This window comes from Salvelinus namaycush, chromosome 39 (genome assembly GCF_016432855.1).
Source record: "Salvelinus namaycush isolate Seneca chromosome 39, SaNama_1.0, whole genome shotgun sequence".
Taxonomy (NCBI): Eukaryota; Metazoa; Chordata; class Actinopteri; order Salmoniformes; family Salmonidae; genus Salvelinus; species Salvelinus namaycush.
Window position 1 is genome coordinate 23,327,038 of NC_052345.1, and position 72,089 is coordinate 23,399,126.

Genomic DNA, 72,089 nt, shown 5'->3' on the forward strand with positions numbered 1-72,089 from the left:
CCACTTTCAAGGAGCGGGACTCTAACCCGGAAGCTTAAAAATATCGCTATGCCCTTCGATGAACCATCAAACAGGCAAAGCATGAATACAGGACTAAGATCGAGTCGTATTACACCGGCTCTGACGCTTGTTGAATGTGGCAAGGCCTGCAAACCATTACAGAGTACAAAGGGAAGCACAGCCGAGAGCTGCCCAGTGATACGAGCCTACCGGACGAGCTAAACTACTTCTATGCTCGCTTCGAGGCAAATAACACTGAAACACGTGAAACACAAGTGTCTTCACTGACATTTTCAACCTCTCCCTGTCCGAGTCTGTAATACCAACATGTTTCAAGCAGACCACCATAGTCCCTGTGCCCAAGAACACAAAGGCAACCTGCCTAAATGACTACAGACCCGTAGCACTCACGTCCGTAGCCATGAAGTGCTTTGAAAGGTTGGTAATGGCTCACATCAACACCATTATCCCAGAAACCGTAGACCCACTCCAATTTGCATACCGCCCAAACAGATCCACAGATGATGCAATCTCTATTGCACTCCACACTGCCCTTTCCCACCTGGACAAAAGGAACACTTATGTGAGAATGCTATTCATTGACTACAGCTCAGCGTTCAACACCATAGTGCCCTCATAGCTCATCACTAAGCTAAGGACCCTGGGACTAAACACCTCCCTCTGCAACTGGATACCTGACTTCCTGACGGGCCGCCCCCAAGTGGTAAGGGTAGGTAACAACACATCCGCCACGCTGATCCTCGACACAGGGGCCCCTCGGGTGAGTACTCAGCCCACTCCTGTACTCCCTGTTGACTCATGACTGCATGGCCAGGCATGACTCCAACACTATCATTACATTTGCCGATGACACAACAGTGGTAGGTCTGATCACCGACAACAACGAGACAGCCTATAGGGAGGAGGTCAGAGATCTGGCCGTGTGGTGCAAGGAAAACAACCTCTCCCTCAACGTGATCAAGACAAAGGAGATGATTGTGGACTACAGGAAAAAGAGGACCGAGCACGCCCCCATTCTCATCGACGGGGCTGCAGTGGAGCAGGTTGAGAGCTTCAAGTTCCTTGGTGTCCACATCACCAACAAACTAACATGGTCCAAGCACAACATGACAGTCATGAAGTGGGCACGACAAAACCCTATTCCCCCTCAGGAGACTGAAAAGATTTGGCATGGGTCCTCAGATCCTCAAAAGGTTCTACAGCTGCACCATCAAGAGCATCCTGACTGGTTGCATCACTGCCTGGTATGGCAACTGCTCAGCCTCCGACCGCAAGGCACTAGAGAGGGTAGTGCAAATGGCCCAGTATATCACTGGGCCAAGCTTCCTGCCATCCAGGACCTCTATACCAGGCGGTGTCAGAGGAAGGCCCTAAAAATTTGTCAAAGACTCCAGCCACCCTAGTCATAGACTGTTTTCGCAAACGGTACTGGAGCGCCAAGTCTAGGTCCAAGAGGCTTCTAAACAGCTTCTACCCCCAAGCCATAAGACTCCTGAACATCTAGTCAAATGGATACCCAGACTGTTCACATTGCCCCACCACCTCCCCTCTCCACACCACTGCCACTCTCTGTTATCATCTATACATTGTCACTTTAATTAACTCTACCTACATGTACATGTCTGTATTTTTTTTAACTGCACTGTCGGTTAGGGGCTCGTAGGTAAGCATTTCACTGTGACGTCAAAACCTGTTGTATTCGTCGCATGTGACAAATTAAAATTTGATTTGATTTGATCTTAAACTGTGACATGTGCAAAAACACACCTGACAAAGGCCACCATCAATGAGGTCACCCAATGACTGGGGAATTTTGACAAAGGGGGTGTCAGGGGCAAAGTCAATCCTTGCCTTTTCTTCTTCCCGTGAATATTCAATCAGGTATAAATTGCAGTGGTTTAATCACTGGTAGGTAATCTGCTCCCTTTGTATCTTTGCTGATAGAAAATGTACAGTGCATGCAAAAGTATTCATCCTCTTTTCTTATTTTGTTGCATGACAACCTGTAATTTAAATGGATTTTTATTTGGATTTCATGTAATGGACATAAACAAAATAGTCCAAATTGGTGATGTGAAATGAAAAAATTACTTGGTTCAAAAAAAATTATAATATTTAAAACGGAAAAGTGGTGCGTACATATGCATTCACACTCTTTGCTATGAAGCCCCTAAATAAGATCTGGTGCAACTAATTAGCTTCAGAAGTAACATAACTTGTCAAATAAAGTCCACCTGTGTGCAATCTAAGTGTCACATGATCTGTCACATGTTCTCAGTATATATACACCTGTTCTGAAAGGCCCCAGTCTGCAACACCACTAAGCAAGGGGCACCACCAAGCAAGCGGCACCATGAAGACCAAGGAGCTCTCCAAAGAGGTCAGGGACAAAGTTGTGGAGAAGTACAGATCAGGGTTGGGTTATAAAAAAATATCAGAAACTTTGAACATCTGACTGCGCAAAAAATGTCAAGAAAATAGCACCGCAACAAACCTGCCAAGAGAGGGCTGCCCACCAAAACTCATGGACCAGGCAAGGAGGGCATTAATCAGAGAGGCAACAAAGAGACCAAAGATAGCCCTGAAGGAGCTGCAAAGTTCCACAGCGGAGATTGGAGTATCTGTCCATTGGACCACTTTAAGCCGTACACTCCACATAGCTGGGCTTTATGGAAGAGTGGCCAGAAAAAAAGCCATTGCTTTAAGAAAAAACGAAGAAAACACATTCGGTGTTCGCCAAAAGGCATGTGGGAGACTCCCAAACATATGGAAGAAGGTACTCTGGTCAGATGAGACTAAAATTGAGCTTTTTGGCCATCAAGGAAAATGCTGTGTCTGGCACAAATCCAACACCTCTCATCACCCCGAGAACACTATCCCCACAGTGAAGCATGGTGGTGGCAGCATCATGCTGTGAGGATGTTTTTTCATTGGCAGGGACTGGGTAACTGGTCAGAATTGAAGGAATGATGGATGGCACTAAATACAGGGAATTTCTTGAGGGGAAACCTGTTTCAGTCTTTCAGAGATTTGAGACTGGGACGGAGGTTCACCGTCCAGCAGGACAATGACCCTAAGCATACTGCTAAAGCAACACCCAGGTGGTTTAACAGGGAACATTTAAATGTCTTGGAATGGCCTAGTCAAAGCCCAGACCTCAAACCAATTGAGAATCTGTGGTATGACTTAAAGATTGCTGTACACCATCCAACTTGAAGGAGCCGGAGCAGTTTTGCCTTGACGAATGGGCAAAAATCCCAGTGGCTAGATGTGCCAAGCTTATAGAGACATACCCCAAGAGACTTGCAACTGTAATGGCTGCAAAAGGTGGCTCGACAATGTATTGACTTTGGGGGGGGTGAATAGTTATGCATGCTCAAGTTTTCTGTTTGTGTCACAAGAAAAAATATTTTGCATCTTCAAAGTGGTAGGCATGTTGTGTAAATCAAATGATCCAAACCCCCCAAAATATATTTTTAATTCCAGGTTGTAAGGCAACAACAGGCAAAGGTGTGGTTGAGAAAGGCAAATTCTTTTTACAGTAAAATATTTGCTTTTCACTGTTCCGGCCATTCTTGGGTGCTAACTTTCTAGCATACCCTGTTCAAAGGCACATACGTCTTTTATCTTGCCCATTCACCCCTCTGAATGGCACACATACACAATCCATGTCTTAATTGTCTCAAGGCTTAAAAATCCTTATTTAACCTGTCTCTTCAACTTCATCTACACTGATTGAAGTAGATTTTACAGGTGACATCAATAAGGGACCATAGATTCACCTGGGCAGTTTATGTTCATGTTCAGTTCATGTTCATGTTCAGTTCATGTTTTGTGCACTCAGTGTATATAAAAACATGTCCATGCATCTAAATCTACAGCTGTCTGGATTTAAGCGCAATTAAGTCCAGGACTCTGCTCTATGTCAATGAAACATACAGTTAATGTAATATATAACTATATAGGATGCATCTAACCACATGGTCAGCTAGATAAAACCTAATAATGAAACCTATACATGGTGATGTTAGAGTAATGGAACTAGAGAAAATGCAAAATGGCACAACAGAAGGTATAGGCAGATGAGAAAGCATACAGACAACAAGCACAATGCAGCTGTTAGTATTCTGAAAGCTTGTAGGCCAACTTGGTCTCAGAGCATTTTGTATTATTCTGTACGTAAACCGAGACACTCTTTTATTTGTATTTATTTTATTTAACCTTTATTTAACTAGGAAAGTCAGTTAAGAACAAATTATTATGTACAATGATGGCCTACCAGAAGGCAAAAGGCCTCCTGCAGGGACGGGGGCTGGGATAAAATAATAAAGGAATAATATATAAAATAATATAGGACAAAACACATCACAACAAGAGAGACACCACAACACTACATAAAGAGAGACCTAAGACAACAACATAGCATGGCAGCAACACATGAAAACACAGCATGGTAGCAACACAACATGACAACAACATGGTAGCAACACAACATGGCAGCAACACAACAAAATAGCAGCACAAAACATGGTACAAACATTATTGGACACAGACAACAGCACAGAGGGCAAGAAGGTAGAGACAACAATACATCACATGAAGCAGCCACAACTGTCAGTAAGAGTGTCCATGATTGAGTCTTTGAATGAAGAAATGGAGATAAAACGGTCCAATTTGAGTGTTTTTGCAGCTCGTTGCAGTCGCTAGCTGCAGCAAACTGAAAAGAGGAGCGACCCAGGGATGTGTGTGCCTTGGGGACCTTTAACAGAATGTGACTGGCAAAACAGGTGTTGTATGTGGAGGATGAGGGCTGCAGTAGGTATCTCAGATAGGGGGAGTGAGGCCTTAGAGGATTTTATAAATAAGCATCAACCAGTGGGTATTGCAATGTGTATACAGAGATGACAGTTTACAGAGGAGTATAGAGTGCAGTGATGTGTCCTATAAGGAGATTGGTGACCAATCTGATGGCCGAATGGTAAAGAACATCTAGCCGCTCGAGAGCACTCTTACCTGCCAATCTATAAATTACGTCTCCGTAATCTAGCATGGGTAGGATGGTCATCTGAATCAGGGTGAGTTTGGCTGCTGTGGTGAAAGGAGCGATTACGATAGAGGAAACCAAGTCTAGAATTAACCTTAGCCTGCAGCTTTGATATGTGCTGAGAGAAGGACAGTGCACCGTCCAGCCATACTCCCAAGTACTTTAGTGTGATATGTTACATTTTTTATGGTATGTATTCATTTGTGGATGTCCAGCACCCATTCCGTATGTTATGTTACAAATTACAATTCTTATTATATGTTACACATTTAAAAAATGTACTATTTGTTTCGATTTAGAAAAACGTACAATATGTTACGAATTCTAGCTAGGTGGCTAACGTTAGCTAGGCTAAACGGTTAAGGCTAGGAAAAGGGTTAGCTAAAAGGGTTAAGATTAGGGGAAGGGTTAGCTAACACACAAGTAGTTGCAAAGTATCTAAAAAGTAGTAGCAGTTGAAAGTTGCTAAGTAGCTAAATTGCTAAAGTTGTCCATGATGAGATTCGAACTTGCAACTTTTAGGTTCGCTAGACATTAGCATTATACGCCTACCCATCCACCCCTACCAACCACCATACTTTTATTTTTGCCTTAAGTAATTAAGTCTTATTTAACCATACTAAATTGAGTAACCCGGATTTAGCTTCATTATGTTACGTCTAGTCTATGAGACCAGGCTGTGTAGGCACAGGACAATGTCTTTAAGCCCAGTGTAATCAATCCCTATTAAAGAACTACAACATTTGATCAACTGTAGCAACACAACCATATCCAGTTCTGGGATGTAATTGTACTGGATTTCAAAGTTAATTTGGTCCCACTTCCTTTGGATAGTGCCCCACAAATGATTTGTGAATGCCCAAAACTGACTATCAACAGACTTGCAGATTTCCTGTACGTGGTGATAACCGATGGCTTATGATCCTTATGGTGCAATGGACCAAAATTGGTAAAGTAAATGCAAGTCTGAAGACATGCAGGAATTTATGTCACAGACATGTCACAGACATCTTAGAGATATTTTACCACTCAAAAAAGTAGTTGTTGTGTTGTCTTTTGTTGTGTTATGTTGTTTTGTGTTTGTTTAGTAGGCCTACAGTAGTCTCATTTATCTTTTTAAAATCTGATTTTAACCCTAACCTAATGTTTTCGTATATATATATATTTTTACGATATATTGACTTTGTGGGTGTGGTAACTAGTTGAAACCTTTAAAAAGATAAATGGTAGAAATAGGCGAGTTTTTTTACTTTGTGGCTGTGGTAAGTAATGAAGACACAGTTTTAGGCTGCACGAGACAGAGGAGGTGTGACTGTCCAATAAAGCCCGACTTTTGGGATTTGTAGTCTCAAATTTAGGTCTCCATATCTATTTCTGTTGGACTGTTCCAGCAGTATCTATTTATCTCTCCCTCTCACTTCACTTTGTTCCCTCCCATTTAAGTGAACCTGAATTCCCAAGTACTATGCATATCCACATAGCGCACATGCATTAGTTTAAATGCCTTTGACTGATCTCCCTCTACCCAATGAAATCGCTCTTTGAAATTCGTTTTTTGGGCAACGGGATGGCTTTTCGCCAGCTCAGAGAAAGTGCCACGACTCCACACTCAGCGGCTATTCAGAAAGAGTGAATATTGGTGGTCGGGGTAAGAGTTTCTTTGTAAAACAATTTGAGTCATTTAAAAAAAGAATAGGACATTGTCTTAACTGAGCGTAGTGTAAGGAACAGTTGTAACTCAGCCTCGTACGAATAGACAAATGCATGTCGGAAAATGAACTGATTATTTTTCCCGTTGAAAAAAAAAAATTCTTAACTTTGATTTCGGAACTATCGATGATACAATGTTGCTTGCTCTTTATATATATATTACATAGTCAAACCAAGTGACGATGTATTTTAATGGTTGTATTGATGGTATCGGGAAAGCCTTATTTCCTCGCTCATATACTTGAGTTAAAGGACTCAACATCAAACAAATTGAGATGCTGCGGTCAATGAGTGATCAATCAACGGGCTCTAATGATTGTTGTGGGCCGTCTCTGGAGGACACGTAGCTAAGGATACGTACACTGGAGTTAAGTTTTTTTTAGCTAGCGCCAACGAAAACAAATTTCCCAGTTTCCCAAATTTCCCAGTATTTCGTGTGGAGGAGATGCCTGATGTTTTAAAATGTAAAACTTTACAGAATGAGACTAGTTTATAAAGTACGCTATTGTAGGCCTGCCTGTGGTGAAACACCACACAAACCTATTCTGAATAATATTCTCAAACGCTTTTAAATTATTAATTGTCTAACTGTAATGGGTAGCATATTGGAGGTACTGTAAGTTGTATGATGCCAATAAACTTTGAAACTGGCAAGTGGTCAAGTAAGCTATGTGTTGAAACGTGAAAGCAACTGTACTCTTCTTGTTACATAACAAGGGGTTAATTGTCTGTAGACACGTAAGCCCTTCTACACACTCTGGAATTCAGCATTATCTACAGTTAGGGTAAATGTCTGTAACGTTAGTGTATTTTGATACATTAGGCATTTTTACATTAGAATGATTAGCTACAGATTGTTACACCAGAATGTGATTTATCCAACAATTGTTGGTATCCATTACTGGGAGTTCCAGGTTAGGTACTGTTTGGTGCAGTACAGATCATTTTCGACCATTGATTGAAACAGGTGGGTCCACTCCCTAAGTGTCATGAGACTCAATTGTCTTGATCTAATGGAAGAATTGAAGTAGAAAATATGGCGGCGTACGTATTGTTGGATTACTTCATGGAGCAACATTTTTATTTTAATAAGGGAGCATTTTCTAAATTCAACCCGACCATATGCAACTGGACAAGGACATTTTAAAAGATGCATGTTTGATCGTGTCGAGAACGAAAATAGTATCGCCAAGTTAAGGTTGGTCGAAAATTCTCTGTCCTACACGACACAGTACCTAAGCTGTAGGTCCCAGTAATGGATACCAACAATATTTGGTGAAATCGCATTATCTGGTGTAACAATCTGTAGCTAGAGAACGACGTGAAGGCTTTGGATACTTTTATTTATTGTTTTTTGTTGACATTTTATCTCATCAATATGGGCTACTGCATAATCACTGCACACCCACATTTTTGTTTTGTTTTAAAGCAGCATTGGAGGAGTAGTTGTTGCCCATTGCAAAACCAATTGTTCAGTGACCCTATTTATCTATAGGCTAATGTTGATATAAATCAACTGTTTGCTCCTTTAGGAGTTTATTTCAGATTGATTGAATGTCTCAATCACCTTATCAAGTAATTTAAATTCAACACTAAAGCATTTTATCCCAAAGTATCAGTTTCAGAATGGATACCCAAATGCTTGTGTTCCATAAGATTGCTACAATTGCTTTCTGATCTATTATGAGTATTTGACTATTGAAGAGAGGGAGAAAGCGTGTGTCTTTAACTCCTTTAGAGTCAGCATTTTTTCTTCACCTGAGGTCTTGTTTACGTCCCAAATGCAACCCTATTTCCTATGTAGTGCACTACTTTTGAACAGAGGGCCCTGGTCAACAGTAGAGCACTACATAAGCAATAGGGTACCATTTGGTAGGCAGCCCTTATCTACTGTATTGAGTCAGCATGGCCTATGAGTGGCTGAAAGCACACTCTTGAAGGAGTCCTTCTCTAGAATGGTTCCTAGTCTAGTAACTCATAGGGAATTTGTGCAGAGCAACTGCATACAGGTGTATCAAATTTATTTATATAGCCCTTCGTACATCAGCTAATATCTCGAAGTGCTGTACAGAAACCCAGCCTAAAACCCCAAACAGCAAGCAATGCAGGTGTAGAAGCACGGTGGCTAGGAAAAACTCCCTAGAAAGGCCAAAACCTAGGAAGAAACCTAGAGAGGAACCAGGCTATGAGGGGTGGCCAGTCCTCTTCTGGCTGTGCCGGGTGGAGATTATAACAGAACATGGCCAAGATGTTCAAATGTTCATAAATGACCAGCATGGTCAAATAATAATAATCACAGTAGTTGTCGAGGGTGCAGCAAGTCAGCACCTCAGGAGTAAATGTCAGTTGGCTTTTCATAGCCGATCATTAAGAGTATCTCTACCGCTCCTGCGGTCTCTAGAGAGTTGAAAACAGCAGGTCTGGGACAGGTAGCATGTCCGGTGAACAGGTCAGGGTTCCATAGCCGCAGGCAGAACAGTTGAAACTGGAGCAGCAGCACGGCCAGGTGGACTGGGGACAGCAAGGAGTCATCATGCCAGGTAGTCCTGAGGCATGATCCTAGGGCTCAGGTCCCCCGAGAGAGAGAAAGAAAGAGAGAATTAGAGAGAGCATACTTAAATTCACACAGGACACTGGGGAAATACTCCAGATATAACAGATTGACCCTAGCCCCCTGACACAAACTACTGCAGCATAAATACTGGAGGCTGAGACAGGAGCGGTCAGGAGACACTGTGGCCCCATCCGATGATGCCCCCGGACAGGGCCAAACAGGAAGGATATAACTCCACCCACTTTGCCAAAGCACAGCCCCCACACCACTAAAGGGATATCTTCAACCACCAACTTACCATCCTGAAACAAGGCCGAGTATAGCCCACAAAGATCTCCACCACGGCACAAACCATCCTCTGCAAACTGGAGATTGAGTGTGTGGTTTTTACATGAACGTAGATGGGGCGGGGGTATATGTGTCTTTCGAGGGGTTGCGTAACATGAGTTCTCTTGTGGGTGAAATGTTGCATGCTGAACTCTCAGTCCTCTGTGAGAAGAGCTTTACTCAGACATCTGTTTTTCTTTAACCCTACTAGAAGTTCAGGAGCTGGTAGCATGGCAATGGAGAGATTGTTGTTTTTACCCAGCAACATTTGGTCCATCTTTACCAATGTTGTGACCGGAATGTGTGAGACGCATAGGCACTAGTGCATAGGCACTGGGCAAAATTTTTTTTTACCTTTCCTCAAAGACTCTGACCAAAGCTGGGCCACTAAAACAAGAAAGCCTAACCCTAAACGATAAGAATCTGGTTACTGTTAGAAAATCCCAATAAATTAATCAATTGATAGATGACCATTAGTTTAGGTTGATAATCAATTACTTAATTTTCAATAGTACGCAAATTGTTACAGATTCAGTAAAATGTATGATTATTGTAATTAGTGCCTTTCGTGTGTCAGTCTTCTCCTGTACCGCAGGGGACGAATAGCCTACTGGTATGAACTTCTCAAGTTCTGCGAGACACTCATGCGTGCCATCTCTACCCCTGCCTGTAATTTTCCTATTTGACTGATCATTGTAATATGTTAGATCAGTGAGCCAGCCAACACATTTTTCTAAATGAATAAAGGCTTTTAAACATTATTGCACATGAGCGAGCACATTTTTGGAAGTTTTGCTACCAGCTTCAACTTATTTTTGCTTTAACTTTTCTAAATATTCTGAAACCACAAATGTTTAATACATTTTATCTCCAAGAAAAACTAATGGCATAGATCAGCATTATTGATAAACCAGAAATATAGGAATTATATTTTAGAGGTTACCAAAGTTAGCTGGCTAACTTCTTAATCCATCTTAGCGAAATGTCACCCTGGTGATTGTTAAATATATTGAGAGGGGGGAAAAACTAAATTGTGAAGGGGCTGGTATTCAACCCATTTACTAAAACATTATGTTGTGACTTTTTTGATGATTATGGCTCGCATTCTTTGACACCTAGCTAATCGTGACCTCTGCTTTTTTTGTGCTAGGCTTTGCGGAGGGACAAGATTGAAAAAAGACATGGACGTTTACGACTCCCAAACCCTCGGTTTCATGGTCTTTGGTGGATTCATGGTAGTCTCCGCCATCGGCATTGCTCTGGTCTCCACGCTCTCCATGAAAGGGACGTCGTACGGGGAGGCCCTGGCCAAGCACCGGCGCGAGCTGGGAAAGTCTGCCCAGACTCAGCTCTCTATGAAGCAGAAGACGTTGGAGAACAAGAGCAAAGGCCAGAAGAAGGAAGAGCGGCCCAACGGGATTCTCCCAGAACCGGTTGCAGAGTCCGCTAGCGAGCCCTAACCTGAGCCTCTCGCTGCCCCCGAGCTTGAACCAGAGCCCGTCATTGCTGCCCCGGGGCCTGTCATGGTCGCTTGTGCTGCTCCTACCCCAGTGGCCGTGGAGGCTGTTGCCCCCTCCCCGAAGAAGGTGGCCAAGGTGGCACCGGCACCTGCCGTCGTCCCGGAGACCATAGCCAAGGAAGTGCCCGTCATGGTCGTGCCACCTGTGGCGGTTGAGGTTGCCCCGGTGACTGCTGCGCCCACTCCGGTGTCCAGTGACAGTCCCGCCGCACCCTTTGCCAAGGCAGAGGAGCTCAAGGCTGAAGCACCTGCTACGAATAAAATATCCAAGGCAGAGGCTGAGCCAGGTTGGTAGTAAATAATTACATAATTACATTTTTACTTCATTTTATATGAAAACTCTTAATATACAACTATTGCAATTCATGTACTCTATAAATGAGGATTGGGGTCAATTTGAATGACATTTTGAATTTTTAGAATTTTAGTCATTTAGCAAAAGCTCTCATCCAGAGCAACTTACAAGAGCAATTAGGGTTAAGTGCCTTACTTCAGGTCACATCGACAGATTTTTGGCTCGGATTTGAACCAGCTACCTTTCTATTACTGGCCCAATACTCTTTACCACTAGGCTACTTGCCAAATTCAGGTAAGTCAATTCAGGAAGTTCATTGAATATAACATTTAGGAATTAAAAACTTAACATAACATAGCTTCTCCTTTTATGTTAATCAAGAAGTCATTGAAAATAAATGCAATTTTAAATTTACTGCAACGCTGCTAACAACCGCTGCATTCCTAGAGGAAGTTGTTAGCTCAGTTTCTCTCTAGTTAAGTGTTGGTATCATGATGAAAGGCCAATTGAAGCAATGGGTTCTGGTTGTGGATTAGACCCTATATCTATGCTGAAAAAAAAAATATAAACGCAACATGTAAAGTGTTGGCCCGATGTTTCATGAGCTGAAAGAAAAGGTCCCAGAAATGTTCTATATGCACAACTTTTTTCTCTCAAATTTTGTGCACTAATTTGTTGACAACACTGATAGTGAAGATGTTATCCTTTGCCAAGGTAATCCATATCAAGAAGCTGATTTAAACAGCCTTATCGTTACACAGGTGCACCTTGTGCTGTGGACAGAAAGGCCACTCTAAAATGTGCAGTTTTGTCACATAACACAACACATGTCTCAAGTTTTGAGGGAGCGTGCAATTGGCATGCTGACTGTGGGAATGTCCACCAGCGCTGTTGCCAGAGAATTGAATGTTAATTTCTCTACCATAAGCCGCCTCCAATGTCATTTTAGAGATTTTGGCATTACGTACAACCGCAGACCACCTGTAACCACGCCAGCCCAGGACCTCCACATCTGGCTTCTTCACCTGTGGAATCAACATAGGGGTGCACCCATGGCTGCGCCCCTGCCCAGTCATGTGAAATACGTAGATTAGGGCCTAATTCATTTATCTAAATTGACTGATTTCCTTATGAACTGTAACATGTTGCATTATTTTTGTTCAGTATAGAATTAAAGATCACATGGCCCTTCATTCTCCCAAGACCTCCCCCTCTAACCATCCCCCAACTTATTTTTTGTTTATTACTAGTTTAGTCATACAAGTAAGAAAAAATTAAGTCAAGTTATAGTAAAGTATGTTTACTATTCAATTTCTAAACTAGTAAGTCAACCAAATGATACTCGAGTAGTACATCCTGTAACCCCTGACATAGTGAACTCCCTGGCAGACTTATCATCTAACTCGCTCTCCTTGTAGTGGTTGCTGACGTTGACTCTGCGACTGCTCCCCTCCTGCCATACAAGACTCTGTCTGCTGTGAGCAGCATGACATTCAGTGAGGGAGAGACCCAAAAGGCTCATCGAAGTGCTCAGTGACAAGGCTGGCCTCGACTCCTGGCAACTGGTACAGTGTTCCTCTACAGAATGAGAGACTGACACACGCAAGCATTACAAACAGTGGCCTGTGGCCGAGTCACCTCCGCATTCCCTTTAGAAGAAATGCAGGCATACAGTGCATTCGGAAAGTATTCAGACCCCTTGAATTTTTCCACATTTTGTTATTTCTAAAATGTATTAAATGTTTTTCTCATCAATCTATACACAGTACCCCATAATGACAGTGAAAATAGGTTTGTAGAAATGTTTGCAAATAAACATACCTTATTTACGTAAGTATTCAGACCATTTGCTATTATTCTTGAAATTGAGCTCAGGTACACCCTGTTTCCACAACTTGATTGGAGTCCACCTGTGGTAAATTCAATTGATTGGACATGATTTGGAAAGGCACACATCTGTCTATATAAGATCCCACAGTTGACAGTGCATGTCAGAGCAAAAACCAAGCCTTGAGGTTGAAGGAATTGTCCGTAGAGCTCTGAGACAGGATTGTCGAGGCACAGATCTGGGGAAGGGTGACACAATTCTGCAGCATTGAAGGTCCCCAAGCACACAGTGGCCTCCATCATTCTTAAATGGAAGAGGTTTGGAACCACCAAGACTCTTCCTAGAGCTGGCATCCCGGCCAAACTGAGCAATCGGGGAAGAAGAGTCTTGGTCAGGGAGGTGACTGAGAACCCGATGTTCATTCTGACAGAGTTCCTCTGTGGAGATTGAAGTACCTTCCAAAAGGACAATCATCTCTGCAGCCATCCACCAATCAGGCCTTTATGGTAGTGGCCAGACAGAAGCCACTCCTCAGTAAAAGGCACATGACAGCCCGCTTGGAGTTTGCCAAAATAACCTAAAGGACTCATACCATGAGGAACACGATTCTCTGGTCTGATGAAACCAAGATTGAACTCTTTGGCCTGAATGCTAAGCGTCACATCTGGAGGAAACCTGGTGGTGGCAGCATCATGCTGTGGGGATGTTTTTCAGTGGCAGGGAGTGCGAGACTAGTCAGGATCGAGGGAAAGATGAACGAAGCATAGTACAGAGAGATCCTTGATGAAAACCTGCTCAGGACCTCAGACTGGGGCGACGGTTCAGCTTCCAACAGGACAACAACCATAAGCACACAGCCAAGTCAACGCCGGAGTGGCTTCGGACAAGTCTCTAAATGTCCTTGAGTGGCCCAGACTTGAACCTGATCAAACATCTTTGGAGAGACCTGAAAATATCAATGCTCAGGATGGAGAACTCCATCCTGAGAGACGCCCTCAATCCAACCTGACAGAGTTGGAGAGGATCTGCAGAGAAGAATGGGAGAAACTCCCCAAATACAGGTGTGCCAAGCTTGTGGCGTCATACCCAAGGAGACTCAAGGCTGTAATCGCTACCAAAGGTGCTTCAACAAAGTACTGAGTAAAGGGTTTGAATACTTATGTAAGTAATATTTCAGTTTTTTTGTTTTTGCATATAGGTAAGAAAGAAAAAAATGTGTAATACAATTTAGAATAAGGCTGTAACACAATGTGGAAAAAGTCAAGGGGTCTGAATACATTCCCAATGCACTGTATACATGCATAAATAAAGAGGAGCAGGCGTTTTCTGAGACAAGATTGAGAAACCTTGGTTGCGGTTAAAATGACTCGGACATGATTGTGCATGATGGAATATTTTTTTGGTCAAACAGTCATACACACACTTCTAAACTGCAGACACCTTTGAATTATTTAAGCACAGCAACAAGTAATAAAGAACACTAGCATTTCACACTTGTTAACAAATTAATTTAATATTGTAAGTTTTACACCCTTAAGATTGAATCATTCTAGTAGTTTTGGAAACGCCTTTGTTCTGGTATTTCCCAACAGAGGTTATTTTGTCCGTAAAAGCCCAAGGGTCCATCCCAATAAAATCTTATTTTTCCTGAAGTGTACACAAATCTAAAAGCATTGGATTGTTGGAGGGATGGGCTACTAGGTATTTCCACTTTATTTCTTATACCAGTAATGTCCTTTCAAATCAGTGAAGGGAAATAAACAAGTGCACACTTTGGGAGGAAGGAGAGATCATTGGGTAAACCAACATCCTACTGACTTCCAGGCACAGGGTACAAACAATGCCATAATACGCTTTGTTCGACTAATGAAATGCATGATGATAAGTTGATGAATTGAATTGTTGGGCTAGGTAGCATCTTAAACAGGTCTTGGCCTCAGTGCAGTAGGCCAGGATTTGGTAGCTGGTGCTTACAGTAAGTATCTCCCTGCGGTATTTATGCCACTGGCTCACACTGCCTGTTGGAACACTCAGGAGAAACAGATTAACAAACAACAAAAAAGGGTAAAACAAAAATGTGCACCACAGGATTGGGGGAACACCAACTTTAACCAAGTGTTTTTCACTGTCACTAACAATCCCCGATGCCAACACAGGAGCTGAGCGCAGAGAAATCGAAGATGGCGACGGTCAAGAGAAATCGAAGATGGCGACGGTCAAGACCCATCTGAGCTCAGAGTTGAGTGCTCACACTCAGGAGAACTGCCCTCCAGGCTCACATGCAGGCCTCCTACCAGGACCACGTGGCTGAGACCCAGCAGCTCAATCTCAAGGTCAGAGTTCACTACCCCATAAACGTCAGGGTTGTGTTCAGGAGGGGTGATTTTAACGTACTGAACAGTCCAGACAGAAATTCAATGAATAGAGCTGACTTGAGTCCTGACTCCGCATCAGAGGCATGTGTTTCCATCTGAACATTCAACAATGTTCTCGTGCCTGACTGAATGTGGAGCTGCTGCTACCACTACTTCCTTTTTGTGATATTGACAGCAGCCTCTGAATTTGACAGTAGTAAGATATTGTGACCCCTAGGTAAAAATGTGTTGGACTTGTTTATAAAAGTACAAGGCAGACAAGACGATAAAAATAAACTTAACGGTCAGCACAAAAATGAACTTTTTCTTTGTTAACACCCCCATACAGATAGCGAGACTGCAGGAACAGCTGGACAATGGCCCCGTTGCTCAGATGGCCTGCTTGCAGTAGGAGAACTCCATCCTGAGAGACGCCCTCAACCAGGCCACCAGCCTGTCCGAGATTAGGTAGATGGGGAAATAAGCAATACAACTCCTATTCTATGGGGAAATCTTGAGTTTTGTTCATTGGGCACCCAATAATTTTAAAATGGAGTGGAACTACCTGGGCTTTCCCCAATAAGAAATATGAATTTTCTTTTGTTGAAACATTCTGCTATGGTGTGCCCTAATGAACACAACCCAGGTGTGGTCTACTCTTTAAAATGCCCTTTTCTCAATTCGACTTAATTTGATTCCTTATCTCCTCTCTCCCTGCCACCACCAGGAGACAGGACTTGAGGAATCAAGGAAATCTGAATTGAGAGAGGCGAAAAAATGTCAGTGTCTTTGGATGCTGTAGCCTCCGTAGTAATCCAACTTGAATAACACATTCAAGATGGCCAGCACTCACAAGTAGACTGTTAGACTGCTTTCATTACAAAGAACTCTAAGAGATATTGTACCTGCAAGCTCTGGCCATAATTTTCATTCAAGTACAGGGTTTCCCAGAGTGTGCACATGTTTGATTTAGCCCAAGATTAAAACACCTGATTCAACTCATCAAGGGGTGAGAATTAGTTCATTTCTAGCACTTAATTCCCTAATACAACTGAAACATGAAGTAATAGGTTTGTTTTTTTGTTCATAAGACAGTTATAAACTCATTAAGATATATAATTGTCTTTGGGTTGTAAAATCATAGATTGTGTCTGAAAATCTACACTTGAAGCTGTGTTGACACAGGACTGAAGCCCTGCAGGCTGACAATGAGCACAGGAAGGCCCTGGAGGCCAAAGTGGCAGCTGCAGAGGAGCAACTTGCCCAGTTCCAGGTGAGCGGAGGAGGATGAAGTTGCCCCCACCCCCCTTTTGCTTTAGTCAATTCAGTTCTACTGTACCAGTGCACTACATAAGAACATGGGTGTCAATTTATTTGGGACTAAGGTCAGTCAGTTTTAATCTAGAACAGATGTGGACAACTGAGGTGTGTTCAGTAGGGAGAAAATGTAGTGAAATATGGAGGTAATACCTAAAATGTGTTGCATAAGAACAGATATTTGTGTTTTCTGTTCTCTGTTTTGCTACAGTATGCCTTACTAACTTTATTCATACATCTTTTAGAATTTCACTTGCCCTGTTTCTATACTTGTAAAATTATGGCTTGGATTCCAGTCTTTGTGCTTTAGCCAACTCCTATCGTTGTAATGCCAAACACAACAACTGAGTTGACTGAGCAGGCACAGGCTACCAACTAATCTACTACTACAATCTACTTAACCCCCCAGAGTCGATTTCCGTGCCCCCGCGGAAATCAAATTAGCATAATAAAAAAATCTGGTAACACTTGTCATAACAACTGACATAACTTGTCATGACCCATATATTTACACCTGTTGTGACATATATTGTTATTTAATGCATGGTTATGACACCTAATTAAATGTCAGGTTCTGCCAATAAGTTTCCTTTCATTTGAAAGTTTGTTAAATCCTTTGTTGTAATGAATTCTTTAGTTTTTTTCCATTCATATTTTAAATAATTTGTAGATAAAACTGACACTGTCATGAAATATTATGACCATTCTGTCACTTTACTTGGTTTAAGAAAATACACTTTATGACAATGTCAAGAAGCATTATGACCATCATAATCATATATGCCAGATAGGCCTATCACGTACATGCTCTTATATCAGTCATCAGTCAAAAAGAGGGTGTCTTGTCCTGCTCCTGAAATCTACTCCTGCATTCATTCCAGTCATCAGCAACAGAACATTGGGATAGATGCATGTCTGACCCCAATGTGTGCGCAATTACAATGATCATTTAATATGGTACATTTTATTTAAATGTGGTGTGTATATATAACAAACATACTGTTGACACGTAGACTATGGTGTAATGCCATGTTTTGCCTTGTGTGGTAGGTTTTGTGGGTTGTGACACTCTCATAACCAGCCATAAAACAATATGTATGTCACAACAGGTCTAAATATGTTATGACCATTATTATAACAGGTTGTCAGCTGTTATGACATACAACGGGTGGGCCTAATCTGGAATGCTGATTGAAACCGCATTAAATCCGGTGTCTTGTCCACAAATTACCACAGGCATTTTAACGTCATAGATTTAGCCGATCTACTCTGTTCCATCTGACTGTGCAATCCACTGTCTCATCAGCCCAGCCAGGCAATTTATAAAATTGATCTCCACTATAAAAGCATCTAGACATTATCTCAACGGCCAGCTGCTGTCTCATCTCTTCCTCCGTTTGCAACTTGTTTGTAGCCTGCTCCAGCTGGGTTTGGACCTGAGAAAATACACACGCACACTGGTCAGTCGAATCAGCCCGACAGGATGCTCTCGATTGTGCATCTGTAGAAGTTTGTGTGCTTTTGGTGACAAGCCGAATTTCTTCAGCCTACGCTGTCTGTGTGGATGGACCAATTCAGTTTGTCCGTGATGTGTACGCCGAGGAACTTAAAACTTACTACCCTCTCCACTACTGTCCCGTCGATGTGGGTAGGGGGGTGCTCCCTCTGCTGTTTCCTGAAGTCCACAATCATCTCCTTTGTTTTGTTGCAAATTAACTTGTTCTCAACTAGCCTACCTGGTTAAATAAAGGTGAAGTTAAAAAAAATAGGCTTATGAAAAATATCTGATCTTGTATCAGTGGTTAGTGGTCACTTCTACCAACTCTATTGCGCCCTTAGTGTGGGCAATGATCAACAAGGCTCTTTGGCCTCTTTGAACAGCAGTCTGAGTTCAGAAGGGCACAACGATATGGAATATTCTGATAGGACATTGTGTAGAGTTAATGCAATGTTAAATATACTAAGTGAAGCACCCTCCTGAGTGCGACCCAGGGCTTTGGGTGCGTCCCAATATTTCTTTCCACCTGAAGGGCGCATTTGTTCACTACATCCTACAAATCTAAAAGCATTGGCTAGTGGGAGTATCTACCATATTTCTTATTCCAGTCATTTCAAATCAGTGAACAAGTGTACATTTTGGGAGAAAGGAGAGATAATTGGAGCATTGCGACAATGCCTTTGTGTTGAGCAGCAGATTGCTTCCTGTTGTAGGTCAGACAGCAGCTGATAGAGACGACAGCGCATGTGCAGAGCCAGGAGGCCTCCGAGTCCACACAGGTCAGGGTGCCTGACCGACGGGGTGCACCCTGCAGAAGCTTGCCGAGAACTATCAGACTCAGAATGTATTCATCGAATTGACTACAAGCCGCAATCCGAATGGAAACGATAAGCACCGCGTAATTTTCAGATTTGTGGTGCTCCATCTTAATTTGAGTGTAATATCCCTTTAAGCACTTGGCTAGGGCACGCTAACACTTTAGTGTTCACTCGCAAACCATTCACTCACATATTAGAGACCAATCTGTATATAAATAATAATGGGCGGCATGATGGCACACTATGCCCTTATACAATTAAATAATATTTCATATTTTCAGTTATTTATTATGACAAATATTTGACTTCATTCAAATCCGAGGCAGCAGAATCCAGTTTAAAAACTATTCCACACCACACCTGATCTATTCAGTCTGATACTTCTCAAAGGCAGCCGATTTTGCTATACGCTAACCACACTATGTGCTTTATAAAATATTTTATAGCAGCTAAAAGCCTCTAGTTCATTTCTTTGCATGAACCTGTATGCGTGTGTGTTTGCAAGTCCCTTGCTTATTGAGTTGACATTGGAGATGTGCTATGCTCTGAAGCGCTGCACCAGTGGCTGTTGTAATATCATTTTTGGGTGGAACGGCAAAACGCTAACACCCTTCTAATGTATTTTTAAAATATCCAGACCTCAGTAGTGAGTGAGGTTGATGCTTGTTTGGTACATTGCGTAACGGACCACTTTGGGAGACCAGCGCAGCTTGCTTGTTTCACCTGAACCAGAAACTGCCCTTTAGGTGTCTACTTGTTCTAACCTAACCGTTTGGGAGACCCTCTGCACACTTTGGATGGGTAGCCATTTGATTAGGTGTTCAGGAGTTGTATGGCTTGGGGGTAGAAGCTCTCAAGAATCCTCTTGGACCTAGACTTGGCACTCCAGTACAGCTTGCCGTGCAGTAGCTGAGAGAACAGTCTGACTAGGGTGGCTGGAGTCTTTGACAATTTTTAGGGCCTTCCTCTGACACTGCCTGGTGGAAAGCCTTCCCAGAAGAGTGGAGGCTGTTATCGCAGTTAGGGGGGGGACAAACTCCATATTAATGCCCATGATTTTGGTATGTGATGTTTGAGCAGGTGTCCACATACTGTTCATGTAGTGTACCTTTTTTAAGGTGCATAACGGGCTTTGCAGGTGTGGTTCCCTTGCGCACGCTGAATAAATGTAATTCAACCGCTGAAAACCCTCCCACTTGCTCGCCAACAGATTTTCTCATGGAGTTTTCATTCAATAGGTTTTTCAGTACATTTATCTTAAGCCATCCCTTTAAATATAGTGTACCTTTTTTTAGTTCGAATTTGAGAGAATGGGTTCAGAATATTTGGGTTCAATGAAAGAAAGACCTCTAAATATATGCATTTTCATTTCTGTTTCTGCACCAATTGGTGATTAAATAATACTCTGATCTTGCGGCTTATTTAGGTTTATGAGTCAAATGTGTTTGGAGACCCTTTACGCAAGAAAGAAATACTGGTTTGATTCATTCTAAAAATGTTCAGTTCTTTAACCCATGGTTATTTGAAGATTAGTGTGCAAAGAATTATAATGGGGAGAATAGAGTACAATAGTATCTATTGCCTGCACTAATCATGGAATTATGTGATAATACAGCCAAGTATTGCGCCATGTGTCGGTTTCAGACTGTTATGACTTGGTCTGCGCTCCTCCATAACGATTGAATTAGCCCATGCCTTTATTTTTTATATATGATTTAACTATTACTCATGATCCTCAGCAACAACCACATGGCCATGATGCCATTTACAGAGGAAGCAAATTAAGTTTAACAAAACAATGTAATTAAATGGAATGTGGTCTATACAAAAAAAAGGTAGTTCCCTAAGACCTTATACATGTTTCCTTGGCGTAAAGGGGGTGGGATTAAGGTAAGGTCAGAATATGGTGTATCTGTAGACACACCTCCGCCACACCACCATTTATTCGATCTCCACCCAAAAGGAATAGCAGGTGAATAGCATACTATTCTCATGTATTCTGACCTTGAACTTAAGTATAAGTGCCTAAAAAGGGAAATGCAATCCATTTACGCACACTTAACTCTGATCGGAATCGGGGCCCTAGGTGATTAGGAAGGGCTGAAGTAGCACTTGAATAGATTGAGACACGTTATGGGATGTTTCCCGGACCCAGAACAAGCCCCTGTCCTGGACTAAAAGGCACTTTCAATGGAGATTCTCAATTGGGAATATTTTTTAGACCCAGGACTCGGCATAATCTGTTTCTGGCAAACTGACCTCAAGGGTTGGATAATTTCAACATAAAACAACTTTTTTTGCTGCACATTTCAATTTCGATATCATACCAAGTATTTATCAGGCTACTATTGCTGATATCGATACCATTGGTTTAAAAAAGGGAGGATTAAAAATGCATGAATACTGAAGAAACACACCTGCAAATACACCAATGCTTAAATCAAGAGAAAGTGAGCAGAGTATCGATACTGCCAAATCAAACTGATATGTTCTGGTATCGATATTTTGGTATACTGTACATACGCCCATCCCTAGTTGTCGGAATTCAAGCAGTGGTTTAGACTTGTTAGGTCCCTCGTTAATATTTATCAGATGGTCTGTATATGTTTCTGGACAGTGATTATTCAAAGTGCTATTTGTTTTTGGTACTTTCTCTCCACCAGGAGGAGCCCGAGCAACCAAAGGAAGGGACATCCATCGAAGACTGAATGAATATCCCACAACTTGCCAAAATGCCTTAATTATTTTACATATTTCTTTTCCCCACTCTTTTCTCTTGTATAGTAGTTTGTAGTCAAATTATAATTTTGTAAATGGATGTGGATTTCAGAAGCGTTTAATATTGTATGCCTTTTTGTTATGTTGGAACCAACAATCAATTGAGTCTCTGGCTGTGTCAAACTTCTGTTTATTTGTCCTGACATTCCTAGAACACCCAGTGGTTCAGCGTTATTGAAAAGGGGAATTGCCTGTGCGTTAAATGTGCAGCAACTAGTGCAATCACTTTCTTGTTGTCCTTTGTATGACATTGAAAAGGGAGGTGATTTTATGGTACGCAGATGCAATACAATGTAGAGGGCTGCTGACAAATGTGAGAATTTGTAACAAACGAACTGTAGATCTATTTGGGTTGGTGGGCGTATTACTGTTTTTAGCACAAATGCATTATTGAGAAGAGGAGTTAATTGTGACAAACACAATATGCAGTTGTACTATATGTTCATGATTTTACAACTTGATGTTAGATCAGAGGTGTTGGATCTGGCCCATGGGGAGGGGTCCAATCTGGACTGCAGGTGATCTGAGAAATCATTAAAACATTTTACACCTAAAATAATGGAGACTGTAGTTCCCACGGATGGGTAGTAATGGATTAAGTGTAAACTGATTTTAAATGTACTGTAATGATCAAACCAGATTCCCCCAAAAATGTAATGTAATTTGCTTAGTTACATTCTTACATGTTGGATTACTTTGAAACAAATTTGATGACTATCATTTAGTGCACCCTCAAGACTTCTCACATGTTCTCAACTCAGATTCTATTGTCTTGCTGACCATCCACCAAGGGTGGATGATGTCTTTTTGTATTCAAACTGGTTGAATGAATAGATAAGGCTTCCTAAACAAGTACACCTGGCACACTGGTCAATCAGACAGTTGTCTAGACTCCACATGGGATTGTTAATTATGCCTAGAACAATGGTTTAAACCAGTGGTGATTTTTAGCATGAAAATCTTGGTGGGTCAAAAACATAACTGTGGGATGCATGTCAGCAAAGCCACTAAACTATACATTAATTGCACTATACCACTGCTACACCTGGCTATCAGTGAAGCCTTGTCTGGCAGCAAAACAGTTAATTCAGCCTCTTTAACTACCTTGTAAGAAAAACAGCTGATATGGCTGACTTGCCTAAACAAATGTGGTGTCTACTGACAATTGATGTACAAACTTGCTATGTATAATAATGGGACGACAAGTGGGTAAGAGGCAATCCGTAATTTCAATTAAACCTTGAGCGAGCTAGGACGGATATAGTCAACTACTTGTACAGCGACAGAATTCATAACATGGTCCGATCTTAGTTTTCTCCCTGTACATCAAATCAAATTTCATTGGTCACATACACATGGTTAGCAGATGTTAATGCGAGTATAGCGAAATGCTTGTGCTTCTAATTCCGACAGTGCAGCATTATCTAACCAATTCACAACTACCTTATACACACATGTAAAGGGATGAATATGTATAAATATATGGAAGTGTGATGGCCGTGTGGCGTAGAATACAGTTGAAGTCGGAAGTTTACATGCACTTAGGTTGGAATCATTAACTCGTTTTTCAACCACTCCACAAATTTCTTGTTAGCAGACTTGCCAAAACTATAGTTTGTTAAGACATCTACTTTTTGCATGGCACAAGTAATCTTTCCAACAATTGTTTACAGACAGATTATTTCACTTATAATTAATTCACTGTATCACAATTCCAGTGGGTCAGAAGTTTACATACACTAAGTTGACTGCCTTTAAACAGCTTGGAAAATTCCAGAAAATGTCATGGTTTTAGAAGTTTCTGGTAGGCTAATTGACATAATTTGAGTCAATTGGAGGTGTACCTTCCAGCTCAGTGCCTCTTTGCTTGACATCATGGGAAAATCAAAAGACCTCAGAAAAAAAATTGTAGACCACAAGTCTGGTTCATCCTTGGGAGCAATTTCCAAATGCTTGAAGGTATCACGTTCATCTGTACAAACAATAGTACGCAAGTATAAACACCATGGGACCACGCAGCCGTCATACCGCTCAGGAAGGAGACGCGTTCTGTCTCCTAGAGATGAATGTACTTTGGTGTGAAAAGTGCAAATCAATCACAGAACAGCAGCAAAGGAACTTGAAAGGTGGAGGAAATAGATGCTGGAGGAAATAGGTACAAAAGTATCTATATCCACAGTAAAACGAATCCTATATCGACATAACCTGAAAGGCTGCTCAGCAAGGAGTCGCTAGTGCGCGATGGAACAAGGACATCCCTGCCGGCCACACCCTTCCCAATTGTGCGCTGCCCATGTGTCTCCCAGTCGCGGCCGGCTGCGACAGAGCCTGGACTCGAACCCAGAATCACTAGTGGCACAGCGATGCAGTGCCTTAGACCACTGCACCACTCAGGAGGCCTATTAACCACCCTTCTAACAATCAGCCGACAAGACAATTGAAGAGGTCCTCTACCTTCTCTTAGTGTCTTTGTTCTCACGCTCTTTGGACCCACCAGCTTGGCCCACTTGTACTTCTTCCCAGACCTTCACAACCTTGATCCACTGCTCCTCCAGAACAGAGTGGGGCTCTAGGGAATCCAGGTCCACTGAGGTGTTGAGCAGAGCCTCAAAGACATAATCTTTGGAATAAATGGTATGCTGTTCAAATTAGTACTACACATCAGACCTGGGTTGTACTCATTAGTGCACACCGTAGTAAAACGTTTTGGAATGGAAAACGAAAACAAGCGTTTCTTATTGGACAAGTTTAATAATCTTGGAACACAGTGTGGTGTACAGCAGGTCAGCCACCAGGGGGAGACTTGTCGAGGCCTGGTGACAGACGGTGTATACATCACCAGGCGATGGCTTCATCTGCTGGACGTGCCAGGTCTCGAAGGATTCTCTGGCCAGGACTAATTAGGGCTGATTTGGGAGTTGGTGAGTAATCAAGGGCTGATTGCTCACCAGCTGTGCAAGGCCCATAAAGCTGCCAGAAGGGCAGCACACAGGGGAGTGGGGGGGAACAAAGGACTCCCGTATAGTTGGGGATGGTTACAGAGGTAACTGTTTACAGAGGTTACAGAGGTAACTTACACTCGTGCACAGTCCTCATGTCTCCTTGCAGCATGCCTAAGGCACGTTCGCGCAGATGAGCAGGGACCCTCGGCATCTTTCTTTTGGTGTTTTTCAGAGTCCGTACAAAGGCCTCTTTAGTGTCCTAAGTTTTCATAACTGTGACCTTAATTGCCTACCGTCTGTAAGCTGTTTGTGTCTTAACGACCGTTCCACAGGTGCATGTTCATTCATTGTTTATGGTTCATCATGGGAAACAGTGTTTAAACACTTTACAATGAAGATCTGTGAAGTTATTTGGATTTTTACGAATTTTCTTTGAAAGACAGGGTCCTGAAAAAGGGACGTTTCTTTTTTTGCTGAGTTTAGATAATCTTTGGTATCGATCTAATGGTATCGAATGGTTGTGTTCCAAGCGGAAGTGTCTGCAATTTGTCTTTTTTTAAAGTTGTGCTGACAGTCTCTGAGATAACTTAGACAAAAAAGACAACTTTTTACAAATGTTATTACAACTACATGTCAGAAAAGTATATTTTCATGAGTTGGATTGGAGTGTATACATTTTTCTACCAGTACATACAGTACATTTTTCAGAATAAAAATGATTTAAGCAATTACCATGTTTACATAAGTCAAAATTGTCAGCACAACTATCTAAGTGACATTGAAAGCGACAATCTGGTGCTTTTAGCCTCTATCCAGTACTTTGTCATCAGAGTCATTTGTCATGACTAGGGTCGTAAAATTACAGTGACTTTCTCAAAATGTGGAAGATTCCCAGAGGAATCAGGAGGGAATAAGCAGGAAATCCTCCAACTAGGGTTTTTGGAAAACCTGAGAAATTTGGAAAAGCTACCAGAATTTTGCAACCCTAGTCATGATAATAATCAGAGAACCTTGGCCTCCAGTTGGCCTTAGTAATGCCTCTATATTGAGATTTGGGACTTCGTTTGGTAATCTCCAGAATATTATACTTATTGTTATTTACTTATTCAGCAATAAAGTCTACATTTTAGCCCCCAACAAAACCTTAACTACAGTATGAGAAGACTATACACATTTTACATAGAAATGTACAAAAGCATTGCAGAGGAAAACACAGGTGAATATTTTAGAGACATCCTTCTTCCTCTCCACCTTCTTTTCCACATCTTTCTCTCTTGTTTCCAAACTATCCCTCTTCTTCTCCAGCATCTCTTTCTCAAGACTGTTGTTTTTCTTCTCCACTTCTTCTCCAACTCTATCCTTTTCCCGAAACTTTTGTCTCTCCTCCTCCATTTTCTCTCTCACCTCATTTTATTTCCTGTCCATTTCCTCGTTTCTCTCATCTCCTTTCTGTCCACCATTTTTCTCTCCAACTCTTTCTCCTTTATGTCCAAATTATGCCTCTTCTTCTCCAGCATCTCTTTCTCCTTCCTCAAGGCTGTTGTTTTTTTCTCCACTGTCTCTATCTTCTTGTTCAACTATCCTCCTCTCTCTCTCCCTCACCACCTCCTTCTCTTTCTTATCTACCTCCTCCTTATTCAATTCCTTGTTCGCCATCTTCATCTACTATTTCTCTTCCCTTCAATTGTTTTCTTTCTTTTACAAATTCTTTACCTTCAAACTCATCTTTCTCTCTCTTGCAGGTCTTACAGATCTCATTCTTCACCTCTGCACCTACACTTTCCTTGACTGTCTCTCCATCTCTCTTTTCCACTCCTGTCTTTCTGCCTTCCTTTCTCTTTGAACTCTGTCCATGGCCCTGGTCATTCTGCTCATCTTCGGTTGTTGGGTGGTGTGAGCTGCGTGTGGAACAGCTGACTCCACGCTCAGCTTGGACTCCTCTAATCACATCATCCTGTGGACACAGAGTTACAATGGACATGCACATACGCCACACATACACAAACACACACACCCTCTTTCTCTCTCTCTCTTCAGAAAAGGCCCACTGGAAGGTTCATGTTCTTACTTGCTATCACTTTGCTCAAAAGACTCATACTATATCAAGATACCAGTACCAGGAATGATGATAGGCTTTTGCTCCTGATCAGTGATTCTCAAACCCCTCCACGGGTACCCCCAGACGTTTCACAATTTTTTTTGTAGCCCTGAACTAGCTCACTCGATTCACCTAATCAAGGGCTTGATAATTAGTTGACAAGTTTGAATCAGGTGTGCTAGCTCTAGAATAGATCAAACACATGGAACGGCTGGGGGTCCCTGACGATAGTTTTGAGAACCCCGTAGTTAGTCAACCACAGACCAATCAATCATAACACCCTCACAAAATGTGATAAATAATTACAATTACTGTAGAAAAAAAAGTAAAGTACAGAGAAAGAAAATACAACCTCTCTCTTTCCGTTGACATACACAGTTCCCTTTGCCACAGCTCTTTCTCCCTCTTGAGTCTTCATATGCTTGTCCTCCATCTCTGCAGTCACAGTTGAAGTCGGAAGTTTACATACACCTTAGCCAAATACAGTTGAACTCAGTTTTTCACAATTCCTGACATTTAATCCTAGTAAAAATTCCCTGTCTTAGGTCAGTTAGGATCACCACTTTATTTTAAGAATGTGAAATGTCAGAATAATAATAATAGAGAATTATTTATTTCAGCTTTTACTTCTTTCATCACATTCCCAGTGGGCTAGAAGTTGACATACACTCAATTAGTATTTGGTAGCATTGCCTTTAAATTGTTTAACTTGGGTCAAACGTTTTGGGTAGCCTTCCACAAGCTTCCCACAATAAGTTGGGTGAATTTTGGCCCATTCCTCTTGACAGAGCTGGTGTAACTGAGTCAGGTTTGTAGGCCTCCTTGCTCGCACACACTTTTTCAGTCCTGCCCACAAATTTTCTATAGAATTGAGGTCAGGGCTTTGTGATGGCCACTCCAATACCTTGACTTTGTTGTCCTTAAGCCATTTTGCCACAACTTTGGAAGTATGCTTGGGGTCATTGTCCATTTGGGAGACCCATTTGCGACCAAGCTTTAACTTCCTGACTGATATCTTGAGATGTTGCTTCAATATATCCACAGAATTTTCTCCCTCATGATGCCATCTATTTTGTGAAGTGCACCAAACAATGTACCATTGTGTGTGCAGATGAACGTGGTACCTTCTGGTGTTTGGAAATTGCGCCCAAGGATGAACCAGACTTGTGGAGGTAATTTTTTTTCTGAGGTCTTGGCTGATTTCTTTAGATTTTCCCATGATGTCAAGCAAAGAGGCACTGAGTTTGAAGGTAGGCCTTGAAATACATCCACAGGTACACCTCCAATTGACTCAAATTATGTCAATCAGAAGCTTCTAAGCCATGACATCATTTTCTGGAATCTTCTAAGCTGTTTAAAGGCACAGTCAACTTAGTGTATATAAACTTCTGACCCACTGGAATTGTGATACAGTGAAATAATCTCTGTAAACAATTGTTGGAAAAATTACTTCTGTTGTGCACAAAGTAGATGTCCTAACCGACTTACCAAAACTATAGTTTGATAACAATACATTTTTGGAGTGATTTAAAAACGAGTTTTCATGACTCCAAGCTAAGTGTATGTAAACTTCTGACTTCAACTGTAGGTCCTGGATGGCAGGAAGCATGGCCCCAGTGATGTACTGGGCCGTACACACTACCCTCTGTAGCGCCTTACAGTCAGATGCAACGCAGTTGCCATTGTAACAGTATAACTTTAAACCGTCCCCTCGCCCCGACACGGGCACGAACCAGGGACCCTCTGCACACATCAACAACTGACACCCACGAAGCGTCGTTACCCATCGCTCCACAAAAGCAGCGGCCCTTGCAGAGCAAGGGGCAACACTACTAATACGTTTCAGAGCAAGTGACGTAACTGATTGAAACGCTACTAGCGCGTACCCGCTAACTAGCTAGCCATTTCACATCCGTTACACCATACCAGGTGATGATGTAACCTGTCAGCATACTCTCGATGGTGCAGCTGTAGAACATTTTGAGGATCTGGGGACCCATGCCCAATTCCAGGTTCTTGTGGTCTGTCCACACAATAAACGGATGTTCCGCCCCCTCCAGCCAGTGCCTCCACTCCTCCAACGCCATCTTCACCGCGAGAAGCTCACGATTCCCCACATCATAGTTCCTCTCTGTGGCATTGAGGCGATGGGAGAAGAAGGCGCAGGGATGTAACTTGAGGTCGAGGGGAGAACACTGGGGCAGGACAGCCCCCACTCCGACATCCGAAGCATCGGCCTCCACCACGAATTGACGAGATGGGAGCTGTGGTGAACCGGCATTTGAGATCCCGGAACGCCCGGTCAGCAGCTAGGGACCATGTGAACGGAACCTTGGGAGAGGTGAGTGCAGACGGGGGAAGCCAGGGTGCTGTAACCCCGAATAAAGCGGCGAATCCCAGAAAATGTTGCAGTTGCACTCTGGACATAGGCTGGGGCCAATCCACCACCGCTCTCACCTTCCCAGGATCCATCTGTGCACTCCCTGCCAGATCGTCTGAGGTAAAATACATAAAAAAATATGACTTAATTTCAGTTGTAAATGTTTCCACTAGTGGCTGATAGCTTTACAGTTAAATGCAACTTAGATGCCTTTTAGCTATTTTACACAGCATTTTATGTCATATAGCTGGATAGCTATCGACGTTTTTAAGAGAGAACTTTTCAATTGGAATCTCTCCCCCAGTTTTCAGTCACAGGTGGGGATTTGATTTAGGTGTGAGCAGTGCAGGAGGTGGGCTCATGAGTTGTGCTCCAATTTCCATTATTCATATTTAGTGCAATTGTACATAATACATTGTATGGAAAAGGCACAAAGAAAGAACAAAACAAAATTATGTGCAGGTGAGTTAAAAAGGACTTTACATCAAATCTCCTCATAGTGCGGATAATTAATGTCCAACACCATTCCCCCCCCCCCCATATTTTATTTAAATCGTTAAAATAAGACAACTAGACTTAGCTTTTAAGTATTACTTAAAGAATTTGAAAACAAAACTGATTGAATGGATTTTAACACACTTGTGTGAAACCCTATGGCATAATCTTCTACCGGGGTAACGCCCCTTTTCTAAAAACAACATTTCATTAAATAACTAAAAACGTGTCAACTGTAACCATTTATTTCCCTTTATAGTTCATTTGCCTAAGCATGACCTTCATCCACATACCAATTATTTTCCAAACGTTGCTTTTTTATGTCAGAAATTAGACATTGTTCTTAGGGGTGGGGGTAGTTACCCCCCAGTACCCTATTAGATTACTTGAGACTGTTCCATTTTTGTAGAGAAAAATGTGTAGATCTATTTTAACAATGAAAAAGCTTTGTAATACATTAAATTAGATTGTCCTTGTGACATTGTTACCTACAAGGATATACCATGACATTTGAAATACCTAGTTTAATAAAACAACAAACGTTTTAATGTTTTTAGAACTGGGCGTTGAGCTACTTTTTACCCCTCCGGTCTGCCCTGACATCAATATTCTATTTATAGGCGCGTACCTCACTCACAAGACCTGACACAGATCAATGCAAAACACTCAGCAGAAAACCTTTTTGTAACAGAATCTTTAGCTTTTTTTCACTGTTGCTTTTAGCCAAAAACTATGGAGAAATGCAGCCTTGTGCTGTTTACCTCTGCCATGTGCATTGTGATTGATTAAGTCGAATTTTGACTATAAAGATACCGAATTTTTTAAAATATTATTCTAATAGTGAAATAATGTCAAATGCCCATCCCTATGAAGTACCATCACTCTCCAAGCCAGATGCAGAGAAACTTGTCCACGCCTTCATATTCTCTGATTGACTTCGGCAATGCTGTTATGGGGCTTTCCTGCCAAATCACTTCAGAGGCTACAACTTCAACAGAATAATACTGCCAGAGTCATGACCAGGACCAAGGCGTCAGCCCACATCACCCCCATCCTTGCTGAACTCCACTGGCTACCGGTCAACTATAGGATTGACTTTAAAACCCTCCTAGTGTTTAAAGCCTTGAATGGATTGAATCCCACCTACATCAGTGACCTCATTTCGATCAATGAGCCAACTCGCACTCTCCGCTCTAGCAACACTCCATTGCTTCAAGACCCCAAGACATGTCTCTGACTCTCTGTACTATGGGGGACTGAGCCTTTTGCTTCCTCGCCTATGGAACGCTCTCCCTGTCACGTCCTGATCTGTTTCACCTGTCTTGTGCTTGTCTCCACCCCCCCCCCCCCCCCCCACCAGGTGTCTCCCATTTGTCCCCATTATCCCTTGTGTATTTATACCAGTTTTTTCTGTTTGTCTGTTGCCAGTTCGTCTTGTCCCGTCAAGTCTTACCAGCGTGTTTTCCCATTATGTCGTTCTAGTTGCTGTTTTCTAGTCTTCCCGGTTCTGACCATTCTGCCTGCCGTTCTGTACCTCATTGACTCTGCCCTGGCCTGTCCCCTTGTATAATAAATATATCTGAGTCATGATACTCCCTGACCATCTGAGAGCCGTTCCATCAATAGTCAATAATCGTGAAGGGTGTGGTATACCTAATAAACTGGCCTGTGAGTGTATATAGGGCCCTGTTTCAGTTAATCATGTCACATGACCTGGATTTGAACTTTTATTTAAAGCTTTTCCATCAAACTGTCCACTTTTCTTTTTATGTCAGATGGTCCAGCACCATCCTCAGACAATTGCTTTAATTTTTGGTCTAATTCTCATTTCTGGAAAAGGTCATGTGACACGCAACCAAAACACAAGGTCCTACTTATAGATGTACACCACGTATAGCTTCCAAATATGTTAAAACATGTCATGGGTGACCTGGACTGTCAGTCCTTGCATGTGGAGCATTGCCTACACATGTGAGGTGTTACACCCATCGCTCAATGGAATTCCAAAACAGATTTAACGTCAAAGTGTATCAAATGATTATAGCTTCACAATAGAAAAATATGGCAAACACACAGTCCATCTTGTGTAAAATACTTTTCTCCACTTGAGGGGGAATATAAAATAAATCAAAATATGTATTGACTGACAAATTGTCATCAAAAAGTGATGTGAAAACAAAACAACTGCAGGAAAGGTTGCTGAAGAGTAAATGTCTGTTGCTCTGATCAAAGGGTCCAACAGACAGACAAGACATTTCTGTAACTGCAACAATGAGATAGTTGGTCTGATGTCTTGACAGGATGACAGAATTTTCTGAATTATGATGCCTTGCCATTTAGAACTCTTGAGGCGTCATAGTATCATCGTCGTGACAACGGACAAACCATTTTACTGCACATTCACACACAAGCAGATGTTTAGTTTATTAGGATTACCATTAACTACTGTACATGCAGCACTCTTCCTGGGGTCCACATAAAACATACAAAGAGATGACCAAGCGCAGAACAGTAAGACAATAACATAAGATGTTACATTAAATTCAAAATACAAAATAAGAGTTGTATTAAAGAAAGACACCAAGAGAAAACAAAATACTACTGACACTATTCATATATATATATATATACACAGTTGAAGTCCGAAGTTTACATACACCTTAGCCAAATACATTTAAACTCAGTTTTTCACAATTTAAAGACATTTAATCCGAGTCAAAATTCCCTGTTTTAGGTCAGTTAGGATCACCACTTTATTTTAAGAATGTGAAATGTCAGAATAATAATAGAGAATTATTTATTTCAGCTTTTACTTCTTTCATCACATTCCCAGTGGGTCAGAAGTTTACATACACTCAATTAGTATTCGGTAGCATTGCCTTTAAATTGTTTAACTTGGGTCAAACGTTCCACAAGCTTCCAACAATAAGTTGGGTGAATTTTGGCCCATTCCTCCTGACAGAGCTGGTATAACTGAGTCAGGTTTGTAGGCCTCCTTGCTCGCACACACTTTTTCAGTCCTGCCCACAAACTTTCTATAGAATTGAGGTCAGGACTTTGTGATGGCCACTCTAATACTTTGTTGTCCTTAAGCCATTCTGCCACAACTTTGGAAGTATGCTTGGGGTCATTGTTCATTTGGAAGACCCATTTGTGACCAAGCTTTAACTTCCTGACTGATGTCTTGAGATGTTGCTTCAATATATCCACACTTTTCTTTCCTCATGATGCCATCTATTTTGTGAAGTGCACCAGTCCCTCCTGCAGCAAAGCACCCCCACAACATGATGTTACCCCCGTGCTTCACGGTTGGGATGGTGTTCTTCGGCTTGCAATCCTCCCCCTTTTTCCTCCTAACATAACAATGATCATTATGGCCAAACAGTTTTATTTTTGTTTCATCAGACCAGAGGACATTTCTCCAAAAAGTACAATCTTTGTTCCCCTGTGCAGTTACAAACCGTAGTCTTTTTTATGGCTGTTTTGGAGCAGTGGCTTCTTCCTTGCTGAGCGGCCTTTTAGGTTATGTCGATATAGGATTCATTTTACTGTGAATATAGATACTTTTGTACCTATTTCCTCCAGCATCTTCACAAGGTCCTTCGCTGTTGTTCTGGGATTGATTTGCACTTTTCGCACCAAAGTACGTTCATCTCTAGGAGACAGAACGCGTCTCCTTCCTGAGCGGTATGACGGCTGCGTGGTCCCATGGTGTTTATACTTGCGTACTATTGTTTGTACAGATGAACGTGGTACCTTCAAGCATTTGGAAGTTGCTCCCAAGGATGAATCAGACTTGTGGAGGTCTACAATTGTTTTTCTGAAGTCTTGGCTGATTTCTTTTGATTTTCTCATGAGGTCAAGCAAAGAAGCACTGAGTTTGAAGGTAGGCCTTGAAATACATCTACAGGTACACCTCAAATTGACTCAGGCTAATTGACATAATTTATCAGAAGCTTCTAAAGCCATGACATTTTCTGGAATTTTCCAAGCGGTTTAAAGGCACAGTCAACTTAGTGTACCGTAATTTCTGGACTATTAAGCGCACCTGAATATAAGCCGCACACACTGAATTTAAAAAAAATATGTATTTTGTACATAAATAAGCCGCACATGTCTATAAGCCGCAGGTGCCTACCTAAAATGCTCAAACTTCATTGCGGTGGCGATTGTTTTGGCTTTCAGTCGGATCTGCACAGTTGAAACACCTTGGCCGTCTGCTCTCTGTGTGTTGACCCAGTCTTCAAGCTCATTTTCTAGTTCGGGCCATCTGCTTTTCTTCCCTCTGAAAGCTTTTGTTGTCTTTTTGATTTACGTCACATTATGTTACGGTGCTCAGTTTTTTGGCGGCATGAATCTTGTGAAAGCGGGAAAAATCCATAAATTAGCCGCGTCATTGTATAAGCCGCGAGGTTCAAAGCGTGGGAAAAAGTAGCGGCTTATAGTCCGGAAATTACGGTATGTAAACTTCTGACCCACTGGAATTGTGATAGTGAATTATAAGTGAAATAATCTGTAAACAATTGTTGGAAAAAGTAGATGTCCTAAAAGACTTGCCAAAACTATAGTTTGTTAACAAGAAATTTGTGGATTGGTTGAAAAATGAGTTTTAATGACTCCAACCTAAGTGTATGTAAACTTCCGACTTCAACTGTAGGTACAGCGAGTCATTATTTTGAACCCTGGACTCAACTAATCATGGATCTGATTAATCGATTCAATGCAATTCCTGGCAGGCAGGCAGGCAAAAAAATAAAAAAGATATTGTCACATAGGTAATTTTACAGAATTAGTGTAAGCCCCCAAACAACAAGCCTGATGTGGCAAGTAATAAACAGCATTTGTGTTTTCGAAAGTAGGACAACTCTCACCCTGTTGCACACATTCTCATTTACCCTTAATAAGTTGCTTTTTTGGTTTGCTTCTGCCCTTGAAATCAGATAAAATTAAGTCTATACCAAATTGCTGCTGTAATGTTTATCACAGGAATACCTTTGCCTAGCTACAGCACTCATGGATAATAGTTGATTGCACAAATTGAATTAGACAAATTCTTTTAGAGTATATCGTGTTTTAGGCTCACTAAAATGATGGATAGAATTAACAGGGTATCTCTATTCGGCAGTTCAGCACTCCATCAGCATTTAGCAAGCACTTTATTTTCCTCTACATTTGAATATACATGACCTCGAACAGCAATCTTCTGTTCACTATACAGAGAATGGAATACATATGCTCCGTTGTATGATGTATTTGTACATATTTGAGAGGCCTAAAACATGGTCCCCGACTAAAATTGCTTCGGGTGGCAAGTTCAGAGCAAAATATCCATAGGCTATCTATCACCTTTCCTTACTGTGGTTATAAATAATATATATTTAAAGTTAAAGAAACATGATTAGGAAGACAAATCAAACAGTTCAGAACAATATATTTAGCTAGATAAGCAATCTAAGCCACCAAAGACCTCTGGATTAAGAATGACATGGTAAAAAATACCAGGACTCAAACTCAGTTCCTGCGACTATCAGTCAAACCCCTCAAATATTACACCAGAGGTCCAAAACCATTAGGCTAACAAGGTTGGTAGTGGTGGCACTATGGTCGCTACCCTTACCCCAATTGTAGGCCGACAAAATATCATTCCTCTATTTATCTGAAACCTACAGCATGAATGACCCACACTTATTTAGCTTTTATTTGTGTTTTCCTAGGAGTGTTGTCCTGTCCACATACTGCCTTTTTAATCTGACAAAAGATCTTTCTCTTAATTTCTTTCTTATTTCCTGTTTTCGTCCTGTTTCCTTTCTTTGTGGACGTTATTTATATGCCTCACCAGATGAGCCTTCTGAGTGAATCCTTTACCACATACTGAGCAGACATGTTGTTTCTCTCCTGTGTGAGTCCGAATATGTTCATTCAGGTGTCCCTTCTGATAGAAGCTTTTCCCGCAATCACCACAGCTAAATGGTTTCACTCCTGTGTGAGTCAGTATGTGTGTCTTTAGGGCTGCCTTCTGATTGAAGCTTTTCCCACAGTCACCACAGCTAAATGGTTTCACTCCTGTGTGAGTCAATATATGCTTCCTTAGGTGCCCCTTATGATTGAAACATCTTCCGCAGTCACCACAGCTAAATGGTTTCTCTCCTGTGTGAGTCAGCATATGCCTCCTTAAGTCCCCCTTGTAACTAAAGCTTTTCCCGCAGTCACTACAGTTAAATGGTTTCTCCCCTGTGTGAGTCCGTATATGTTCGGTTAGGAGCCACTTCTGATTAAAGCTTTTTTTCCCACAGTCATCACAGCTAAATGGTTTCTCTCCTGTATGGGTTCGAATATGTTCGGTTAGATGTCCCTTCTGAATGAAGCTTTTACCACAGTCTCCACAGCTGAATGGTTTTTCTCCTGTGTGAGTCCGTACATGGTTGGTTAGATGCTGCTTGCGTTTGAAGCTTTTCCCGCAGTCACCACAACTAAATGGTTTCTCTCCTGTCTCTCCTGTATGAGTCCTCATGTGCCTGGACAGAACCCCTTTGTATTTAAAGGTCTTGCCACAAATGGAGCAGGGTTTATCCACGTGACAGAGTCGGACATGGGCCTTCAGTTTACAGGTGGAGTTGTAGTGTTTTTTGCAGAATCTGCATTCCTTGGGTCTCATCTTAGTGAGAGTCAAATGCCTCTGCAGGTCAGCTTTCAAAGCAAATGTTTCACCACAGTCACGGCAGCGTTGAGTTTTTATAGACGTGGTGTGGCTGGAGTCATTGTTTTGATTATTTAGGTGGGTCACATTGCCAAACGTTTTGAGATCCACTAGTTTAGAGTCACTATCTCTGTTCTCCACAGTCTGGGTTTGGGGAAGAGTCAAGGACTGAAGTGTCTCCTCCTGATCACATTCACTTTTCACACAAGGAGTGAATTTGAACTCTATGATATCAGCCTCCATCCCTTGAAGCGTCTCTTTCTCCTGACTGGTACAGAGTTCCTCCTGTTCCTCTTTAATCTGTGTGGGCTCTGGATCCTCCTGCCCCAGTCTTGTGCTCCACTCCTGCTCACAGTGCTGCTGCTCAAAGGGAACCTCTTCAGAGACAGCAAGCGAGAGCTGCAGGGAGTCTGGAGGGAAGGAGAAAGGAGCAGATATTATCTATACAAATTGGGGTCCATTTGAATTGAAGTCAGTAAATTCAGGAAGTAAACAAATTCCAATTAAAAAAAAAAAAAACTTGAATCCATTTTCAATTACTTCTTTGCATCTCTTCTTAGTCTTACACGTACCCCCAAATCATGTCTCAAAGCAACTTCAAAAGTCCACTATCACAAGATACTTGTATTCGGAAAGTATTCAGACCCCTTCACTTTTTCCACATTTTGTTATGTTACAGCCTTATTCTAAAATGTATCAAATGAATGTTTCCTCAATCTATACACAATACCCCATAATGACAAAGCGAAAACAGGTTTAGAAATTTTTGCAAATGTATTCAAAATAAAAAAACATACCTTATTTACATAAGTATTCAGACCCTTGACTATGAGACTCGAAATTGAGCTCAGGTGCATCCTGTTTCTATTGATTATCCTTGAGATGTTACTAAAATTTGGAGTCCATCTGTGGTAATTTCAATTGATTGGACATGATTTGGAAAGGCACACTCCTGTCTATATAAGGTGCATGTCAGAGCAAAAACAAAGTCATGAGGTCGAAGGAATTATCCGTAGAGCTCCGAGACAGGATTGTGTCGAGGCACAGATCTGGGGAAGGGTACCAAAAAATGTCTGCAGCATTGAAGGTCCCCAAGAACACAGTGGCCTCCATCATTCTTAACTGGAAGTTTGGAAGCACCAAGACTCTTCCTAGTCAGGATCGAGGGAAAGATGAATGGAGCGAAGTACAGAGAGATCCTTGATGAAAATCTGACCTCAGGACCTCAGACTGGGGGGCGAAGGTTCACCTTCCAACAGGAAAAAGACCCTAATCACACAGCCAAGACAATGCAGGAGTGGCTTCAGGACATGTCTCTAAATGTTCTTGAGTGGCCCAGCCAGAGCCCGGACTTAAACCTGCTCTAACATCTCTGGAGAGACCTGAAAATAGCTGTGCAGCAACGCTCCCCATCCAACCTGACAGAGCTTGAGAGGATCTACAGAGAAGAATAGGAGAAACTCCCCAAATACAGGCGTGCCAAGTTTGTAGCGTCATACCCAAGAAGACTCGAGGCTGTAGTCGCTGCCAAAGGTGTTTCAACAAAGTACTGAGTCAAGGGTCTGAATACTGTTTCCATTTGCTAAAATTTCTAAAAACCTGTTTTTTCTTTGTCATTATGGGGTATTGTGTATACAGTGGGGCAAAAAAGTATTTAGTCAGCCACCAATTGTGCAAGTTCTCCCACTTAAAAAGATGAGAGGCCTGTAATTTTCATCATAGGTACACTTCAACTACTTCAACTAAAAATCCAGAAAATCACATTGTAGGATTTTTAATGAATGTATTTGCAAATGATGGTGGAAAATAAGTATTTGGTCAATAACAAAAGTTTCTCTCAATACTTTGTTATATACCCTTTGTTGGCAATGACAGAGGTCAAACGTTTTCTGTAAGTCTTCACAAGGTTCACACACTGTTGCTGGTATTTTGGCCCATTCCTCCATGCAGATCTCCCACCAGCAGCAGTATTTATACCCACCTTAAGGTATACATTTTTATCAACTTTTCTCTAAACATGACATCTTTCTTGCCAAGCAGGACGTGGGTAATAAACTGTTCCTTGTCCCTTCATGTGACCTGACCTCTGCTGCCATTCCTCACTAATCCACAGCTATCCACCCTTATCAGTGACCACAACCATGTGATTTACTAAGTAAGGGAAAAGGCACTCTCCAAGCCCATGGCTCATATCCACCCTTAATTGACCCCAACATATACATTCCTCCTATATATAAACATTAACTTCTGGTGTAGCAAGTATTTCAAATTACAACCCAACAGTGCCAAATTTCGAGTGCAAATGTGATGCGCAAAGGCATTTAGGCCTACACGTTGAAGCCAAATAGAACATTGTAGACTGCAAACATGACAAACATATTAAGCAAAACTGGATTCATTTAACTGTTGCTATTATTCGTTACTGCATGCTATTTAATAAACGCTATCAATTTACAATGGGCTATGAAGAGAATATCCGGTGCCCTCCAGCCAAATTGGAGTGGATGACAACGCAAAGACCATCAAAAACCTACACAACTTGAGACAACAGCATGCAGTACTAAGCCAAGGAGAACGTTGATTGGCCAGTGAGTGATCAAGCCCTCGTCACACCCTCAACTTATTTATTCATCAAAACCCAGCCCTTTTGAGCCACCACCAGCCAGAGATAGTATAGACATCTTCGGTTGTGTTCCCTTGCTCAGACATTGCATGCATCAACCAATGGTTGCGTGACCAGCTTTGACTGTGCCATAGGGCAGCAGATTGCTATAACATATAGGGTGCTCTATTCGTAAATTCACTCTCGAGTGTCAGAGTGTGTTCTGGGCCATCAGTAAATTCAGAGCGTGGTCAGATTGTCCGTTCGTAAATTCAGAGCGTTTCGGTCTCAGAGTGCACACTGGAACCTCTGGCTGAGGAGTAGGATTGATCCGAGCGTCTGTACCTCAAAACGGCAGTCAAACACCCAAGCTAACAGCTACTTCCAGGCACAAATGAGAGAATACCTCACTCTGATCATTTTACTCGTCCTAGCAGATCTGGTTAGAGTGTTTTCATGTTATCAAGAGGGTTAGTGGGTAACTATGAAACTTGACAATGTTGCGACGGGTTGAGCCACACAAAAAGGTATCTATTGGATGGCTCCATCCAGGATATTTCAAGCTGGCTGTGGAGTGAGCTTACGGCACATTCTTAACTGCGTTACACTGGCAACAATTTAATTACGTTTTTTTTGCCGATGTTTACTGACACCTGTCATAACAACTGGGTACTAGGTCGTTCATATATTCCTCAATTATTCTGCGCTCTGGCACCCTCAAACCACAGTATTCTTATATTGGAGTAGATTGCCAGTGCTGATACGTAAAATACCTATCCAGGCATCTGACATGTATCAGCAACGTCTGACCAGGGAAACACTAGCATTAACCAATTTTTTTGCGACAGCTATACGAGCAGAGATGTAGAGGCGAAGCGAGAGGGTCGACTCCGCCCAAAATCTATCTGTGCGAAATCAAGCGTTAAGCAGACCAAGAGTGTCAAATTTGGTCAAGATAAAAGTGAATTGCTATTTTGATAGGTAAGGCTTATTTGATCGAATATAAGTTTCATAATGCTTAGGTTGTTACGCATGTACTGATATAAGTGTAATGCACGTGACATTCCAGCAACTTTGCGCAAAAATATTTTATATCGGAGTTGCACCTGTTGTTCACACGCATATCTGGCCTCTCATTGGCTAGAATGTTCCCACCTGACCTCGCCGCCTGCCTTTTGCGGACATGCATTTCCATTGTTAGAGCGGTTAGCCGACCATCTTGTCAATATAATCGCAAATCTTTGGTGAAAGTGATGACCCTTCTGTTTCACTTCCATATTCTTTCCCATATTGTTGTGAATTGGCTTCAAGATAACGAAATTCATGAAAACACGCAGAGGTCATTTAAGATCAAATTATATTTATTTTTATGGATGAATTTACATCTATCAAATGCCTTTTTTGAAGATTTTCGACTGAGTTTTCATTTTCTTATGACAAATCTTCATAAAAGGCATCTGGTAAAGTAAATTAAAGAGCTAGGGTCTATTTTCCTGAATTTCCACATGACTGATGTGCCCAAAGTAAACTGCCTGTTGCTCAGGCCCAGAAGCCAGGATATGCATATAATTGATAGCATTGGATAGAAAACACTTTGAAGTTTCTAGAAATGTTAAAATAATGTCTGAGACTAGAACACAATTGATATGGCATATAACACAAGCTCCCAGGCTCTTATAATGGAAAGCTATAGGTTCTATGTAATTCCAGCTCCCAGATTGCAATTCCCATGGCTTACACTAGATGCCAACAGTCTTTGTTCATTGTCTTAGGCTTGTATCTTCAAAATGAGCAAGAAATTTACGTTTTTGTACAAAGACTCTTGGTTCAAAATCATTGTTGGCACGCGGTGAAGAGCACGCCAATAGACTGCGCACTTACTAATTTTACTTTTTTATTGAACATACTTCTTTCCGTATGAAATATTATAGTTTATTTACATTTTAGGATACCTGAGGATTAAATAGAAACGTAGTTTGACTTGTTTGAACAAAGTTTAACGGTAGCTTTTTGGACTCCTTTGTCTGCACGTTGAACGAGTGGATTACTGAAATCGATGGCGCCAACTAAACAGACCTTTTGGGATATAAAGAAGGATTTTATCTAACAAAAGAACCATTCATGTTGTAGCTGGGACCCTTGGGATTGCAAACAGAGGAAGATTTTCAAAAGTAAGTGATTTATTTAATCGCTATTTGTGATTTTATGAAGCCTGTGCTGGTTGAAAAATGTTGATGTGGGGTGCCGACCTCAAACAATCGCATGGTATCCTTTCGCTGTAAAGCCGATTGTAAATCGGACAACGCAGTTAGATTAACAAGAATTTAAGCTTTTAAATGATATAAGATACTTGTATGTTCATGAATGTTTAATATTACAATTATTTATTGGAATCGAACACCCTTCACGGTATGCTGTCGACTCCCTAGAGCCCTCAATGGAACGCCCTGGATCAGAGATAGATAAAATAAAAATAAAATGTTTAAAGCCCTATTTGCACAGGAGAAGTATTAGCAGAGAACATTGGTTATGCAACTATTACCCCAGAATGTCTGTTATTCCAGAGGACGATTTGGACTGGATAAGTTTGTTCAAAACTGGCCCCTGTAATGTTTTATATTTTTATAAATTGATCGTTATGCAAAAGCCTGGAGGTTTTTATTCTAGGAATTAGAAGATATTTCAACATGTCCAGGCGATAGCAGGCTACACTGATAACTCGAGCTTGGCTCCCAAGTTTCTAAGCCATATCAAACCATCTTTGGTATAGTGTCGCCATAATATTTGAATTGAGGAAGTGATCATAATCATTATTTTAGCGATCAGAAGGTAGACGTCCAAAAATGTCCCCCAAGCCTGCAGATGAGCTTGCACTTGCACTTGATGGTTTTAGGCCAGGATTTGAAAAATATACAGTACCAGTCAAAAGTTTGGACACACCTACTCATTCCAGGGTTTTTCTTTATTTGTACTATTTTCTACATTGTAGAATAATAGTGAAGACATCAAAACTATGAAATAACACATATGGAATCATGTAGTAACCAAAAAAAGTGTTAAACAAATAAAAATATATTTTATATGAGATTCTTCAAAGTAACTACCCTTTGCCTTGACAGCTTTGCACACTCTTGGCATTCTCTCAACCAGCTTCATGAGGTAGTCACCTGGAATGCATTTCAATTAACAGGTGTGCATTGTTAAAAGTAAATTATTTTTTAGCTTAGTTGGTCAATTTGCAGTGTACACATTTTTTAAAAATTCTGTCTTCCCGGCCATGATTAAGCTGACACCTGCTCGAACAACTCATTCCAAAATCATGGGCATTAATATGGAATTGGTTCCCCCATCGCTGCTACAAGAGCCTCTAATCTTCTGGGAAGGCTTTCCACTTTCCCTTCACTGGAACTAAGGGGCCTAACCCGAATCATGAAAAACAGCCCCATATAATTATTCCTACTCCACCAAACTTTACAGTTGGCACTATTCATTGGGGCAGGTAGCGTTCTCCTGGCATTCTCATGCCAAAACCAGATTAGTCCATCGGACTTCCAGTTGCTGATCATCACTCCAGAGAACGGGTTTCCACTGCTCCAGAGTCCAATGGCGGCGATCTTTACACCACTCCAGCCGACGCTTGGCATTGCACATGGTGATCTTAGGCTTGTGTGCGGCTGCTCAGCCATGGAAACCCATTTCACGAAGCTCCCGACGAACAGTTCTTGTGCTGACATTGCTTCCAGAGACAGTTTGGAATTTTATGCGCTTCAGCACTCGGTGATCCCGTTCTGTGAGCTTGTGTGGCCTACCACTTCGCAGCTGAGCCGTTGTTGCACCTAGACGTTTCCACTTCACAATAACAGCACTTACAGTTCACCGGGGCAGCTCTAGCAGGGCAGCAATTTGACAAACTGACTTGTTGGAAAGGTGGCATCCTATGACAGTGCCATGTTGAAAGTCACTGAGCTCTTCAGTAAGACCATTCTACTGCCAATGTTTGTCTTTGGAGATTGCATGGCTGTGTGCTCGATTTTATACACCTGTCAGCAACAGGTGTGGCTGAAATAGCCAAATCCACTCATTTTAAGGGGTGTCCACATACTTTTGTATATGTAGTGTATTTAGCTAGCTTCTAGCCTAGTGTTTGATATGCAATGCGATCTCCTCGTAAGTCTCACGCATTGGCTGTGAGACACACTCCTTTGACCCTCTTCTCACGCTCTCACAGCACACTTATATCTCACGCATTAAAAATACTGCTTTTGTTTTTCTAATTAGTCCACTGTATAGTGAGCACGTACAATTTTCAACTGTGCTCCAAATAGTTTTGAAATCGGAGCATCTGCGCCGGCAACTTAACATCACGAGCGAAACCTCTAATTGGCCTGTCTTGCCACGGCACTTTGAACCCGTGGCACATTGAAGCATTTCATTGGTCTAGGGGCGGCAGGTGCCTAGTGGTTAGAGCATTGGGCCAGTAACCGAAAGGTTGCTAGATCGAATTCCAGAGCTAACAAGGTGTAAATCTGTTGTTCTGTCCCTGAACAAGGCAGTAAACCCACTGTTCCTAGACTGTCATTGTAAATAAGAATTTGTTCCTTACTGACTTGCCTAGTTAAATGAAGGTTAACATTCTTTTTTCTATAGTTATGCAAGGGATCAACAGGATTGGATGCATGTTTTAAAGAAACACACCTCAAGATTAGAGTGGAGCTGAATGGAGAGAGAGAATGTTCTCCGCTGAATTTATTTAACTAAAAGGAGCATGTACAATGTTGTCAACTAAATTAGGTTGCTGGTACTCCCATCCTTATTGCAGAATGCAGCCTTTTGACAGCATGTACAAAAGTCGATGTAATCACATTAGTCCCCTCATTTGGTGATTGTCATTTAGGCTGTGACAACTTAAAAGCAGCAGACAGATCTACAGTGTGTTTTAGCAGGGAAGTTTTGTAAGGTGACCTGATTTGTAACTATACAAATAATTGTGTTTAACAGATTGTGAACCTAAAAGTGTCAATTTCACCCCCCCAAAAATCTACAAGTAACAAAGTCGTCGAAGTTCGAGTGTTCATTTAAATGTTCAAAGCACCCTGAATACACCTGACCTATGGTTTTTATTGCCCACCCTGGTGTCAAAATACGTAGAATGGCAGGAAATTCGCTTTAAAAATATTCCCCAGTCCCCCGCCTAGGGGTTGTGCCAGGGGGCAAAGAAATTCACATCGCAAATCAAGCTTTTTTCAAAAGTTGGCAGCCCTGACAAAGCAAACTATTCTAGCTATGCCAGGAAACATCCGCTAGTTGGTATGGATGTATCCAAATTAATGTCAATAGAAAGCAGCTTAAACACACGCAAATGTAGCTACTGTCTGCAGAGGGCGTGACTGTATTAGCCGTAGCTAGTTGGCTAGCTAGCAAGCAAGGGGCAAGAACGTTGCCAGCGACCATGGAACATTGCTATAGAACGAACTGGGCAGCGTCCATGAATATCGAACTAAACGAACGACTGGGTCGCGTCTAGCAACCAAAAGATTAAAGTATTCATCTACTTTAGTATTGTTTTATTTGGCAACTGTGGTATATAAGCGGGATAAAGGCCTGAGTTTTGTACATTACCAGCTTGGGGAAAATTTGTCGGGCGTTTATCGATTACATAATTACATAACCCTAGATCCCCTGGTAGATATCTACTAGCTACATACTAACCAATTCTACTTAGTTTTATCTTCGGTGTGATCCGCAGCAGTCTCCGTAGCCGATCATTCTCCTCCTTGTACTCTGCCACCGTTTTCTCAACTGCCACGAAAATCTCCAGGGCAGCCGCCGTTAAACGCTCATTTAAAAACACACGAAACGACTGTAGTTTAGACATTTTCGACTGAGTGAGGTGGGTAGTCGGCCTATTCCGTCCAGTCAGTAGGTATTGAATCCGCAAGGAATGTTCATAACCAAAACAAATTAGTCTCCAAATCTACTTCCTCTTTCTTCTTTGGGTTTCATGGCGAATTACACGCAAAAGGCGTATTGTCGCCACCAAATGGACGGGGGTGAAACATTTACAAAACAAACGCAAACTCCATAGGGGAAGGGAAAATTAAGATGAATCCACACAAACTCCCCAAAAAGTATTAATAAAAAATACATACATTCCCATTCCTTCAGTCATTCGCAAACTCAAATACCCTGCTCAGTCTCTGGGGCCTGAGTGGGTAGGACTGCACAGGACAGTAACACACATGCATACTCCCAGATGTTGTTCGTGTACCAGGCAATCAACTATTAACAAGTTTACCTTGGCAGACAACCGTTTCCCTTAACACAAATACACATAAACTGTTCATGTGATGTCACCATTACTCACTCGTTACAACATATGCTTTTACCATATTTATGAAAAAACTCATATTTTCTTTCTCCTAGGAATCATCTTTTATGCAGTGCAAGTGAAATGGATAATCAAACACATCCTCTGTTGCTGCATTGAATAATACAATTGCCATGCAATCTGATATCTTGTGCTTTCTGTCCATTCCTTTGAAAGAAAGTAGATTATCCTACAGGAAATTCGGAAATTCCTCTGGACAACCTGAGGAAGGGATCCTTCAGGTTGTCCAGAGGAAAATGGCCCTGAAAATCTTGTGGAATTACCTACAGGAATCTTACCTACAGGATATCCCACTGTATTTTGGGGCCAATTCCTGCAGGAAAAAATACTGCAAGATTTATTTGACGACTATCTGCAGGATTGTTTTCCTGCAGGACTTTTTTTGTAAGGGAAATTAAAACATTTTTCTCCTTGGCCATTCTCTTCTTCTAAACTAAATCTAGTTTTGTGGTTTTCTTCTTCTTTTGTGTTTAACAGCGGCTGGCGCACCCGGAAATGTGCAACAGCGCCGCCATTTGGATTGGGTTTACTAATGTACAAAGCAGCCAGACCAGTAGTAAAGGAAAACGATAACTAATTAAATGCAGGCAAACAGTGGTTATCATAAGATCATAGACTGGCTAGTCAGTTGGTTTGCTAAGACAACTAAGAGGCTAGTTAACTAGCTAGTTAGCTATTGTTTTTATTTTAACAAGAACAGAAGAATTGGCTTGGAAATGGCACAGATCTCCCGAGTGGTTACTCCAAGGTGGACTTTTCCTGTAACTGAGGTGCAGCGACCCTTTGGCGCCCTATCCGGCATCTCTCAGGTGGGTGCTACATGAGGAGTACCTTACCACAGAGCCTACAAAGAGGCTGGGGATGGCAATTCAACCACTTGAACTCAACTAGTGAACACACACTGTCAGGACGAGGCCAGTAAGCTGTGGTCCACCTTCCTTATCTCCCACAGTGATTAACCAACCCTTACCATCATGGCTCCCATTTCTCAGTACCGGGCCCGGCTGAGTTATGTAGGTGAAGGCAAGGCCCCTAACAGAGTGCCTTCGGAAATTATTCAGACCACGTGACTTTTTCCACATTTTGTTACATTACACCCTTATTCTAAAATTGCTTAAATTGTTTTCCCCCCTCATCAATCTACACGCAATACCTCATAATGACAAAGCAGAAACAGGTTTTTATAAATGTTCGCTAATTTATAAAAATAAAAACCTGAAATATCCCATTTATATAAGTATTCAGACCCGTTACTTTGTTGAAGCACCTTTGGCACCGATTACAGCATTAAGTCTTCTTGAGTATGATGCTACAAGGTTGGCACACCTATATTTGAGGAGTTTCTCCCATTCTTCTCTGCAGATCCTCTCAAGCTCTGTCAGGTTAGATGGGGAGCGTTGCTGCACAGCTATTTTCAGGTCTCTCCAGAGATGTTAGATCGGGTTCAAGTCCGGGCTCTGGCTGGGCTACTCAAGGGCATTCAGAGACTTATCCCAAAGCCATTCCTGCATTGTCTTGGCTGTGTGCTTAGGGTTGTTGTCCTGTTGGAAGGTGAACCTTCACCTCAGGTCCTGAGCAAGTTTTCATCAAGGATCTCTCTGTACTTTGCTCCGTTCATCTTTCCATCGATCCTGACTAGTCTCCCAGTCCCTGCCACTGATAAACACCCCACAGCACGATGCTGCCACATCCATGCTTCAACGTAGGGATAGTGCCATGTTTCCTCCAGACGTGATGCTTGGCATTCAGGCCAAAGAGTTCAATCTGATTTCATCAGACCAGAGAATCTTGTTTCTTTAGGTGCCTTTTGGCAAACTCCAAACGGGCTGTCATGTGCCTTTTACTGAAGATTGGCTTCCGTTCGGCCACTCTAACATAAAGGCCTGATTGGTGGAGTTTTGCTGGACACAGTTAAAAAGTTGCTATTTAAAAGCATTTTGTTGTGTTAAAGCCTGAATTTAAAATGGATTAAATTGCGATTTTGTGTCACAGGCCTACACACAATAGCCCATAATGTTAGATTGCATCATCTGGGGATCTGTTGGGGAGGTATGCGAATTGGAGTGGGTCTACAGTGTCTGGGATGATGGTGTTATGTAATAGTATTCCACTGTAATAGGATTCCACATTCCTCCTATATTGTCCTTTTGATGTCTCGTCGGAGGTCGTAGCAGGCTTTCTTGTATGCATCCATGTCCCTGTCCCATATTGAAAGGTGTCCAGGTGATCCTGGAACCTGTGGCGCTGTGAAATGATGGATGAGGATTTGAGGGAGCACCTAAAGTACATAAATGAGTAAGTGTTCTTTTCACTTCAATTTGACGTGTCGACAGACAGATGTAAGGTGGCTTAGTAGAGGTAAATTCCTGCAGAAATTTAGGGATCTGTTATTTGAAATCGAGGAGTTTCTGGTCTCAAAAGATGCAGAATATGAGCAGTTGCAAGACAAAGTGTGGCTGTTAAACTTAGCTTTTTTGACCAATGTAACTGTTCAGCTGAATGAGCTTAATTTTGAGCTGCAAGGAAAATACACAAATATTGTTGAAATGATTAGCTTTGTGACAGCTTTTAAACAAAAATTGATATTGCTGTCCTCACAATCGCAGCGACATGAACTGAGGAATTTCAAAAATATGTCAGAGCTTGAAAGTCAGGGAAAAGCACTAGCACTTTGTGACTGTGGTCGATACTTTGAACATTATCGCAGACTTTGACCGACGCTTTCAAGACTTTGCGATCTTGGAACCTGTGGCAACATTTATGTGCTTTATGTTTGGTGTGGAAGTTGATGTTGACGAAATTGCAAAATAAATTGCATAATTTTTTCACATGGCGGCATTAGCCGTCGAGAGTGAAATTTTGACTCTGCAAAGCGACCTCCAAATCAAATTGAGCGCATCAGGGGAACACTTTCGGAACCTTATCATGGAGGAAAAATATCCAAACGTGAAAAGTTGCCATGTACTTGACAGCGTTTTTTGGATCTACCTACCTTTGCGAGTCAACATTCAAAGTCAAGTCAAAATACCGGTCCACTCTAACAGATGATCACCTGGACACCTGCTTGACGATAGCAATCAGTAGCTACAACCCAGACTATACAAAGCTTGCTGACAGCATGCAGTGCAAATCATCCAATCACTAAGGTGAAATGTTATTTAATATTGGCTAGGGGAGGGGGCGGGGGGTAGACCGTGTTAAGATCTACTTTTTTCACCCTCTTCCTGTAGCGTGTTTCTTCTACTGGTGTTGCCTGTTGATGTTAGGTAGGCAGCTACAGTAGCTGAATGATGTTAACATCTTCGGGTTTTGTTTCATTAAATGTATTTTATTTCATCTGGGTGCTTGTGTCACCTACTAACACCCGTAGCGCCCGTTCTCCTCAGTCCGAGAAAACACAGAGAGAAAGAACAACTTGTCAGATGGTGCATTGGAGACTGATGTGTTCCTGTCCTGTCTTTTCACAATACTATTGCAGATCAACATAAAAGCCTAAAAGACAGCCGTGGTGTCTCGCTTCATTTCTTGGTTCTTCAGTCTCCAATGCACCATCTGACAAGTTGTTCTTTCTCTCTGTGTTTTCTCGGACTGAGGAGAACGGGCCTTCTGTCTGAACTTGGAATATTCCTGTTCGCGGGCTTTGGCCACTGACCCTCAACCTGGTTGTTCTGTTCTGCGTTGTGTACTATTCTAATAATTTGAAGTTTGATGGAATAACCATTTTAACTCTACTACATTCCTATCTAACTAAAGTCTGGGCACCCTTGCTCTAGCCTTTAGACTTTTCCTGTAAACCATGGTTTTTGGCTTGGATACGTTCTTATAGTCACTGTGGAGACGACATCATCTATGCACTTATTGATGGAGCCCGTGACTGTTGTGGTAAACCCCTAAATGCAATCGGATGAATCCCGCAACATATCCCAGTCTGTACTAGCAAAACAGTCTTGTAGCATCGCGTCTGCTTCCTCCGACCACCTCAGTATTTTGCGCATCTTTGTAAACAGGAAGCAGGAGAATGGAGTAGGGATGGGTACCGAAACCCGGTATTAAACGGGCCCGGGGCTAAATTATGAAAGACCGTAGCATCGATAAGCTCCGACGTTATCGGTTCTGCTTTCAGTACTGGAGAAATTAAGAAAATACATGTCCTATTTATTATTGCTAACCTAAACGTTATCTTGCACATTTTATCTCACCAATCGTTTCTAATTTGCAATAAGATTAAGACATTCGTCTATGATGCATTTTAGCTATTCCCAAGCCAGAAGAGAGATCTCTCGCGCGGAGCCTGTGTCTCTCACATGCTACAGCACACACACGAAAGACCCTGCTCTTAATTAGTGACGATGGCGGAGAGAACTAAACGTTCAAAAGTGTGGTTACACTTCACCAGATTCGATGCTGACAATGCTCGTTGCCACAAGTGCAACAACACTTTTGCTTGTAAGGGCGGAAACACGAGCAATCTGTCCAAACATCTATCGAAAGTGCGTCATGTACAGGCAGAGAAATGCAGTCTGACTGCATAGCTCGTAGTTCATCTCTCATTGCCCGATCTACATTAGGTATGTATGCTAAGAGCCTAGAGCCCACACAGAGTTAACTAAATTACGTGAACATGGGTTCATGATCAAAGTAACCATTAGCCAGCTGATTGTTTAGCTATGGGTGCGTTCATAAATTCAATCACCCATTTAAAGATTCTGCAACTTTTTTGTTAAAGTTGCAGCTACAATGAACTGACCCACGCCTCCCTCTAATACCGCTGGTCCAAGCCAGACAAGCCCAAAGCCCCTTCACACTGGCAGCTAGTGGGAGGATGACTGAGGAGAGGGTGAATGAGTGCCACCTAGCCATGACCAAGTTCATAGTGAAAGGCCTACACCCCTTTTGCAACAGTGGAGTCCAAGGGCTTTAGGTAACAGTCTGTCAGTATTTATTGAGTTGTATTAATTTTTAGGATATAGTAGTATAAAAGGGTTGTATGTTAGTCCCATCACTCCACAATACAATACACAACACAATAATGATAATTCAACACATGAAAACTATATATATTTTTACTGTAGGGAGATGAACAAGACACTCAACCCCAAATATACCTCTCCCCCAAGCAGTTACATCAGTGACACATTAATTCCTACCTGGTAGGGTGTAGAAAAGGCCAATGTGATCACTGAGCTGAAGGACGTGCCAAAGCTGGCCATCACATCAGACAGGTGGACCAGCCTCTGTCAGGACCACTATCTCACTGTTACAGTGCACTAGACAAGCCAGGGCAGAGTAAAAATCGCTAACTGGCGAAGTAGTGGCAGGAGATCTCAGATATTCTGGAAGAGTTTGAGATAGATAGAGCTGAGCAAAGATTGTAGCTGTGACTGTTGATAATGCTGGCATTATGGATGTTGCCATCAAGAGGCTACACATCCTAAAAATAGGATGCTTTGAGCACACATTGAATCTGGCAGACCAGAAAATCTACAAAATGACTTCCATTGATAAATGGGCAGCCCGAATCAGCAGTGGTCGTGTGGTTCAAGAGATCCTCAATGTCCAAAACAGTCTTGAAGGAAAAGCAGCAGCTCCTTGGTAAGAAGCCAGTTCAATATATTAAAGTATTATTTATTTAGAAATCCGTGACTCCGCCCCTAAAACCCAGCATACCACAAGGAAGACCGTTACCGCCATGGACGTGGTCTATGCTCAGAAACGCCAGGGACGCACCCTGTACGGTTTCGGCGGTTAAACGCACTGTTTTCGGCACTTCAACATCCTAACTTGAAACAAAAGGCTCGTAAGAGCCACCCACATCTGCTTCAAAAGGGCCAATTCCATATAGTGGTTGGTATGTTATTGGAATATTGTTTAGGTATGCTATTTGGTAGGAAAGCATGAGCCAATCCGAGTGGACAGGAAGTATTAATGACAGGATTCTGTTCAGTGCAGCCATTGCGCACAGAGTGAGGCATATGTGTGACAGTGCGAAAGTGGGCAATTCTAGGATCAGCGTTATTTGGAGCAGCAATCATGCCCCCCACACACTTTTTGAAACACACAATTCCACATCTATCACAGAATGTAGGCTATAGAGAAGGGGGAGGGGAGGGGAAGGCACCTTGCACACAATTGTCTTTGTTCGGGAAGCCCGCCTCTGAGTGGAAGGCTCTTTTGAGTGCTAGAGCTCCACTGGGCCTATGAGAAAGCAGGGGTGTGTCCATGGCAGCTGAATTTGCTTAGCTTCCCCTTCATAAGACAGGTCCTCCACCCCCTCATTCGTTTCTGAGAAGCAACGAGACATCAACATCATGCCCGAGCCAGCAAAGTCCGCGACCAAGAAGGTCTCCAAGAAAGCTGTCACCAAGACCGCAGGGAAGGGCGGCAAGAAGTGCCAAAAGTCCAGGAAGGAGAGCTACGCCATTTACATGTACAAAGTCCTGAAGCAGGTCCAACCATGACACCAGCATCTCCTCCAAGGCCATGGGAATCATATTAAGCTGAATGAACTCAGATCCATGTTATTTGACATGAATGAATTCTGTACAGCACTTTGTGACATCAGCTGATGTAAGAAGGGCTTTATAAATACATTTAGACCCAGTCACAAAGGTACACATTTTACCTTTGGATTTACTAGATCAGAGTTCCCTGAAAAGAAAAGGTATTAGGACAGCAGGAATCCATTGATTTAAACATCAACGGTTTGCAAAACAGCAGCAACGACGGTCAAATTATTACTTGACAAATTACAGAATTGCTATCAACATTGCAGGTACGTCCTGGTTGCTGCATAGACTTCATAAGGAACTAAATATTCTCATAGTAACCGTGGTGGTGAAATGGCCACCGCCTCTGCCCAGTTGGCAAGGGCTATTTCCCGTTTGAGGGAATTTTGACATGCTATAGGCACAGTTCAGTACACCCCTCATCCAATAGACCCCAGCATCTATATAACCCCCCCTGTAATTCTCACAGAAGTCACTTTATTTCCTCCACGTTCCCTGGTCATCTGTGGCATCTCCACTTTTTAAATCACTGCAACAAAACGATTGTGGAGGTGCATTGATGTAATATATAGTCCTCGAGAAGAAGTTATACAGGATATATAATGTAATGGCATCTCAATATTTTTTTTACAATCCATATACCAGTACAGAAAAATAATGCACTAGGTTAGAGAGAACAGTTGCAATCCATTTTTAATCAAGTAGTACCATTTGAAGTGACCCTCATTTTATACTTCACAAACATACATTGTCATGACGTAGTGTTCCAAATCTGCAGTAGACAAAAACCAGCTGAAAATGTGCAGGTCAACACCAAACGGTTAAGTAATTCGGATTTCAGAGCAGTCAGATTAAGTGAAATAATAGTGAAATACATTTTAACAAATGAAATAGAATATCATATCAAAAGTAATGTGAGCATTGCATTGTGGAAAGCAATGACTTTATAAAAAACATGTATTGCAATGTGCAGCATATATTTGTAGATGAAACACTGATTAAGTTGGGTGAAAAAGTAACTATGATTTGGTGTACTCTACTTGAAAATGTGTTTGGAGTTTTGAAAGCACTGCCTATTTGATCTGTTGTTGTTATTTTTTTTTTTTTACCACATACTTGGGGAAATGGCACCAGTTGAGCGATGATGGCTCTCTGTGGCCATTGTGAATAATACTTCAGATCCAGCAGGTGGTGCTCAAATGCCTCCCTCCGTGGCTTGAATGATGAGTAGACTTATTCCTTATAGCTCCTAATGCATTTAAAGCCATTGTTGGCAATGAAATCCCTCCCTATATGACTTGACTGACCAGTTAGTTGTCTGACTCCTTATAGCTCCTAATGATTTTAAGCAGAGTGTTGGCCACATGACTTCTGGTCCAGTAGGTGGCGGTGAAATCCCTCCCTACATGAGTTTACTTATTCCTTTGAGCTCCTAAATGAGGCATAGGGTGTCAACAGTGCATCTCGGCTGAACCCTGTCCTGAGCCCTTTTCTCCACTTAATTCGAGATAATTCCGGTCTTCTTCATGTCCTCTTCATTAGTCCCTCTGCATGTCTTCCTTCCTGTCTTGCCACGTGGGTTCCATTAAGGTGTGTGTTTCTTTTCTCGGCAATCACTAGCCACTCATAATGGAACAGCAGTCACTTGAATAATGTTTCCATATTTTGCATTACTCATGTCATATGTATATACTGTATTCTACTCTATTGTACTGTATCTTAGTCTATGCCACTCTGACGTTGCTCGCCCATACATGTATATATTGTAATTCCATTGCCTTTGTTAGATTGGTGTGTCTTGTGTGTGTTGTTGTGAAATTGTTAGATATTACTTGTTAGACATTACTGCACGGTTGGAGCTAGAAACACAAGCATTTCACTACACCCGCAATAACATCTGCTAAACACGTGTATGTGGCAAATAGGATTTGATTTGATGGGTGATTGGATTAGATTTGATGTTGGTAGGCGTTTTCCTCAGTGTGTGTCCACCTTCCATTTCCACTTCATGTCCTAGTTGGGGAGCTATCCATTATACTGTAGGCTACTTACTAGCAATGTCACTGTAGTCAAAGTAGATTTCCTAGGCTATAGGGTGTGGTAACAGGCCCTCTGTCATTTGTTGTTGTACTGTACATGTGAAGTATCTGCACTCTAGCCTATAGAAGAGCAGGGCTGTTGAGAATAGGGGAGTGCAAGCAGTTGAGGGGAACTAGTGAAAGACTCTCACCTGCTGTTCAACACAAGGCCCCAAACACCTCTGCAGACAGAGTATTATTCACTCCCAGTCCTATGATCTTGCTCTGTGAAGGAGGTTTGCTTTTCAGCATCCACTTCATGGCAGCCTTCTCCCTAGTTGATTTGGGCATGTGAGTGATTCGAGATTGTTTGGCTTTGGTATCCAAGGTGTTTGAGAATGTTGGGGGCCAGTGTTCTGAGGGGCTGACTGTGACATCATAAAGTGGAATGTAGTTAGTGTGCTGTTTAAGGGATTCCAATTCAGTCCGGTGCAGTCTTCCAGACAGTGCAGTTGTGCTTCAAGTCTGCTCTCTGTGTGATGACTTGTAAGTTGATTGTGACTAGATGGAGTACAGCTACAACCAGAAGGGACATTTTCGGTAACCCTAACCCTTTTCATAACCTTAACCTAATTATCCTAACCTGCTAGGAAAAAGTCACTTCATGACACTAGCTGTAGCCCACCTAGTCAAAACCTTGTCAGCCCTTATCCTAAAAAGCAAACTCTGTTCCTTGATTTACTATGTACTATTTATTTATTTATATTATATTATATTTATATATATTTTACTAAACTAATGGCTGGCAGCCAGTAAGTACAGGTAAGAGACCAGTATGGCAACAATAATTTGCTAGATTAAAGCTAGTCACATCTGAGATGTTAGACTGCACGGAATGATAAGTGCCAGTATGTGCTCTTGGACCCTTATGGCGTCAATGGGTCCGTCCCATTTGTCCCTTTTGAAATGAACAGTTGAGATGGACCCTACTTCTGTGGCCGTCGTTTTATGCTACATCTGAGGCCATCTTGTGGGCATAGTGTCATCTGGGCCAGAAATGAGCAACATCATACCAATAATCCCATAATAAGACACTTTGTTATTGGTTAGCAAAGAAAAGTACAATACAATATTTGCACATCCCTATCACCTCTGTATGGATAGGAAAACAATCTGTTCATTGTGTGGGTGGGTGGGTGGGTGTCTGAGGAATGTTTTACTGCGTTTCAGCTTACAGAGGTATCACCACCCCTCCTATCGGCACCTCAGGTCCTCTTGGCCCCCTGACTGTCAGGCTGGATCCTGTCTAGGGAAGAAAGAAGAAGAATGATGTTATTAATGACAGTCAATACACTACAGCTGCAAGATGACATGGCCTTCCACAAGGTGACATAATGGGGCCCCTTTGCCTATATGGCAACCCATGTGTATTTGTTTCCCTGTAGCCTATATCTTCGGCGTTTGGATTTGACGGTGTCCCGTGTATGGAAAGATGAAGAATCCATTTATGAAAAAGTGGGCATTTTTTCCAATGGAGGTTTGGTGTGTGAGTTGTTATTTTGTGTGTGGGAGAGTCACCTTGTTTTCTCCTCTCTACTTGGGACCTCTTCGAGTTCTTTAGGCCTATCTCTATTAGAGGGTTTCAACGTGTGAGGGGCAACTGCAGTGGGGTGAATCATACTAGTTCAGTGTTTCCCAACTCCAGTGGTAAGAGTAGCCTACCCCCAACAATACCCATTTGTGTTGTAGCCCTGGACAGGCACACCTGATTCAACATACTTGTCAACTAATCACCAAGTTCTCAAAGAGTCGAATCAGGTGCAACAACAATGTTGATCCCCCAGTTGTCACAGTTTGGCCTTGTGTTCCACATAGCCTATATGAGTATTTGAGTATGTTCCCTGTGCATGTCAGTTGATTTAATTTCTTATTTTCTGAACCCCTATTGCTCCTCCCTAGTTCCCTAGAACGAGTGCACTCCCCTTTGCAACAGAGGCCAGGCAAAAGTGCGCGCTTGCTGTGCCACTGGCCTCAATCAGGTCCACCAAACACAGATAACAGCGTCTTAGAATGTTATCGGTAGCTGATCTTGTTTTTCTGACGCCAGCTTGGTGGATTCCAAGGAGGCCCATTTCCTCAGTGTGGCTCCTCAGTCTTTGGGTGAGTGCTCCCTCAAACAGCTTCCCAACATGACTGTGGAGGCTGATTGGTCTTTAACTTGTGACGTTGTGTGGGTCTTTAACAGGTTTGTGACTCATTGTGACAACTGCAGATTTCCAAGGTAGGGGAACGTGGCCGTCCGTGAGACACGTGGAGAAGAGGTTTGAAAGGAGGTGCAGGTGTTCGTCAGGTGCTTGCTTGATGAGTGTGCTGTCAATGTTGTCTTCCCCAGATGCTTTGTTTTTCATTTTCTTTCAGATGAGTCTTAATTTCTTCAATTTTAGTTTAGTTTATTAATTCGACCATTTAAAAAAACAAGCACACATAAAACTTAAAAGCCGTACATGCACATGAATAAAATCATTGAGGATAACACACAATAAAGTCTGGGACTTATTTCCATTGTGGTCCTCTTGAGACAAGATGGCTGGACAAGATCGAACACAGTACGGCAGTGAAATAGTCAACAGTAACAGAGCGGGTGAGGGGATGGTCTACTGGTGTCAGATTTGAAGTATATGCTGTTTTCTATATTTCTCTGTCGACAACGTTTTTCCATTCTTTGTCATAGAGGGATTAATTGGGACGAGAATGAACATTTTGTAGGTGGTTTCTAAATAATATAGCTTTTGTTTTGTTGTCTTCAATGAATTGGTCTTGAGACTTTAGCACAGGTATGATATTATTGGTTTTGTCTCCGTTAATTGCTTTGATTTTTTTTTGCCAGAAGGTCCGGGGGTTAGTGTCTGTATCTAGCTGGTGATAAAAGGCAGTCGTCTGTTTCTATTTGTGGAGGGTGAATTGATATCTGATATGATTCTGTAACCAATTAACTTCTGTTTTCAAGTTTGGTGCTCTTGTTCTTATAAAATCTCTCCGGACCTTTCTCTTCTGCTTGATGAGACTGAGGATATGTGGTGGGAGTTGTTTTTGTGGTGGTCTGATACATCCTTCGGAACTTCAAGAAAAAATTACTTACCCTGGTGGTTTTCTTTGATATAGAAAAAGCTTTTGATAAGATGTGGCACAATGGGTTGTGCTACTGGCTTGCAGACGCCAATCTCAAACTACCACTCTCCATCAGAAACATTATCACTAGCTTTCTCCACAACCGTACAATTACGGTTGTAAAGGTCTCCACAGCAATATCCCCACCATTTACCCCTGACACAGGGGGCATTCCTAAGCCCACTACTTTTTCTACTATACATATCAGACATTTGTTACCCACCATAGGCCAAGTCTCACAGTTTGCCGATGACCTTTGCTACTGGTCCAGCTCCAAATGTCCTCAACTTGCTGCAAAAAAACTCCATCAGTCTATTGAAAAGATTGAGACATGGTCTAACATGTGGCGAGTAAAACTGAACCCACAAAAGACTCAATGTGTCCTCTTTACAAGAAGCACCAGCAAAAAAAACAGGAAACCCATAGATCTCTGACTTTACGGCGAAACAATGAAATTAGAAAAAGAAGCAAAATTCCTTGGAGTCACCTTCCAGAAGAACATGCACTGGACAACCCATAAAGCGAACATAGAGAGAGAGGGACGAAAAAAGACTTAACCACTTAAAAACGCTGTGCGGAAGAAAATACGGAGCTTCACCTCAGACAGTGTTGAAAGTCTCAACTACATCCGATCTCTCTTTGGATACGCCCTACCAGCCTGGATAACAGCTTCACCACAGCAGATGAATTGGCTACAGATCATCCGAAACATGGCAATAAAAATGGCTTACAGACTACCAAGATACATCAGCAATCGCTACATTCACAGCATATCCGGACTCACATCAATCAACAATAGACAGTCAATCATTGGCCAGAAGTTCATCAACAGAGCCACTCATAATCCATCATTGAAGGAAGCTGTGGGACAGGCCAAATGGGCCACAGACACACCCATGTACATAATGCTGAAACTGACCTAAAATATCCCCCTATCTAAAGCATAATCATGCAAGACTGACTTTAATTACACATAGTTTATTTTCTAACATAAAAAGAGCAAAACTAAAATTTAAATACAATAAAATACAAAAAATACAAAATAAATTTGCATAATACAAATAAAAATGTGTGTATATATGTGGTGGCATTCCTTCACCCCCCCTCCCTTTCCCCCCGTACTGCTATGAGCTGTAATTGTAATACATTTGGTTTTAAGTATAGTAAATTCATGTTGGGAAAGGAAAATAGAGCAACGAATCTATGCCTGGAAGAGTCAAAGAGGCAAAGAGGCAAAGGCTACAAGGAACTCGGAAAAGGAGGCGCCAAGCGTCATCGCAAAATTCTCTGTGAAAACATCCAGGGAATCACCAAGCCCGCTATCGGTGTGAAGCGTATCTCCGGTCTGATCTACGAGGAGACCCGCCCTGTCCTGAAGGTGTTCCTGGAGAACGTGATCCGTGACGCCGTCACCTACACCGAGCATGCCAAGAGGAAGACCGTTACCGCCATGGACGTGGTCTTCGCGCTGAAACGCCAGGGACGCACCCTGTACGGTTTCGGCGGTTAAACGCACTGTTTTCGGAACTTCGACATCCCGACTTGAACCCAAAGGCCTCTTTTAAGAGCCACCCACATCCGCTTCAAAAGGGCCAATTCCATATAGTGGTTGGTATGATATTGGAATAATGTTTAGGTATGCTATTTGGCAGGAAAGCATGAGCCAATCCGGGTGGACAGGAAGTATTAATGACAGGATTCTGTTCAGTGCAGCCATTGTGCACAGAGTGAGGCCTATATGTGACAGTGCCAAAGTGGGCAATTCTACGATCAGCGTTATTTGGAGCAGCAATCGTGCCCCCCCCCACACACACTCTTTGAAACACACAGTTCCCCATCCGTCACAGAATGTAGGCTATAGAGAAGGTGGAGGGGAGGGGAGGGGAGAGGAAGGCATCGCGCGCAATTGTCTTTGTTCGGGAAGCCCGCCTCTGAGTGGAAGGCTCTTTTGAGTGCTAGAGCTCCACTGGGCCTATGAGAAAGCAGGGGTGTGTCCACGGCCACTGAATTTGGTTAGCTTCCTCTTCATAAGACGAGTAAGCGCCCTCCACCCCCTCATTCGTTTCTGAGAAGCAACGAGACATCAACATCAGGCCGGAGCCAGCAAAGTCCGCGCCTAAGAAGGACTCCAAGAAAGCCATCACCAAGACTGCAGGGAAGGGCGGCAAGAAGCGCCGAAAGTCCAGGAAGGAGAGCTACGCCATTTACGTGTACAAAGTCCTGAAGCAGGTCCACTCCGACACCGGCATCTCCTCCAAGGCCAGGGGAATCATGAACTTGTTCGTGAACGACATCTTCGAGCGTATCGCCAGAGAGTCCTCACGCCTGGCCCACTACAACAAGCGTTCTACCATCACCTCCAGGGAGATCCAGACCGCCGTGCGTCTGCTGCTCCCTGGTGAGCTGGCCAAGCACGCAGTGTCTGAGGGCAGCAAGGCCATAACCAAGTACACCAGCTCCAAGTAAGCAGCGCATTTGGACTGCTCTACTAACCCAAAGGCTATTTTAAGAGCCACCCACCCTGTCAGTGAAAAAGCAATTCCATCGCGACCGAATGAATGTGTATGTAGGTAGGCTGTACATTGTAGGACTGTTCCATTGTGGGCCGGCGCTGTGGGCCGAGTTGGAGAGTGGCTACTTTGTATCCGTTTCAAGTGTAGGGGTTTTGCATGCTATCTTTGTCTGCCGAATGTAAGATAGCAACAGACGTTTCTCTGAACGACATGACAAACAGGGTTGGCCTCCATTCCAGTTGAAGGCCGTCCATAGTGGAATAAGTGAGTGTAATGTGAAATGGCAAAGGGCGAAGACAGGGCCGAAATGGCCGTTGTTTGAGGTGACTTCCTGAATAAGTAGGAGACGGATAGAGTCCCATTTATTCACTGAATCTTAATGATGCAACATGCTACCCGATGATGAAAAGAGGAATGGCATGAATAAAAGGACGATGAATAATCCAGTGTAGGAAGAATAGGAGTAGGCCTAATTGAATGTGTGTAGGCCCCAAGTCCCAGTAGAACACAGTGAGTGAGTGTGTGGGCCTTGTCACTGGAGCAGTAGTGGAATCCCCTTCCAATAACTACATTGGGAAGAAAATAAGCGGCAATGATCCTTCTGAACTACATGCATCTGCCGGGATTCTTCTCCCGGTCCAAGCAGATGAGATGTATACAGCCCTTGAGATATTTCCTAATGAGTTAAAGCAACCATCTACCACCAAAAATGTGTTCTCACCATAACTGAGTCAGGTTTGTAAGCCTCCTTGCTCGCACACGCTTTTTCAGTTCTGCCCACAAATTTCCTATATGATTGAGGTCAGGGCTTTGTGATGTTCACTCCAATACCTTGACTTTGTTGTCCTTAAGCCATTTTGCCACAACTTTGGAGGTATGCTTGGGGTCATTGTCCATTTGGAAGACCCATTTGCGACCAATCTTTAACTTCCTGATTGATGTCTTGAGATGTTGCTTCAATATATCCACATAATTTTCTTTCCTCATGATGCAATCTATTTTGTGAAGTGAACCAGTCCCTCCTGCAGCAAAGCACCACACAACATGATGCTGCCACCCCCGTGCTTCACGGTTGGGATGGTGTTCTTCGGCTTGCAAGCCTCCCCCTTTTTCCTCCAAACACAACAATGATCATTATGGCCAAACAGTTCTATTTTTGTTTCATCAGACCAGAGGACATTTCTCCAAAAAGTACAATCTTTTTGGATCTTTTTGCAGTTGCAAACCGTAGTCTGGCTTTTTAATGGCGGTTTTGGAGTAGTGGCTTCTTCCTTGCTGAGCGGCCTTTCAGGTTATGTCGATATAGGACTCGTTTTACTGTGGATATAGATACTTTTGTACCTGTTTCCTCCAGCATCTTCACAAGGTCTTTTGCTGTTGTTCTGGGATTGATTTGCACTTTTCGCACCAACGTACGTTCATCTCTAGGAGACAGAACGCGTCTCCTTCCTGAGCGGTAGGACGGCTGCGTGGTCCCATGGTGTTTATACTTGCGAACTATTGTTGGTAAAGATGAATGTGGTACCTTCAGGCGTTTGGAAATTGCTCCCAATGATGAACCAGACTTGTGGAGGTCTACAATTTTTTTCTGGGATCTTGGCTGATTTCTATTGATTATTCCATGATGTCAAGCATAGAGGCACTGAGTTTGAAGGTAGGCCTTGAAATACATCCACAGGTACACCTCCAATTGACTCAAATGATGTCAATTAGCCTATCAGAAGCTTCTAAAGTCATGACATCATTTTCTGGAATTTTCCAAGCTGTTTAAAGGCACAGTCAACTTAACGTATGTAAACTTCTGCCCCACTGGAATTGTGATACAGTGAATTATAGGTGAAATAATCTGTCTGTAAAAAATTGTTGGAAAAATTATTTGTGTCATGCACAAAGTAGATGTCCTAACCGACTTGCCAAAACTATAGTTTGTTAACAAGAAATTTGTGGAGTGGTTGAAAAACGAGTTTTAATGACTCCAACCTAAGTGTATGTAAACTTCCGACTTCAACTGTATATATAAATATATATTAGCCCTATATCTACTATTCTTATTGTTGTTTTCGCTGTTCATAATTGATCACTTGGCAACATTGACCTTGTCATTCATGCCTTTAAAGCATATAAAATGAGAGGGAGATGGAGAGACAGGATTAGTGTCAGCATATTCATATGATTTAGACTTTTCTGGGGAGGAATTTAGAAGAGCACACAGCAGGAAAAAAGGAGAGGTTAATGAGACGCAGAGCAGGGAGTCGCTCACCATTATGCAGGTGCTGTACCAGAGAAGGAATTCTTAATTGAGCCATGGAAAACCACAGGTGTCAATTCGGCAAATCATAAACCAAGTGGCCACCTCTACTGCGCTGTGCAGAAGATGAGTAATCCAAAGAGATGAGTTGGCAATGTAAGTAAAAGTAATGTGAAATTAAATCACTGAATGATCCATACACATTGCGTCTCACAACAATGCTTAACACTTTGGAGAAGTCAATGGGTTCTCAAACGGGATTCTCAAGTGAGAGACCACAGTTGACATCAACTATTTGCCCATTTCACTCGTCTACACGTTTTTAAATAATCATGCAAATCCTAAAACTACTAAAATATGCTGTGATGCCAAATTGCTTAAAATAAATATATCTAATCAATGAACAAGTAGGCTATATTCAGACATCAAAGATTGTTGTTCTCTATAATATATAAGTGGGTTAGGGTATAGGCCTACATGAGGGGATTTGATGGAGGAAGACATTTCATCAATAAATGGGGAGATTTGGACTAGGATTAATATACTGTAGCAATTTTACGAAATAGGCTTGAATTACAAACTGACCCAGCATAGCATGCATGCAGCCACCACTTCAAATGAATTAATGAAATAAAAATAATTTAGGGCTGTTAAAGCTAATGCGTGAGACTAGCGTTATGTGGATCATAGTAAGCACGCAAATCCTTAATCGAACCCATCATGCGCACACTGTCAAGGCTCAGAACTAATTGCATGTTAAGCATCGTTAAATATCCAAGCTGTGTCCCAAAACTCTCATTACTAAAGTTGCACTTAAACTCTTGTTATTTACCGACTGCCTCAGACCACTCGTAGAACAGCTAAGCGCGTGGTTAGATGCGTTTTTCCCTACCATATCACTTTATACACAGAAGATATTCGCTAAACATAGAAACATATTCATCAGTCTCTCTGTGACCGCCGCAGACAACTTCACAACCATTAAACTATGTAACTGTTTTAAAGTCACTATTGGCCTCATGGTGAAATCCCTGAGCGGTTTCCTTCCTCTCCGGCAAGTGAGTTAGGAAGGACACCTGTATCTTTGTAGTGACTGGGTTTATTGATACACCATCCAAAGTGTATGCTCAAAGGGATATTCAATGTCTGCTTCTTTTTTTTTACCCATCTGCCGTTCTTTGCGAGGCATTGGAAAACCTCCCTGATCTTTGGTTGAATCTGTGTTTGAAATTCACTGTTCGACTGAGGGACCTTACAGATAATGAATCGTCTGTGTGGGGTACAGAGATGAGGTAGTCATTCAAAAATGATGTTAAACACTATTGTTCCACACAGAGTGAGTCCATGCAACGTATTATGTGACTTCTTAAGCACATTTTGAATCCTGAACTACCATAACAAAGGGCTTGAATACTTATTGACTCATGACACTTCAGCTTTTCTTTTTTACTTGATTTGCAAACATTTCTAAAAATATAATTCCACTTTGACATTATGGGGTATTGTGTGTAGGCCAGTGACAAACAAAATCTACATTTAATCAATGTTTTATTCAGGATGTAATCCCTTTAAGGATGGCCATTCTGCTTACTGATATAAGGTACAGAGATGGGTAAGTGTTGGTTACAAATCGTAGAGCAGCATCATAAAGTGTGCCTAGTGAATCCACTTGAGTTGTGAGATTACCTCTTCACAAGGATTTCCCAGACAGGGTAGAATGATGGCTACATAAAGCTCAAAATACTATGGAATGCAGAATGTATCATATCTTGCAAGAAATACTTTGTTTTGGGGATAATATTAATGCCAAATAAAATGGAGGTGCACATGATCAAATAATCGATCCTGAGAGTTGAAGTTGCTATTTGAATCTGATTATGAAAACCCTGTGGTTGACAATGATGGACTGTGAGAACAGTGCAAAGAAAAAACAGGACAGAAGCAGGGACATAAAGAGAAGGGAGTAATTTGACTGTCATTTCCTTTGTGTTTTCTCTCCTCTCTGCATTGCCCTAGCCTGGGTGCACCCTCACCATCAGTTCCAGGAAATGTGGAGATTTGTCTCAGGAGAATAATTACGGCTGAGCCAGAGCATGCTTAGAGAAGCAATGTGCGCCATGATGGCACAGCATAAAAATATGCCACAACCACCTCCCCACGGCCATGAATCCACCAATCAAAAGTTTTCTGTACTTCAATTACAGTTGAGTTTACATTCATGATTTATTAAAATACACTAGCTTCACCCCACTCTATGGGCACTAAATCAATGGACCTGATTCATTCGATTCAATGCAATTTCATCTTTGCGGACTGCAACCATCACAGAATCATAAACTCAAAGCACAAATTATTGCTGCTATAAAGCTATTCGCAACATCCCGTTGATTTACAATGTTATGATTATTGTGCTCGCTGCCAATTGTGCACGCAAAATGTCACCCTATGTGTGCAATATTGAAAAACTATTTGGTTCCGAAAATGTTTATTGGCCGTGCTGAGCTGTGGCTGAGTGGTAACTCAGCAAATATACCACTTCCAACTTTCTCACCGTAGACCGAGGTTCAATCCAACTTTCTCTCCTCTTTAACCGCTGTATCCCCTTGTATCTCCCGGGTGGCGCAGTGGTCTAGGGCACTGCATCGCAGTGCTAGCTGCGCCACCAGTGTCTCTGGGTTCGCGCCCAGGCTGGGCTGGGTTCGCGCCCAGGCTCTGTCGCAGCCGGCCGCAACCGGGAGGTCCGTGGGGCGACGCACAATTGGCATAGCGTCGTCCGGTTTAGGGAGGGTTTGGCCGGTAGGGATATCCTTGTCTCAGTATGTAAAAATGTAATAAAATGTATGCACTCTACTGTAAGTCGCTCTGGATAAGAGCGTCTGCTAAATTTACATTTACATTACATTTAAGTCATTTAGCAGACGCTCTTATCCAGAGCGACTTACAAGTACATACATTCATACTTTTTTTGTACTAAATGACTAAAATGTAAATGTAATGTAATGTGTAATCTGTCTAAATAAAAGCTTGAAAATATGTGAGAGTGGAATTCCCCTTTAATTTAGTAAAATAATTAAGCTACTCATTTTGAATTTACAGGTGGCACTTTGTGTGACCATAAAAGTCTCTGCGACCGGGTCAGTAAAATCACAGTGGATTAATGATCCCATCTATGACTCCTGAACTGTCTTGAATTGCTTAACTTAGAAAATGATGGCAAAATTTACTAGTCTGCCCTACTCAATATAAATAGAATTACTAGTGTGATGCAAAATTGCTACGGTTTACTATTGTGATGAATAATTGCCATGGTATTTTGGAATGTCCAGTCAATGAGCATTATGGATAATGTAACCATTCTACATTTTCTAAGTTGGTCTACAAATGCATACATCATATGCATTGTGACAGTATAGTTGCCCGGAATTACAGTCATTCTGACAGAAAATAAATGTGTTGGCAGGTTGTGAGGGGCTTTTAACCTTCTCCATCTCCTGGTGGGCACATAACAGATGGCCTTTTGCAGGGTGATTCTGCTTCTACTGCCATGTCCCTATGAATCAACTCCTGATGTCACTATGAATCAACTTCTGCCGTCACACTGTGACAAATTTAGCTTGGCCCTGCCATCCAAAACATTCTGTATATAGGATGTGATGGGTGATCTTCAAACCTTTTGGCTTTTCACAAGCAAGGGCCTGGTGCTCATATGAGTAAAAATGTATTTAAAGGGATAATTCATCCAAATGACAAAATTCAATATTAAATTCCTTACCCTGTATGCGGTCTATGGACAAGGTATGACATGGTATTCAATGCTGCACTAGGCAAGCTTAAGTGTTTCAAATTATTTCACTTATATAGTGTTTGAAAGCAGGTCTGGTTGACACAGCCCTCACATACTTAATGTGATTTGTTTTGTAAAGGAAATTATTGAAAAAAATGTTGTTTACTTTTTGATAATTCCCTTTGGAACAGTTGGGCAGCATGAACCTGAGATAAACTGTCATGTAAACCAAAGCCTGTCACTTCTCTCCTGGCTGTCAATCATTTGCTAATGTTTAAAAGGTAAGAAAGTCTGACCACCAGTCTAATCTAAACAACTGTTCACCTAAACCAGAGATACAGCAACTGGAGATGTGCACTCAAACAGTCATTTGTACATCTGGGAACTCTGTCCACAAAAGGGAAATGTGAAATAGAATTGGATTTGCTGTCTTGAGTCCTGTAATGTGATTGGACCTGATGACTTGTGTGCTCTGGGATTCTGTCTTTCTGTAGCATAAATAATTACTGTGCTATGATCCACTTAAATGTCAATCGTGGTACTAAAGCATTGCGGTGAATGCGAATAAATCATATTTAATTAGCTGTGCTGACTAAGACCAAAAACAGGCTGTTTTGTCTTTTTGAACATACACTGAGTGTACAAAACATTAGGAACACCTGCTTTCCATGACAGACTGACCAGTTGAATCCAGGTGAAGGATATGATCCTTTATTGATGTAACTTGTTAAATCCACTTTAATCAGTGTAGATGAAGGGAAGGAGACAGGTTAAAGAAGGATTTTTAAGCCTTGAGACAACTGAGACATGGATTATGTATGTGTACCATTCAGAGGATGAATGGGCAAGACAAAAGATTTAAGTGCCTTTGAACGGGGTATGGTAGTAGGTGCCAGGTGGACCGGGTTGAGTGTGTCAAGAACTGCAACGCTGCTGGGTTTTTCATGCTCAACAGTTTCCCGTGTTTGTAGAAAAAAAGAGGAGGAAGGGAAGCGCTGCTAAGGGACACAATAGTAGATTTTGGTAGACAGAAGGTGCTCTTTGGTAAAAGGGGTAAATTGGTTATCAAAAAAAAAGGAGGACCAAGGCACTCTTCATATAATTAATTAAAATGCCTTTATTTGTATGGCATGTTCAATGGAAACAAAAAAAAACAAGTACAAACCAGCGTAGGAAGGGCTGTAGGAATGCTTCCATGGCACATCCTTTGACTTGTTTAAAAATACGGTCCTGTAAGACAAAGATGTTATTTTTAAGAGTCCATTTAGTCAGTGAGACAATGAATTCTGTAGGAGGCATTTCAGTCTCAGGCCGGGTACTCAAGAAATGGTGCATACCTGCCAATCCTTGATCATGTTCAATGGTGGTGTATAGAGACTCCACATCCATGGTGACTAAAAAGGAAGCTGTACCTATATTGCTCAATCCCTTAATTTTGTTCAGAACATCTGTGGTATCTTGAAGATAGGCTGGGAGTGATGGCAGAAAAAGCTTAATGAAGTAATCAATGTACTTAGAGATGGGTTCTGTCAGACTTTCATTACCACTAATGACTGGTCTGCCTGGGGGATTTTCAAGATTCTTGTGGACTTTTGGAAGAAGGTAAAAAGAAGCCATATGCCGGACTGCCATTGAAAATAAATTTGAACTCTGAAATGTAGCCATTCTCCTTAGCTTCTGTGAGGATCCCTTTCAATTCAGTTTTTAGGTCCTCTGTAGGGTTGAAGGTAAGATTGGTAGAATTCATCATTGTCTAATTGATGGTAGGCTTCTGTCACATATTTGTCTTTACTCCACACTACTCTAGCGCCAGCTTTATCTGATTTTTAAAAAACCACAATCCATCCATTTTTGGACAATGATTGAACTGTATCCCTCTCTGTCTGAGTTTCCCGTGTTTATCAAGAATGGTCCACCACCCAAACGACATCCAGCCAACTTGACACAACTGTGGGAAGCATTGCAGTCAACATGGGCCAGCATCCCTGTGGAATGCTTTCGACACCTTGTAGAGTCCATGCACCGACAAATTGAGGTTGTTCTGAGGGCAAAAGGGGGTGTAACGCAATAGTAGGTGTTCCTAATGTTTTGTACACTCTGTGCAACAATAAACCTCCCAATGGGCACAGACAACATCTAATCCACGTTGGTTCAACATCATTTCATTAAAATTACGTGGAAAGAACGTTGATTCAATCAGTATGTGCCCAGTGGGCTCCATTATGGAAAATGTTGAAGACAATTAAGCAGAATGAATTTTGACAATACTAATACCAGAAGGGCCATCATCATCATATCACATTTAGCCCTGCCTTCTGTAATAATCTGACCTTTTTGGCTAGTGATGTCAGGGCCAACTACGAAGTCCGGACTGTCCATTCTTAATAAGCCTGTGACGAGCGCATTCGGAATTGTTATGATGACGTCTCGTCACTACTGTGATTGCGTTCCATACTTAGAAAGCAGGGAAATAATAGATACAGAGTCAGTGAAAGGTGGTGGTTCATTTGACCAGATCCAAACCACGGCTTGAATAATACAGAAACTTTTCTTTCAGCACCGTGGATAACAACCCAGCCGACCCACGGTAACTGTTGATGCATGTGAGTCTATTGCATTGTGCAATATATACAACCTGATTTATTTAAAGAAATACAAGACAGCGTATTTTAATTTAATTTAGTTAAAATGTTAAGCTTAACAGCAATGATAAAGTAATTGTCTCAATGGTGATCAAGAAGGAGAAAAATACAATGCTATTATTCTGTCTCTGCATGTGCAGAGCGTTATGGCACAGACGAACAGCTTTCATCGACTTTTTTTGATGGCACTATGCAGTATGCTGTGTACCAGGACCATGAGTCTACCTGCTGTCGCTGCATACTCAGTCAGGTAACGGTACTTTATGATTTTGTTCTGACTGCTGTTCTGAGATGCTCTTATTGATCATTTAAAGAAAAGCTGACTTGAAAAGCATCTTGTTACAGTCGCTGATAGATACAGACACATTTACTATATGGTTACATGGTTATCATAAACAAGCTATCTGACTGTCGGTACTAAAACAATGTTGAAATGATTCTGGTCTTGCTAAATGATTCTGATTGGAAATTGTTGGTCCGTATTAAATATAGTGTATGTTTAGATTCTTCTCTGCCATCCGAAGGGAACTATTAAGAAGAAACTCAAAAGAAAAACGTTATCACATAAAACATTTGGTGAATTCGACTATGTAGCAATTGAGAAATTTAAATAATAATGTAATTGGTCAATTATGTATATTGAATTTGATGTGACGATGGACTCACTTATTGTTTCCATTCTATAGGTCAGGGACTGTTGAGACAGATGGAAAGGGTGACTGGGAGCAGAGTCTGTCAATAAATGACATGGAAACCCTTAAACTTCTCTATGATATAATTGCAAGGTAATGGTCACATTCACTTAGTTACAAAATGGTTTGTGATGAAATCAGTCCCTCACTTATGTTTCTCAGCACAGAATCGAATGAAATTTGTTCCTCCTATGGATTTTAATGCACGTCTGTCATACAGGTATCTGTTGATATCTGTTTTCTGATGGGCCAAGTCTGTATTACAATAAAAAATAAAATGTGTTGTGTTGTTAGCCAATGATAATAATAAGGCAACATTGACCTCACATCAGGGTCCACCAACATATTCAGGTTCCCACAGTTTAACTTTTGCACACTAAATAGTGGATAACCCCTGATGAGTTCTTAGCAGTAAATGTCGAACGTCCTGAAGTGCCCGTCACCAGCAATTAATACTTTGTGACTATGACATTTTGCTGAATAATCTGCTCTTGACATCCTGTCTGCAACAATCAAAAGTTAATTGATGTGACTATTGACACTTAAAATAATTTGTCCTGAATCTGAATCTGAAAGCATTTTATGAATCTTTTTTTTAGACCAAAAAGACACGCAGATGGTCTCTTCACAAGTGGCTACAGCAAACTTTTAGGTCAGCTTTCGGCCAAGGACTACCTTGAATCCTTGATTGCAAAGCGAGTCAGGTACAACTTTCATATGGTAACCATAAATTGTGCTCTGAGGGACTCTAATTTATCATGGTCTATACCTCTATTTCTAACATTCACTATGTAGTCAATCAGTACGTTACATTTCAAGTAGGGACGCCGGGGCAGCGCTAAGGTAGGTTGACCCGAAATCAACACCCATGGTGTGAATTGAAGTTTTACAGCTGAGAAGTTCATAGAAGTTTATCACAACAATGTCGCATTTGCGATCCTGCCAGTTCATCCTGGCGATTGAATCACTCTACCGATGTAATACCACCACAATTTGGCTTGACTGACTCGTCAAATGTGTTCATGAGGCCTTAGTAGTATGTGAGGTACTATGTTTGACACGTTATATCTCACTTATATTGCCACATTTCTCTTATTACCGCAACATGATTTGGATTAAAGAACGTTACAATGGGTCGTAACTCAATGTTATATTAATGTCGAAGATTCCCTATTTGTGTTTTTAGCAACCATACCATGGTTCCCCCAAAAATTATCTAGTGCTGCCTCAAATCTCCCAGTAGTCAATCAGAAGGGCCTTCGGGGGAAAATTATTCCTGTGTAGTGGCCATCGGTTGGTCCTTGTGGTAATGCCCAAGTTGCAGTTCCCCTTAAACTGAACATTTTGAGTCCTTGTGGATTGGAATCTCCATGAATATGGCAGAGATCCCTGAAACAATGCCCTGTGCAGGTCTGTACTGCCCGGTCAGAAGTGGCACCAAACTTACGCATGGTTGCATATTTTCAGAGAACACATAGAGCCCCGAGTTGATTATCATGACCATACTGCGATTATAATTTAACACACAACACACGCAAATTTGCCGGTAGAAATGTGTTCAACATTCACTGAAGTTGCTAGGAAGTTTACTACTACAGCTACGGTAAAGTGTTGTAACAGAACAAATAGACTTGGTGACTAACCAAACCACTTGTCCTCCTTATTAATATTAGCTAGCTAACTATTTATAAAAATGGAATTCAACAATGCCAATAGTGTTTTCAATTTGGCTTGAAAGATCAGCTGAAATATGGAACACGTAAGAATGTTGGTTTCGCCACCTGGCATCATTCTATCAGCTATAGTTACAGCACAGACCATACTCTGCAGCAAATGCCTGTTAACAGTTCCATCTGAATTATTTGTGCAACCTCCAAGAAATAATGCATACCCTAGAATGTCCTTCAAGCCGATCAGAAATGAGTAGAATTCTTAGCTAATGTTTTTGTTTAGCAAACAGGTCAAAAGAACGACTAATGTGTGTTTGCTGAAACTACTTCATAGCCGTTTGGTCATTGCCGTGCATTACTGAGAAATAATGCACACTCTATAATGCTCTTCAAGTCAATCAGAAACTAGTATTCAATAATGCCATAGTATAAATGTTTCAACAACTCATAAGGTCTTGTGGATGTTATTGTAATAATTTTTTGTTGACTAATTATATTTTCATCTGTAGTAATGACCTCCTGGAGGACCAGTTTCCAGTAAAACACCAGTCAGACGCTGTGTTTACAGACAACTACAGTCGCTATGGAAAACAGATGGCCATCAAGAAATACTTGAAATCAGCGCTGTCAAACAAGAGGAGGTAGGAACCAGGACAGGCCTAGTTTTTTAACATAAAAGACTGGACACTATAATTTAAACAGTGTATTTATTTTTATTTTACCTTTATTTAACTAGGCAAGTCAGTTAAGAACAAATTCTTATTTTTAATGACGGCCTAGGAACAGCGGGTTAACTGCCTTGTTCAGGGGCAGAACGACAGATTTGGGGGATTTGAACTTGCAACCTTTCGGTTACTAGCCCAATGCTCTAACCACTATGCTACCCTGCCGCCCCAAAGCCTGAATGTATAAAGCCTGAATGTAGGTCCAATGTCTATTAAAACTAATTTGTTCTCCAAAACAAATTGAATACTGATGGTTTTACTTTTTGAATTCTAGCTTGGAGGAACCTACTATTCCAGAATTATCCATTAGGAGCGAGCCTTCCTCACAGCAAACCAATGAAGACATCTCAATTCATGAACTCCTCAATAGTCTTTCATTGGTACAGTAGGTCCTGCTTGGATATTAGCATGTTAGTTTAATGCGTTTTTAACTGTTTTTACAACATTTTTATGCTAAT

The 72,089-nt window shown here is 41.8% G+C and overlaps 4 protein-coding genes and 1 long non-coding RNA gene across 7 annotated transcripts; 4 read left to right on the plus strand and 1 right to left on the minus strand.

The window, feature by feature from the left end:
- The first annotated feature begins 6,561 nt into the window (after nucleotides 1–6,561).
- Nucleotides 6,562–22,173, plus strand: LOC120033005. Of its 3 annotated transcripts, none has more exons than XR_005473887.1 (6): nucleotides 6,562–6,713; nucleotides 10,807–11,462; nucleotides 12,889–13,035; nucleotides 15,455–15,631; nucleotides 16,002–16,925; nucleotides 21,949–22,173. It is a non-coding gene; the product is annotated as an uncharacterized LOC120033005 (long non-coding RNA). The 3 variants fall into 3 exon arrangements; XR_005473886.1 differs by lacking the exon at nucleotides 12,889–13,035 and having other exon boundaries at nucleotides 16,002–16,120; nucleotides 16,824–16,925; XR_005473885.1 differs by lacking the exon at nucleotides 12,889–13,035.
- Nucleotides 22,174–34,570: 12,397 nt separating this feature from the next.
- LOC120033008 (zinc finger protein OZF-like) lies at nucleotides 34,571–45,255 on the minus strand. The gene is made up of 2 exons (XM_038979294.1): nucleotides 44,987–45,255; nucleotides 34,571–37,085 (listed from the first exon to the last, which is right to left on the minus strand). The coding sequence occupies exons 1-2, from the start codon at nucleotides 45,150–45,152 to the stop codon at nucleotides 35,758–35,760; spliced, it is 1,494 nt and encodes a 497-aa protein (XP_038835222.1). The 5' UTR covers nucleotides 45,153–45,255; the 3' UTR covers nucleotides 34,571–35,757.
- Nucleotides 45,256–58,528: 13,273 nt separating this feature from the next.
- Nucleotides 58,529–58,867, plus strand: LOC120032771 (histone H4-like). The gene has a single exon (XM_038978951.1). The coding sequence runs from the start codon at nucleotides 58,529–58,531 to the stop codon at nucleotides 58,865–58,867; it is 339 nt and encodes a 112-aa protein (XP_038834879.1).
- Nucleotides 58,868–59,015: 148 nt separating this feature from the next.
- LOC120032772 (histone H2B-like) lies at nucleotides 59,016–59,823 on the plus strand. The gene is made up of 2 exons (XM_038978952.1): nucleotides 59,016–59,084; nucleotides 59,431–59,823. Exons 1-2 carry the CDS (start codon nucleotides 59,016–59,018, stop codon nucleotides 59,821–59,823), a joined length of 462 nt encoding a protein of 153 aa, XP_038834880.1.
- Nucleotides 59,824–68,690: 8,867 nt separating this feature from the next.
- On the plus strand, nucleotides 68,691–71,551 carry vipb (vasoactive intestinal peptide b). The gene is made up of 4 exons (XM_038978402.1): nucleotides 68,691–68,794; nucleotides 69,231–69,329; nucleotides 69,836–69,940; nucleotides 71,416–71,551. Exons 1-4 carry the CDS (start codon nucleotides 68,691–68,693, stop codon nucleotides 71,549–71,551), a joined length of 444 nt encoding a protein of 147 aa, XP_038834330.1.
- Nucleotides 71,552–72,089: the final 538 nt, after the last annotated feature.

Coding starts and splice junctions, on each gene's coding strand:
- LOC120033008 (XM_038979294.1), bottom strand. CDS start 45,152: ATGTCTAAACTACAGTCGTTTCGTGTGTTTTTAAATGAGCGTTTAACG. Junction 37,086..44,986: donor GATAAAACTAAGTAGAATTG/GTTAGTATGTAG, acceptor CCTTCCCTCCAG/ACTCCCTGCAGCTCTCGCTT.
- LOC120032771 (XM_038978951.1), top strand. CDS start 58,529: ATGTTGGGAAAGGAAAATAGAGCAACGAATCTATGCCTGGAAGAGTCA.
- LOC120032772 (XM_038978952.1), top strand. CDS start 59,016: ATGAGCCAATCCGGGTGGACAGGAAGTATTAATGACAGGATTCTGTTC. Junction 59,085..59,430: donor GTGCAGCCATTGTGCACAGA/GTGAGGCCTATA, acceptor GTTTCTGAGAAG/CAACGAGACATCAACATCAG.
- vipb (XM_038978402.1), top strand. CDS start 68,691: ATGGCACAGACGAACAGCTTTCATCGACTTTTTTTGATGGCACTATGC. Junction 68,795..69,230: donor GTCGCTGCATACTCAGTCAG/GTAACGGTACTT, acceptor TCCATTCTATAG/GTCAGGGACTGTTGAGACAG. Junction 69,330..69,835: donor CTCTATGATATAATTGCAAG/GTAATGGTCACA, acceptor TCTTTTTTTTAG/ACCAAAAAGACACGCAGATG.